The sequence below is a fragment of the Hibiscus syriacus genome, unplaced genomic scaffold (assembly GCF_006381635.1).
Source record: "Hibiscus syriacus cultivar Baekdansim isolate YM2019G1 unplaced genomic scaffold, ASM638163v2 tig00110202_pilon, whole genome shotgun sequence".
NCBI classification, from domain to species: Eukaryota; Viridiplantae; Streptophyta; class Magnoliopsida; order Malvales; family Malvaceae; genus Hibiscus; species Hibiscus syriacus.
The window spans coordinates 541,502-602,251 of NW_024062625.1; the positions used below are offsets into that span (position 1 = coordinate 541,502).

Consider the following 60,750-nt stretch of genomic DNA (forward strand, 5'->3'; position numbering starts at 1 on the left):
GAAGCTTACTGGGGTCGAGAAAGTGAATTTAAGAGCAAACGTCTCAGCCATTTTCCAATAGAGGTTACCACCTAAACTAAAGACCAAGTTATATTCGTGATCCCTTGTAAAATTGGTAAGGTTGAGATAAAACGAGCAATGTGTGATCTTGGCGCATCAATTAATGTAATGCCTCTATCTGTTTATAAAATGGTTACTAACGATCCTTTGAAGGATACCAAGATCTTGATACAGCTTGCCGTCAGGTAAGTGATATATCCAGAAGGACTCTTAGAAAATGTATTGGTGGATATAAACGACTTGATATTTCCCGCTGATTTTTATATAATCGATATGGAGAATGATCGCACAATTTCGTCCTCTGATATCCTGTCGGGGCGCCTTTTCCTAAGCACTGCACACACGAAAAATGACGTAAAAAGCAGAATTTTAATTATGGAATTTGACGGTGAGATCGTTAAATTTGACGTATATAAGGCAATGAGATATCCCGATAAAGTAGAAAGTTTAAATTCTATCAATTTAATTGATCCTTTGGCTGATGAATTTTTAAGGACTAATTTTTCATTTGATATATGTAGAGAGCTAGAGGATCATGATAAAAACGTGAATTCTAATCATACCGAATTGAATTTGATTTCTTCCAAGCCAAAAGTCTTACCTTTTATTTTGCAGGCACCCGAAGTTGAACTGAAACCGTTGCCTGATCATTTGAAATATGTCATCCTCGGAGCAAACAACACTCTGCCAGTAATTATCAAAAAAGTTATCCGAGGAGGAGGAAAGGGACTTAATCACTGTTTTGCGCCAATACAAGGAGGCTATATGATGGATCATCGCTGATATAAAAGGGTTGAGGCCATCCACTTGCATGCATAAAATTAAAACCGAAGAAGGCGCAAAACCAACATAAAGGTCAACACCGGCTAAACCAATGATGGAAGTGGTAAAAAGGAGATACAAAAATCCTAGATGCATATATTATATATCCAATTTCGGATAACAAATGGGAAGTCCATACATGTAGTTCCTAAAAAAACAGGAGTTACTGTGATTAAAAATTCTGAAGGAGAACTTGTACCAACACGAGTTCAGAATGGATGAAGAGTCTGCATCGATACAGGAAGTTTAATTCTTTAACTCGAAAAGAACCATTTTCCTATTCCATTCATAGATGATAGAACGATTAGCTGATGAATCTTACTATTTTTGTCTTGATGGATTTTCATGTTTCTTCCAGATTCCAGTAGCACCTGAAGATCAAGAAAAAACGACATTCACATGGCCCTTCAGCACCTTCGCTTACCGACGTATGCCTTTCGAACTCACAAGCCCTGCCATATTCCAAAGGTGTATGATTAGTATTTTCTGATTTTATTGAGAAAGGTATTGAAGTCTTCATGGACGACTTCACTGTTTACGGTAATTCATTCGATGAGTGTCTATTAAACTTGAAAATGTGTTGCGTCGATTCCTAGAATTTAACCTTATTCTGAATTATAAAAGTGTCACTTATGGTGATAAAGGTCTAATTCTAGGACGTATGGTTTCATCTAAAGGAATTACGGTAGATAAGGGAAAACCGATAAATACGTTCATTTCCTTACCCCACTACGGTGAGGGAAATTCGCTATTTCCTTGGGTGCAGGTTTTTATCGTAGATTCATTAAGGATTTATCTAAGGTGGCGCAACCATTATGCTAGCTATTACAGAAGGATAAAGCCTTCAATTTCAACCAACAATGCCAAGAATCATTCGACGTACTAAAGGAGAAGTTGGTTACGGCACCCATAGTCCAACCACCGAATTGGGACTTCTGCTTCGAAGTAATGTGTGATGCTTCAGATGGAAGTGTTGGGGATGTGCTCGAACAAAAGATCAGGAAAGAACCTCACGTTATCGCTTATGCATCCCATACCTTGGATTATGCATAACTGAATTATTCAACAACCGAAAAAGAATTATTTGCTATTATTTTTGCATTAGATAAATTTAGATCATATCTTCTTAGTACTAAGGTTATTGTTTTCTCTTATCATGCAGCCTTGAAGTACTTGCTCAGCAAAAAAGAGGCAAAACCACGACTAATCCGTTAGATCTTACTCCTCCAAGAGTTTGATTTGGAAATCAAAGAGAAGAAAGGATGTGAGAACTTAGTAGTCGATCACTTAAGCCATCTTCCAATCACTACAGTTGATCATCTCATTCGTGAAGAATTCCCGGAGGAGGGCTTGATGATGGCGTAAACGTCAATACCTTGGTTCGCAGATATAGTCAATTACTTGGCTACAGGTAAATTACCATCAGATTTAACGAGAGCTGAAGTAAATCGTATTAAAAGAGAATCTTGTTTCTTCATTTGGGATGATTCGTATCTTTGGAAGCATTGTTCAGACCAGGTAATTATACGATGTGTTCCTGAAAGCGAGGTAAGCTCAATTTTAAATTTTTGTCATTCTTATTCATGTGGTGGACACTTTAGACCGAAGCAAACTGCTCGTAAAATCTTGGAATACGGATTCTTTTGGCCTCATATTTTCCGTGATGCTTACTTATTTTGTAAGTCTTGTGATAATTGTCAACGTACAAGTAATTTGAGTCGAAGAAACGAAATGTCCCTTAATCCTATACACATATGTGAAATATTTGATGTTTGGGGACTTGACTACATGGGTCCATTTGTTTCTTCTTTTGGCAATTGTTATATAATTCTTGCGGTTGATTATGCTTCGAAGTGGGTAGAGGCTAAAGCTACTCGAAACAACAATGCTAAAACTACTGTTCAATTTCTAAAGAATTGTATTTTTTCCAGGTTTGGTACACCGAGAGCGATAATAAGTGACCGCGGCACACACTTCATCAATCGAGTAATTGATGTGCTTATGAAAAAGCATGGAGTGAATCATAGAATTGCCACGGCTTATCATCCACAAACGAACGGACAAGCAAAAATTTCAAACCGAGAAATAAAGATGATTCTTGAGAAAATAGTTAAGCCAAATCGCAAGGATTGGAGCTTGAAATTAATTGACGTTTTGTGGGCTTATCGAACCCGCATATAAAGGACCTATCGGCATATCGCCTTGTGTTCAGAAAGCCGTGCCATTTACCTGTCGAGCTAGAACACAAGGCATATTGGGCCGTAAAACAGTGCAATATGGAGTTAGAAGCGGTTGGCGAAACACGAAAGTTACATATACAAGAGCTTGAGGAAATCCGGAGAGATGCTTACGACAACGCCAAGATATATAAGGACAAAACAAAAGAATTCCATGATCGAAATTTTTTTTCTAAATCTTTTTCTATCAGACAAAAATTTCTTCTTTTTAACTCAAAATTAAAACTTTTTGCAGGTAAACTTCGATCAAAATAGAACATACCTTATATGGTAACTGGAATATTTCCTCATGGGGCAGTCGAAATTGAAGACAATTCGGGCACTCGGTTTAAAGTAAATGGACACATGATTAAATCGTATTATGCGAATAGCGAAGTTTGCTTAATTGAAGATCTCGACTTAGAAGAACCTGTAGTCTGAATCAAGTCATCGAGCTAACGACGTTAAACAAAAGCGCTTCATGGGAGGCAACCCATTGTTTTTCTGTTAAATTTTTATTTTTACTTTTTATTTTTATTCGATCAAGCATGCTTAAATTAATTTTTATTTTTATTTTGCAGGAATCAAATATTTTTATTCGAACTTAAACGATGAAGAATTGAAAAATTTCCATTCGATCAATACTAATTTTGGAGACTACTGAGTAGTGAACAGTCAAACAAAGCAGAAAAAGTAATGCCATAGTCGTGCACACCGTTCCATTAAACAGCCCATGTTAGCAAAACCGACATGAAATCCGGGGAGTACTCTATTCCTTTTCTTGCACTTTAATTTTTCGTTTTGAGGCAAAACGCTTTAAGTGAGGTGGAGTATAGTGTATGATTGAATTTTCCTTTGCTTGTCTTTATATTTCGATGTTAGTATGTGTTGGTTGGATTTGTCGAAAATTTCATTGATTGTCTTTGTCTTGTGGAAAATTTTGAAATGCTACGCTTGTTGGGAACACTAATTATTTAGGTTAGGATCTTGATAGCGAATAGCATGAATTGTGATCAAGTTGGTGCTTTTGTGATATTCCATGCCTTTGTTGGTTGAAATGTGATTAGCTCAATGCATGAAACAATCTGGTGAGATTTGAGCCTTTACGAGCATACCATTTTTGCTCGCATTTTGTTTGATTGAGTGTGTCAAATTTGGCATTGATATTCTAGAACCTACATGTTGAATATTGTCGATATTACACATGAACATGATGCTTAAAAATGATTTGGGCACCTTAGGATTAACCATCCCGTTTCCCAACTAAATAGCCTACCCATGCATTTTTCCCCTTAGTTAAACACTTTTGAGCCTATTCTCGCTTCTTTGTTTTCACCACATTTATAAACCTGAGCCTTTTTGTTTTATCCCTCTTTTCTACCTTTTTCAGGTCAAGTGAATAATTTTACCATTGTATGCTCCATTGAAAAAAATGTTTAATGCGGAAAAAAAATAGCAGTTCGAAAAAAATGTTGTTAAAAAAAGAGAAAAAAAAAAGACATGAAAAAAATGGAAAACAAAACAACAAAAGTGTGAAAAAGAAAAAAGAAAAAATCAAATGTATTTTGTTGTTTGACAATTAGTCTTTATTCTTGGTGTGCTTAATGTTTTAATGGAGTTGATTATCATTTGTTAGTTCATTGCCTTGAATATTTAGCCATTATTAACCTTTTCCCCACCTTTACCTAAGGTTCGTTACAACCAATAAAAGACCCTTTGATTTATGCACCATGTTCTTATTAGTAGTGGAGATTTGATTTACTTGCAGTCTTATGGTAATATCTTGTCGATTCTGACATTGAGCGTTTCTTTACCCCAAACACATTGAGTGATTTGAGTGAATCCCGGTAAGGTGTTGAGTTTCGAGCATTGAGATTAATGAATGAATGAATATTACAATTGCACTTGACTTGTTCCAATTGGTGATGTTCAATTGATTGATTTCTTGACTTTAATAGTTATTGTGGTCTCTACTTTGCTTCCTTGAATGTGAAATTTAACAAAGAACGGTAAATGAATTTTTTAACTAGTTTGATTAATCATACTTGAGGACAAGCATGAGATAAGTGGGGGGAATTTGATGAGTGTTCATAATCGTTAATCTTGCTCGTTATTATTCAGTTTTGAGGATTTACTATTGCTAAATTGGTCGTGTTATATTTGTTTTCGTACATATCCTTACTTTCCAGAATTAGTGACAAAACGGACGTATTCTGCATTTTTTTATTATTGGTCACGGCTGGAGACATGGGCATGACTGGGCATGACGTGGTCTGACGTGGCAGTTTCTAGAAGGTTCAGTCAGCGACAGTTTCTAGAAGACTTCCTCCGCACGCCTTCTGAAAGATTGACGAGCAGAGTTGCATTAGGAAACTAGTTTAAGTTTGAATTTAAATTAAAAAACAATTATCTTTAGGATTATTTTATTTATTTTCTTTGTTTATCCTTTAGGCTTTTAGAGGCTATAAATACCCACTTGGGATAAGCCTAAACTCATCATTCGGATTACAATCTTCTTTTCTCTCTAGTTTTTATAAAAACTTTCTCTTTTTACTTTTCAAGTTCTTTTCATTTTTGTTTTATTTTTCAAGCTTTGTTTTCAAATGCTAAGTATGACTTTTGTCATACTTAGCTAAACTTTTCATAAGCCGAGAGCTGTCGCGATGACTCAATTTCATCGGGAGAATTGAAACAGGCCCTTAATATCTTCGGAATATCTCTCTCAATCTCTGTGCTTATTTTTCAAAATCAAAGATTGATTTTGGTCAAGAGGTTGTTGCGATTAAATGTGTGGGAGGAAGATTCGGCTTATAGAAAGCAATTCGACTTCCTGGGAACACACTTGGCGAGATGGCTTCGCTAAGAGGGAATTGAGATCGGAATTGACGGTTATTGAAGCAACAATCCGAGTCAGACGCCACGAACTTAAACGGTAATTAATTTGCGACAATTGATGTTGTTAGATTCAATTACCGAAGCTGGAATCAAAGATTTCCTTGGGTATTCGGTATACAAGATAGAGTCACGGGGATAACCCTTGTAGGGATAACCTTTGTAGACAAAGTAACCGACGTGAATCCCGAAGAGAAAATCTTATTCAATGATCTAAAGGAAATTGAGTAAAAGCGAAGTTTGAGGCTATTTTCACCGTATTTATTCACAAACTTTATTCTCTTATTTTTTAATTTAAATTGCTTTTATTTATTTTTACCATTTTAATTTCATTTTACCAAACCCCCATTTTACTATTTTTCGCCTGGTTAAAACCATTCAAACATTAATTTGTGATTTTCTAAGTCCCTGTGGATTCGACCCTTACTTCTTTTTACTACGAATTTCCTTATTTATTAACCGAGAAGAAGAAATTTATTTTGACATCGAAAACGACAGTTGTCAAAATATATTTGATCTTATATTTTTGTTTTATAAATAAAATTAGAATGTTTGATTACAGGTATAATTTAGAAGTAGGTAAATCACATTAAGGTTATACCTATATGATATATTGTAAAATTTCTTATAAATTTTGGTTTTCATTGTACGTAGATCACAATTACGTAATAATAATAATAATAATAATAAAACAGGGCTGCAATCTTTAACAACTGGACGTGACAAATAGAAAAGTGCTTCCATGTAATTCTTCCCTTTGGATTTGCAAATTGCAACCAAAAAGCAGTGCTAAAGGCCAAAGCTGATGCGTTTCGAGCGAAATCAAGTTTAGAAATTTGGTTTTTGTTCCAAATTTGAAGTTTATTAGATTGATATATTTGAACATGGTCTGTCATGGTGCATAAAAATATAATATACTTTCATGTTAGCTCAAATGGAAAACACCAACAGCAAGGGTGGTGTAAACTAAACGCTGATGCTGTTGGATCAGAATCTACGGGCATGGCAACGACTGGCAGTATTATTAGAGACGCCCAAGGACAATGGCTATCAAGGATCGATATTATCAAACAATTGGATGTTAAATAATAGTGTTAACTCAACTTAATTTATTATTTAGTAAAAATTAAACACCGAGGATGGAGAGATTTCAACGTGTTCTTTACCTAACGATTGCAACTTTTGCTTTGGTTTTAAGTTGTGCCATCCCCAAGCCTGCTTCTCACGTTTTTTCCCTTCTTTTTTTATCACCATTTTTGCCACCAAACGAAGGTATATGCCTTTGCTAATTTATCGTATTGCATTTACTGGCGTAGGGACTCTCATTATCCAATTTTACTTGTGTTTTAATTCTCTTTCCAACTACATGAAGCGTTACCGCCTGTCCTAATTACGTTAGATTACGAGCCTTATCAAAACTAGCAATTAAATTGCTTTTGAAGGAAATAGTTACAGAATTTGTAAATAATGGGGCAAAGATGAAGTTGAACAAGGGCTTTGGAAGTTTAATAGACAAAACAAATGATTAATGAAGAAAATAAAATGATGGAAACTGACAGATGGGAGGTCATTGAAGCTTGTGAAAGCAGGGAGATAAAGGGGAAATGAGAGGTAGTTGGAAAAAAAGAACCACCGGGAAGCTTAACTTCAAGGCAATGTAGACTCTCCAACAAACGACAGTGTCCCTTAAGACGCATCACATGTTCTGCTCCCAACAAAACTATTTCATCCCTCCTCTCCTTTGTCTCGTTCATTCATTGATTCCCTCCTCTCATCATCTCCAATGGAAGCCAGCGCTGGGCTTGTTGCGGGCTCACACAACCGCAACGAACTTGTTGTCATTCATGGCCATGAAGAGGTAACAAAAGAAATAACATCAAATTATCCACACACAAAAAAAGAAATAACATCAGTTGTATGTCGTAGTTTGCTTAAACCCCATTGTTTTGTTTAGTTGGTAAATGGATTCTTGATTGTGTTTTTGATGCATTCAGCCTAAACCTCTGAAGAACTTGGATGGTCAAGTTTGTGAGATTGTAGTGATGAAATTGGGTTGACGGTAGATGGAGATCTTTTCGTGGCCTGCAACGAGTGTGGTTTCCCTGTTTGTAGGCCTTGCTATGAGTATGAAAGGAGGGAAGGGAGTCAACAATGTCCTCAGTGCAAAACTAGATACAAGCGTCTCAAAGGTATTGCACCATTTACATTACCAGTAACATGCTTGGTGCAGCAGCCATTAATTCTTCTAAGACGTGATTTTTTTTCCTGGTTTGATTTTGTGTGAAGGGAGTCCTAGAGTGGAGGGGATGAAGATGAAGAAGATATTGATGATATCGAACATGAATTCAACATTGATGATGAACAAAACAAGCATAGGAATATCGCAGAATCGATGCTTTATGGTAAGATGAGCTATGGGAGAGGCCATGAAGATGATGAAAGTTCTCAATCCCACCTGGTTTAGCTGGTATCCGGTCGAGGCCGGTAAGAAATTCATTGATATCTCACTGAGATTCAGCAACAACATGAAAAATATCTCCCAGTTTCCCTGAAATGGAAATCCTTCATAATAATCAAGCCGTTCTTTCTGTTTGTTGCAGGTGAGCGGGGAATTCCCAGTAGGAAGCTCTCTTGCTTATGGGGACCACATGTCAAATTCTTCCCTCCATAAACGAGTTCATCCTTATCCTACGTCTGAGCCTGGTATGTTTGATCTTGTATCATCTAAAAGTAATTTTTGTTTTGAATCAATGATCTGATTTCTTAAACACAATACAAAGTTCCAAGTTTTCAAATCTTTTGGGTAGCTTGATAAACAAATTGACTATGTATATATGTATATATATTGGCAAACAAAAGGAAGTGAAAAATGGGATGAAAAGAAAGAGGGAGGATGGAGAGAAAGGATGGATGATTGGAAAATGCAGCAAGGAAATTTGGGTCCCGAAAATGATGATGCATATGATCCTGACATGTCCATGTAAGTATTTGTTGCTGTTATATGGCAACATGTGAAGAAAACTTGAATGTGCTTTCTCATGTGAAACCTCTTACAGGCTTGATGAAGCTAGGCAGCCATTGTCAAGGAAGGTGCCAATTGCATCCAGCAAGCTCAACCCATATCGTATGGTGATTGTGGCTCGTCTTGTTATCCTTGCTTTCTTTCTCCGCTATCGAATTATGAACCCAGTGCATGATGCAATCGGTCTGTGGCTAACTTCTATTATCTGTGAAATCTGGTTTGCCTTTTCCTGGATCCTTGATCAGTTCCCTAATGGTTCCCTATTGACCGTGAAACTTATCTTGACCGCCTTTCCCTCAGGTAAACAGATTTTATAAAGTTCTAGTGACACTTAGTTGATTATTTTTTCTCCATAATCAAACACTTAATGCTTGATGCAGGTATGAGAGGGAAGGTGAGCCCAACATGCTTGCTTCTGTCGACATCTTTGTCAGTACGGTGGATCCACTGAAGGAACCCCCTCTAGTAACAGCGAATACAATTCTATCGATCTGGCAGTGGACTATCCCGTGGATAAGGTCTCTTGCTACATTTCTGACGATGGTGCTTCCATGCTTACTTTTGAAGCATTGTCCCAAACAGCTGAATTTGCTAGAAAATGGGTGCCATTCTGTAAGAAATTCGCCATAGAGCCCCGGGCACCAGAGATGTACTTTACTTTAAAGGTTGATTACCTCAAGGACAAAGTCCAGCCAACATTCGTGAAGGAGCGTCGAGCTATGAAGGTTTGTATATATGAACTCCTGAAGACAAAAGTCTGAGTTTCAAATTGCGGTGGACTAATCTTTTCATGGTGATTAACAGAGAGAATATGAAGAATTCAAGGTTAGGGTAAATGCACTTGTAGCCAAAGCCCAGAAGGTTCCTCCAGAAGGGTGGATCATGCAAGATGGGACACCATGGCCAGGAAACAATACTAAAGATCACCCTGGTATGATTCAAGTATTTCTCGGTCAAAACGGAGGCCATGATACCGAAGGAAATGAGCTTCCTCGCCTGGTTTATGTATCTCGAGAGAAAAGGCCTGGTTTCGCTCATCACAAGAAAGCTGGTGCCATGAATGCCCTCGTAAAGATCTTAAGCATTTACTAACTTCTCTTTCATTCTAGTTCCCCTTCATTTCCAAGGCCCAGCTTGAGGTGCTAATAATTCTGTTAATCTGTGCAAAAATTTCAGGTTCGTGTCTCTGGAGTGCTTACAAATGCTCCTTTTATGTTGAACTTGGATTGTGACCATTATATAATAACAGCAAGGCTGTAAGAGAGGCTATGTGTTTTTTGATGGACCCTCAAATTGGAAGAAAGGTCTGCTATGTCCAATTCCCTCAACGGTTCGATGGTATTGACAGACATGACCGATATGCCAATCGAAACACAGTTTTCTTTGATGTAAGTGCATCAAAAAATCTACTCTTCAAACTGTTTGAAATGGATAAATCAGACTTAATGCTTGTTTTGTGCACTATAAGGTGATACAGGGACGAATAAATTAATCAAACTTTTGTCCTCTGGCAGATTAACATGAAAGGTCTAGATGGTATACAAGGTCCTGTATATGTCGGCACTGGGTGTGTTTTCAGAAGGCAAGCTCTCTATGGTTATGAACCTCCGAAGGGGCCAAAGCGCCCGAAGATGGTAACCTGTGGCTGCTGCCCTTGCTTTGGACGCCGCAGAAAGGACAGAAAGCATTCTAAGGATGGTGGAAATGCAAATGGTCCCAGCCTGGAAGGTGGCTAACACTTAACAATGACATTCTATTGTTGTCTTTCAATTTTGAGCAGCTGGCTTTCATATGGTTTATTCATTTCATCTAACTTCAAGATCTTTTTTCAAAATACTAACAGAAACCGAAGATGACAAGGAGTTCTTGATGTCCAACATGAACTTTGAAAAGAAATTTGGACAGTCGGCCATCTTTGTAACTTCAACCCTGATGGAACAAGGTGGTGTCCCTCCTTCCTCAAGCCCTGCTGCTCTGCTCAAAGAAGCCATTCATGTAATTAGTTGTGGTTATGAAGACAAAACAGAATGGGGAAGCGAGGTACTTAATGCCAACTGCTTGAAATTTTGCATGCCATTCATACTTCTAATTTCGAAAGAAGAGTAGATGTTTCTAAGTTTAAACATTAATCTGAAGTTTGTAATTGTACCTTCCACATGTGCAGCTTGGCTGGATTTATGGCTCAATTACAGAGGATATTCTAACAGGTTTCAAGATGCACTGCCGTGGATGGAGGTCAATATACTGCATGCCAAAGTTGGCTGCATTCAAGGGTTCAGCTCCCATCAATCTATCGGATCGTCTCAACCAAGTCCTTCGATGGGCGCTTGGTTCTGTTGAAATTTTCTTTAGTCGTCACTGCCCTGCATGGTATGGCTTCAAGGAAGGAAAGTTGAGGTGGCTCGAGCGATTTGCATATGTCAACACAACCATCTACCCCTTCACATCTTTACCACTCCTCGCCTATTGTTCCCTTCCGGCAATCTGTTTGCTTACTGACAAATTTATCATGCCACCGGTAATAAAATATTCTCCTTTAATCATTGAACTGAATATTAAATACCTTATCTGCTAACTTGTTCATATTCTCTCCTGCAACAGATAAGCACCTTTGCGAGTCTATTTTTCATTGCCTTGTTTCTTTCAATCTTTGCAACTGGTATTCTTGAGCTAAGGTGGAGTGGAGTAAGCATCGAGGAATGGTGGAGAAACGAGCAATTTTGGGTCATTGGTGGTATTTCGGCACATCTGTTCGCTGTTATCCAAGGTCTGTTGAAGGTTCTAGCTGGTATTGACACTAATTTCACTGTCACATCCAAGGCAACAGATGATGAAGAGTTTGGAGAATTGTATACCTTTAAATGGACAACCCTCTTGATTCCACCAACCACAGTCTTAATCTTCAACCTAGTAGGAGTTGTTGCAGGCATCTCGGATGCCATAAACAATGGTTACCAATCTTGGGGACCTCTCTTTGGAAAACTCTTCTTCTCCTTCTGGGTGATTGTCCATCTCTATCCATTCCTTAAAGGTCTAATGGGGAAGCAAAACAGGACACCAACCATTGTGGTTATATGGTCGGTGTTATTAGCTTCAATCTTCTCCTTGCTTTGGGTCCGAATCGACCCGTTTGTGCTGAAAACTAAAGGACCAGACACCACAATGTGCGGCATCAACTGTTGAAAACACTCATTGTTCCTGGTTCTCTATTTTATGTATGTGATGTATGAGCAAACAGAGTGGAGATGAAGAAGACAGAATAAAACTAGAGTGAAATGTTTTTGTAGTTATATGCACTGTACCAACTACAAAGTTGTCATTGAATTAAAAATAGTTCAACTTTGTAATTACCTCTATTTAATTTGCATGTTCTCATTCTGTTTAATTACATATATTAGAATATAATGCAATTTATGATCTAACTCAGTAATATCAAAATAATTTATAATTAAGTATATTTTTATTATTTTTAATTAAAAATATTAATAGTAATTAATAAAAAGTACATTTATCTTATTACTTAAATTCATTCCTTTTTTTACCAATATCGTTTGAAAATATCTCTCTTTTTCTGACGTGTACTTTTATCTGTAGAAGATTTTTTTGACGTGAACTTGACACGCTAATAGATTAACTATAGGATGCTTACCGTACTCATTAAAAAATAAATAAATAAAGGCAACACCTCATTTACTTAATAGCGAATTACCGATCTTTGCCGCCGCCTAATAGCTTTTATTTTCACCGCTCGTCGGAGAAGCAAGCTTTCTAGCAAAAGGATGGAAGTTGTTTCCCAAGAACAAGTTCGAGTATTCAAATTGGATGCTACATTACCGAGTTGGCACCATATTCCTCCTGGACAATTCATGTTCCTAATCAAAAACCGTCACTCGCGTGACCCGCATTCCTTCATGTTCGAGTTTGATCCGCAACGATTGTCTTCCGCAGACGATATCCGAGAGCTGGCTTTCGAAGCCATTCTGAGTACTACACAGATTGTCGAGAGAAGTAACGTTAGATCTTTGGCTAACAACATATCGAAACATCTTGTCGACAACTACAGGTTTGGACTCGAAACAATCTCTGATGATCCCGACTCGCCCAAAGTTCTCATCGTTGTTGATGTAAACCAAACTTGGGTTTCTGTAAATTCTCTATATTGTGGAATGGAACGGATTAATAACGACGAAGCTATCGATGACGAAGATGTTTTGGTGGCATTGACAAACTCACTGGACTGGACGGATTTTGTACTTCAGTCGGGAAGAGTGTGGGGACTGGATTCGTTTGAAGTATGTGATCATATAGATATAGCCAGTGATGAGCCCAGCATGTGTGCCATCTGCCTGGAAGATCTCTCCGGTGGCACCTGCATGAAGCTGCCTTGCTCACATGTTTTTCACAAGGGATGCATTGTTCAATGGATTTGGGAGCAAACCTGCCCCATATGCAGATCATCATTCGGAATGAAATGGTACGTGCTCTCCTCCTTTTAAAGGATGTATTGTCCAGTGGCATAGTATTTTAGTTTAAACAGTTTATATTTAGTTTTTCATGTTGTATACATTTAATTTTTAGCTATAGTATTTTTAGTTATAATTCGATATTTAAAAACAAAAACTAATCTCTATTCCCAGGTCTTTTGACTATGTAATTATATTTTCGTAAATAAATAAATATCTCTAAACCAATACAGGGAAGATGAAATATCTATTAATTCCTTTTCCCTTATATTATTTTAATCTCATTCGTATTTTTTTGTCAATATATTTATAAATTTCAACCGTCGTTGGATCATTCTATTATAGATTTTCTCTGTCATTCATCAATATCTATTGCTTATCGATTAAACATACTTCTCAACATGATATTAAGATTTTTGTCAAAACTGACATCGACCTTTAATTTAAAAAATGCATCATTTTCATAAACTAAAATTTACTGTATGTATTAACTCTATTACGATATTTCGAGTAACAAATATCATCAAATAATTTAGAATCGATTTAACGAATCATTCATAATTTTACAGTATACATTAATTCATACTAACACATGCATAATATCTTTAAAAGTAAATCATTAGATTTGAAAATAAAAGAAAAAAATATGAGAGTGAAAATTGCAATCTGTATAATTTGGAAAAATAACATTCACTCACATCTGAATTATTTTGTTTTAAAATAAATTAATTGTTGTTATTTAGAACGTTTGACTGAAAAATAAAATAAAATACTGAAAAAATAGTTAATTATAATTTTATATAAATTTAAAGTGTATATAAGAAAATATATGTTCAAAAACTCAATTATACGACAATAAACATTCATACCCAGCATTTTTAACGGAAAGATGGAAGTTGCTGTTCAAGAACAAGTCCGAGTATTCAAAATGAATGTGACAGCATGGAGTTCGCCCCATCCTCTTCTAGGACAATTCATGATCTTAATCAAACATCCATATTCGCGACCCACATGCCTATATGTTTGAATTCAATACACAACGTTTGTCCTCCGAAGACAATATCCAACAACTGGCTTACGAAGCTGTTTCGAGTACCAAACAGATTGCCGAGGAAAGTAATTTTGAATCTTTGGCCAACAGCATATCGAAATATCTTGGAGACAACTACGGTTTTGGTTCCGAAATGTTCTCTTATCCTGACTCACCAAAAATTCTCATTGTGGTCGATGTAAACCAAACCAGGGTTTCTGGAAGCCGCCAAGATTGTGGGAGGGAATGGCTTAATTATAATGGCGGATCTGTTGATGATGATGATTATATTTTGGAGACATTAGGAAAAGCACTGGAGTCGACCGATTTTCTAATTATGTTGGGACGAGTACCGGGACTGGCTTCGTTTGAATCATGTGATGATGTAGCCGGTGATGAGGGCAGCTAGTGTGCTATCTGTTTGGAAGGGCTGTCCAATGGCACCTGCTTGAAGATGCCCTGTTCGCATGTTTTTCGTAAGGGATATATTGCTCAATGGATTTGGAAGGAAACTTGCCCCGTCTGCAGATCTTCATTGGGAGGGAAATGGTACGTGCTCTCGTCCTCTTAAAGGATGCATTCTCCAGCAGCTTTGGAAGGAAAATATATAGGTCGATTAGATTATTAACGCATGCTATTTTATTTTTTATTTTTTTTTAAAGAAATCACTGATTTTATTCAAAATAATAAATATACTAAATCAATAATATAATTAAGAAAATTTCCTATAATCATTAAAACAAAACTAACAACTTAAAATAACATAAAAACCATATAAGGAATGATTAAAATCTAACTAAAAAAATTCAAACAAATATAGATACAAACATATCTGATCGAGTCGACAAACAAACCACAATAGGGGATCAAGTTACATAAAGACTACTGACAAACCGTAAATCATACTCGAACGACGTAAAAAGCTATCCAAGAACGCATAACGGGTATCCAAATCTAATCTGAAAATCCAAAACAGAGAAGATCAACAATATAATAGATAAATGTCATCTTGATCAGTCATGGCGATGTCAAATCAACCCTTAAAAATATAAGTGAAAACAACGACCAAACAAACGAAAAATATGTCAAAAGATATAAGAAAACATGTCATAAAAGTATAAAAAAAATATGTCATATAAGCAGACTTATTGAAAATAAAAAATAAGAGAAAATAGAAGAATAATAAAAAATATTAATGGTTGACAATTAACACTAAAATTAGTGTCGACGCTGATCGATAAACAAAAAAATAAACTACTTATCAACTAGAGAAAACTAGAAAAAAAAACTAGAACAATTAAGGCATGCTATTTTAGAACACTTTATATTTAGTTTTTATGTTACATAAAACTTTATATTTACCCAATTTGGGGCATATTTATGCCTAGCTTTAGCCTTGAGGAGCTCGCAACCCAACCGAGGAGTTATAATTATCAGGGGGGGGGGGGAAATAAATCAAATTTAAGTATAAAAATCAAATTTAAGGTCTAAAAGGAGAATAGAGCTTATATTTTTACGAGGTAAATGACCCTAACTAAGTAATTTTATAATTAAAAAAGTAAGTGTTATATATAATTTCAGGATTGTACCTTAAAATATGTGATAAATACTTAAAAGATTATAGCAATAGGGCTGGTTCAAGTGGTAAACAGTTTGTATCATTTAAGCAAAGTCTTAAGTTTAAATTTTTGTGTATACAGAAAATTTCTGTTGAAAGATTCATCCACCAAAATCAATGTACGACGTGAATTAGTTTGAATTAATCAAATCAAAATTTTGGAACCAAGAAGACAACAAAAGAAAAAAAATACTTGAAAGACTATGGTTAATAGAAGGCTATGATTTTTTTCCTCTAAATATAATAGCATATATGGTTGTACTTGTTATTCTTCTACATCCTAGTAATAGAAGAACAAATAATAGAATTTGATATTTTTAGTATTTTTTAAAACATTTTTTCTTAATTAAACTTAGAAAAATATTTTTATTTAAGAGTTTCATTCACCATTATATATACTTTTTAAATATTATTATGGATGGATAAAAATATTTAATATTGTTTTTTTCAATTCTATTAATTTAATAGAGATTATGGGAAAAAGTAATTTTCATTTTATTTTTTATCTTTTGAAATTGTCAATACAAAAATATCATTCAAAAGGTCATATTCGCCAGAGGTTTAAGGGAAGTTCCTTATTCATTCTTCACCGCCCTGAAAATATACGCTTATCTCCCCAACCACCAAAAATGGCTGCCACAGTCTCACTATCCTTTACTCAATACCCAACATATTCAAAGCCTCTCACACCCCTAAAACACCACAAAAAACCCACTCTTTTCCTCCGTAAACACTCCTTTCCTTCTCCTATGTTCTCCTTCCCTTTCCAATTCAGTTTCAATCCCCCTTTCAACCCACCTGGTTTCCACCCTCTATACGACTCCATCCACGACAACTTCGTAGAAAACATCGAAAATCCATCAAATTTTCTCTTACCCATTGCTCACAGCCGCCAAATTCTTTCCCCAGATTCTGCCCCGAGGATATTTATCCAAGACCCACCATGGATATCGGCTTTATTTTTAAAAGGTCTTTACAAAATGACCAACCAGACTGTCAAAATAGAGTACAAAGAGATCGAGAAAAGGAAGTATAATATTCTTAGGAGGAGACAAGTAAAAGAAGAGACTGAAGCTTGGGAGAAGATGGTAGAAGAATACAGGGAGTTGGAGAGGGAAATGTGTGAGAAGAAATTGGCTCCCAATTTGCCTTACGTCAAAGGGTTGTTTCTCGGATGGTTTGAGCCTTTGAGGGAAGCAATTGCCCGGGAACAAAAGGCTCAGAAGGGAAAGAGCAAGAAGCTGAGGGCGGCTTATGCGCCGCATATTGATTTGTTACCAGCTGATAAAATGGCGATTATTGTTATGCATAAGATGATGGGAATGCTTATGGGAGCGGAGGAAGATGGGTATGTGCAGGTTGTACAGGCTGCTGTGCATATTGGGGTGGCTGTTGAACAAGAGGTTAGCCTATTAAGTTTAATTTTTGCTCCCCTTTTCTTCCCTTTTAATTTTTTATTATTATGTTTTTGTTTTTGATGCATTTGAGAAAGTTAAGGGGCGATTCTAAATCTAGATTTCAACGTCTTAAGAAAGAGTAATAGGTCATATTTGGATTCTTTTCAATTTTATGTCGAAGACCCAAGCTTCTGTATATACTTCAAGGAGAAAACATTCCCTTATGACATTTCCCCTGGGTTTCTAATGAAAATAATCTATGTTTTGTTGATATGTATAAATTTATAATTGAAGTGGACGACAAAACATTAGTTGGAGGTTTCTAGTTCATATTACTTCACAAAAACATATTAGTTGGAGGTTTCAGGGTGTTGGCCTTCTCAGTTGACTCTTTTCCTTTTTATCATTGTTGTTAAAACAAGGATGAAACTTTGCTAATGCTACTTTGTATCAGGTTAGAATTCATAGCTTCTTGGAGAAAACTAAGAACTATCAGAGGAAGCAGATAGTAGATGAGGTTCAAGGTGTGAGCAAGGAGAAGGAAATACTTAGGAAACGTGTTAATAGTTTGATTAGGAGGAGGAGACTCATTGAAGTGCAGAAGCTGGTAAAAAATGAAGAAATTAAACCTTGGGGTCGAGATGCTCAAGCTAAGGTTTGCAGCCTTTTGCATACCTTCTTTTCTTAACGGTTGATTGGTCTTTCCTTTATGTTTTAGATTTTGAGAACCCTTTCTTGGGTGATTGTTACCCTGCAGCTTGGAAGTCATCTTCTAGAACTATTAACTGAAACAGCTTACGTTCAACCTCCAATTGACCAGTCAGGAGATAGCCCTCCCGATGTTCGACCTGCTTTTAGACATAAATTTAAAACTATCTCGAGGGACCCCAGGTGAGAGTTTATCTGCTTGGTCAGCCTTTTATCTTTGCAGAATGAACCACATGCCCTATAAAGGTTTGCCAGATCATTTTCTAGGCAATTAGTCACTGGGCTATTTCTTAGGTGTGGAATTGCCTATGTTAGATTTGATTTCTAGGTCTTTCGAATAAACCTCTGGCTTTTTGCTTGGATTGTGCTGCATTTGGGAGGAAGAGGGTTGACAACAATGCAATTTTCTTTTTCATGTTTTTCCAGTAACATTTAATTTTCTGAATGATGTGTTGTTGTAGGCAAAAAATTAAGAAGAGATATGGAATTATTGAATGTGATCCTCTGCTACGTTCAGGGCTTGATAAATCTGTAAGTTGACATTTCCTTTCATTTGTACTTTCTATTCTGGAAACCTAGCAATTGAATTATCTTTGAAGTTATAATTTTAATACTTCCTGTTCAACCCTTCCAGTGCAGTTTTTAGTCTAGCCATATGCATAAGCTGCACATAGATATACTCAAAGGCACTTTACCCTATTAAGGATTTTCTGGTCTAAGTTGTTTTCTTGAACGCTAGTGATAGGTATTTATATTACTACTAAGCTCATAAAGTATTCTGGTCAGCAATATGGGTATTGACTAATAATTGTCTGTTGATTCCTTTGAATTCCTGAAACTCAAGCGCTTCTTATTTCTTTTGTTTGCATGCAGGCTAAGCATATGATGATTCCTTATGTACCAATGTTGGTGCCTCCAAAAAAATGGAAAGGGTATGCTGCAGAGAAAAATTAGGATAGACTGATAGTTTCATCTGCTTTCCAGGAATTTATTACACGTAGGTTGCAGGAGTCAAAATGTTTTTCTGCTAAATGTTTTCTGTAAAGTTAAAGGAGTTGGCATGTAACATTTCTCCATTCCTTTTCTTGCTTACCCTGTCCTAAGCCAAATAGACCACACAAATTTAAGTCAATTATTAGACATTGAACTGAACCTATAATATATTTTTGCACTGAGCCTCTAAGGGTAGTAACTGTAAGTTACACTTAAGTATTCACAAACTCCTTCCAGGTATGACAAGGGCGGCTACTTGTTCTTGCCTTCTTATGTCATGCGAACTCATGGATCAAGGAAACAACAAGAGGCACTTAAGGGTGTCGCTGTAAAAAATATGCGGAAAGTGTTTGAGGTAATAACTCTTTTTGTGTTCTTCTTTTCATGCATTTCTTTCTTGTTGTATAAGTTAAGGCCAAAGATGTTTGTTGGCCCGACATAAATTCGTTAGGGACATGTAATAAATTCTGCGGTTCTATGTTTTACTGATTCTTTATTGTTCAATTGAAAGGTTTGCCCTTCTCCGCCAAATGTTGCAACTTACATTCTATCCAGGTCTCTTACATAGCAGGAAGTACAAAACACATGTTCCCTATCTTAAAATGAAAAAAATTATGTGTTCTTTTTTAGTCCCCCTAATTTCTTAAGATTATTCTAAAATACCTTTTTGATGAAAAGGAAAATTTGACAAATTCTTCTGCACCAATTTCTTGTAAGATTTTAGTTGAGTTTATATATCTAATTGATTTCAATAGTTATAATAGTTATATGATAAAAGCAATGAACTGGAACTGTGAGGATTTGTACAAATTTACTCTTTTGTGCAATTGAAAGCTTGTCAACGAACTTGTAGTTATTGTCAGTAGTCTCTATCTAATTGCTATTTCTGTTTGACTTTCCGAAATGGAATGAATGCAGGCCCTTGATACACTTGGAAGCACCAAATGGAGGGTGAACAATAAGGTTCTTGCTGTGGTAGAGAGTATTTGGGCAACTGGTGGCAACGTTGCTGGCATGGTTGATCGAAATGATGTGAGCACATCATGAACTTCTGCTTTTGAAATTTACTTCTATTATTTTGCCTTTCCCCCCTGCTATCTAACACAGCTAGAATGATACTCTACCTAGAGCTTTGGTGCTTGCTAGTTAATGGTATCCACATTCTAATGGTTCTGACTTGAAATCCTATGAAAACTAGTGTTAGTTATTAACATATTTTATGATGATCAAAGCACTCTTTTAATGAAAAGGTCACTATCTACCTCTCTTCTTGCTTGTTTATTTGAAAATCATGCCAAAATTTCCACCATACCAGTTTACTCCTGGTTATTTCCAACCAGTTGCCTTTTTGTGATTTTTACATGGAATCTCAGTTGACAACTAGTCTAGCATGCCTGAACCTCTTTAAACTCCATCCCACCACGTCCTTACATTTTAGGCAACTAATCCTCTCTATTGTTTATGATTATATTACTATGTGACATAAACAATCACTGTGAATCTACATTAATAACAATTCAAGATTCTAAGATGCTTCTGATCTGCTTTTCATTTATACTGCGTGCCAAATAATATGTAGCCAGTTTGAAATGGGGTGAATATTTACCACTATATACTTCTCTCCCTGAAATATACCTTCAATGGATTTTTAGATTCCTATACCAGACAAACCTCATTCAGAGGATTCAATTGAAATCCAAGAGTGGAAATGGAGCGTGAGAAAGGCAAACAAGATTAACCGTGAGAGACATTCTCAAAGATGTGACACTGAACTTAAGCTTTCGGTAACATCTCCCCTCCTCCCCAGAAAAAGTGAATCAGTGTGCACATTGCTTGATGGTTTTTGTTTTAATGCATTTGCATGTCTGTGCATGCGTTCTCATATGACAGGTGGCTCGGAGAATGGGAAATGAGGAAGGCTTTTATTATCCTCACAATCTTGATTTTCGAGGCCGTGCATACCCCATGCATCCACACTTGAATCATCTAAGTTCCGATCTCTGTCGAGGAGTTCTTGAATTCGCAGAAGGACGGCCACTGGGGAGATCAGGGTTACATTGGCTGAAAATACATTTAGCAAATCTGTACTCAGGAGGTGTTGAAAAGCTTTCACATGATGGGCGTCTCGCATTTGTTGATAACCATTTAGATGAAATATTTGACTCAGCAGAAAACCCTATCCACGGTAACCGATGGTGGTTAACAGCTGAAGATCCTTTTCAATGCTTGGCTGCTTGTTTTAGTTTGTCAGAAGCCTTAAAGAGCTCATCACCACATAGTACGGTATCCCACCTGCCAATTCATCAGGTAAACCTTCATTAGGGTCCTTGAAGCAGAGAAAAAGCATCTATCATCATAGTGTACTTGGTCATGTTATACTGTCTATTTAATCTTGTTAAATGTAATAAAATAGGAATACCCATCTTAAAATAATAAGATAGTTTGAACTACTCATTTGGATAGATTTCTAGCATTGTGAATATTCCAGGAGAGCACAAAGTGATAGAGCTCCATTATGTGATTCTCATTCTGCTTGACATCTGTCGTAAGTCCTGATTATGTGAATGAGATTTAAAATAATAAGATAGTTTGAACTACTCATTTGGATAGATTTCTAGCATTGTGCACATAGTGATAGAGCACCATTGTATGATATCATTCTGCTAGACATCTGTTGTAAGTCTTGATTATGTGAATGAGATTACATGTCTGTTGCTTGTAGTGACCTTGTACTGACTACTGATACCACATCTTAGGATAGTTGCTTTTATGAATGACTGGATAGAAAATACCTCCATTATTTTGATTCTGTTCTCCCTGTTTAAAGGGCATTGTTTATCAGTTTTACTTGCACACAACTAAACCTTATTCCTCTTTGGTTTTCTTTACACGAATATGTGTAATTTATCTTCTTTTAGCTTTTTAATTAGCGTTATTGTTTCTTGTTTTGCATTTTATCCCCCCCCCCTTCATCTGCCTTACCCTCCTTTCTTTTTCTTCTCTCCCTTAAAAATTTTAATACAGGATGGTTCCTGCAATGGCTTACAGCACTATGCAGCCTTGGGAAGAGACAATGTATGTTTTCTGGTCGTAGATAAGCACTTTTCCTTGTTCAAAATAATCTGCAATCCATCTTCTCATGCCTGGGTTTTACACACACATGCATTTGTATAAAATATGTTTTCTTAATATATTTTTGAGAATCTGAACTTGTTTCCTGTACACCTATTTTGGTTACTGAATTATTACCCGCTAATTATCTGTTTATCATTAGCCATTCTTTTCTGTTATGTTATTAACAGTGCTTCTGTGGTCTCACATCTTTTATCCATTCTCATAGTTGGAAGCTGCAGCAGTTAACTTGGTCGCAGGAGAGAAACCTGCTGATGTTTATACAGAGATTGCTGTGAGGTATATATATTGAATTCCATTTAGTTATTATCTGGAAAACTAGTGATGGGGGAATAAAAAGCTTGCTGCATCTCTACTTAGAGTTAACCTTCCCTGATATTATTTGCTGCAATTAGTTGTTGCTTAAAACTGAGGAAAGAGTCAAAAGCAACCAAACCGTAATTGTACTGCTTCTTTATTGAAGTAAAAAAGGAAAATTCAGACTTTAATTTTAGTCTTATAAAAATGTTTTCTTTTGCATTCAAAGTGCTTTGCTTTGGATAGCAAAATTATGTGCAGAAATATCAACAATTGAATGGAGCCTTAGTCATCGGGATAGAACTGTTGGATATAGGTAGTGTTGCTTTAACTAAGAAATTAAAACAATGTGAATTAGACGATGCATGAATTCAATTATGATGCATGAATTCAATTATTGTGCAGATGTATTTGCTTTGGTAGACCAAAATCAGAGAACCTGTTAATATTATTTTGTAATTGTTTGAGGTGTAGACAAAAGGAATTTTAGAAGGAAATTCATGATTAAAACTTATAATTAACTCAAATGAACTAGCCTTTCAAACTTGAAGAACAGATAAGATAATGGTTGGAAGACTATTTGAGCTGCAGGAACACAAGAGAAATAGAGAATTATCGAGGGAAAATAGAGAAGAGAAGAGAGGATTCAGAAAAGAAACGTTCATTCCATATTTTCATAAAAATCATCTCCTTAGTACATGGTCTTATTTGTTTACAGTGTACCCATAGCTAAACTCTACAGCTGGCAGTCCTTGCTGTACTGAGTATAACAACCTGCGCAAATAAGCAAGCTGTTTCCTATCCTTAGTGGGCTGTAGAATGTGTCAGGCCCATTCCCAATTCCAAATCCCTAGCCCTTTCTTTGATTTCCCCAATTCTCTTGCTCCGAGTCTTATCTCTTCTCCTCTGTGCATGGCACTTATCTTTCAGTGTTATGTCAGCTTCATCTCTCTTTGTTGCTGCTTTAGTTTCTGGAAAACTTGTCATTTTGTATGTATCCTGAAATATAGTTCTAGAGAATGAGAAATAATGTTTTTCCTTATTCCTTGTCATTTTTTATCTTCTGGGGCTTCACAGGGTTCACAATATAATGAAGAGGGACAGTAACAAGGATCCTGCGACAAATCCCAATGCTTTATTGGCAAAGCTCTTAATTGATCAGGTTGAACTTGGTTTTATTGAAATTCAAATTGCTAGATTTCCTTGAACATTAACATCTAAACTGTTTACAATTGATTTTGAATTAGAACTCCCCCCCCCTGAACTAACAGATTAAAATGTTGAAAATGTTCAGGTGGATCGAAAATTAGTAAAGCAAACAGTAATGACCTCAGTGTATGGTGTAACTTTTGTTGGGGCACGTGAGCAAATAAAACGAAGATTGGCGGAGAAGGGTCATATAACTGATGATAGAATGCTATTTTCTGCAGCTTGCTATACTGCTAAAGTAAGCAATCCATTTAATTTTATGTACTTATGCAAGCACAAATTGTGATAATCCCCGTATTATTAATACTAGGTTTCTGGGCACATGCATTCAATTAGATCTCTCTTCAGTAGTACTCGACGCCCTTTCTTCTCTCAATTTCTTGACATAGGTATCTTGCACTTTCAAAATTGTTGTTAGATGATATAAAGTGGGGGTATTCCAGATTGTTTTCTTTTCTATTTTAGGAGGGTATTGTTTCCTAGAACGGTTACATCAGCATTTGGAGGATGGAAGAAATGTTCTATTTTATGTGTGCATGGGTGTATTCATATATGTTGATGTGTCTGTTTGCTTATAACCTTGTGAAAAGGATGAATAAGATAGATCAATAGAAGATTACGCTATCAATATTTTTGTTGAATTAAAATAATTTAACTTGCCAATTTTGATACTAAAGTAAAAAAAAAATTAACAGGTGACATTGGCAGCCCTTGGAGAATTATTCCAAGCAGCACGCAACATAATGGTTTGGTTAGGTGACTGTGCAAAGGTTTGACTTCTTCTATTACAAGAAACATGATATAAATTACCTTATGGTAATTGTGGAGCAACGACTTTTAGTACTATCAACTTATTAGTCTGTGAAATCCTTGTATTCTAGATTGTTGCTTCGGAGAATCAACCGGTGCGGTGGACAACACCTCTTGGTCTCCCTGTTGTGCAGCCCTATTATAAAAGTGAACGACATCTTGTAAGTGTTATAATTGCAGTGTACTGGATTATTAAGTCTGTTCAATTCTTACAGGAGTATCATTTTTGGTTAATCACATCAATTGGTCAGCAAAAAGGCTGAAAACTATCATCATATACCCTGAGTTTTAATCTCAAACAATCCAATGGGAAAATTTCCAACTGAAAGGACTGGCTTTCTAGTTCATCAGTCCAGCTAAGTCAAGTGAAATATTCTGTGGGAAGATACATCAGTGTGGGGAAGGTTCCCTTCCATTAAAATACCGACGAAAACATTTTATTATATCTGTAACTGGAATAACTTGAGGGACAAAGCAGAAGCACTAGAGCTAGAGAAGTGCTTCTTCATACTCTTAATAAATTCATGTTCTTAGCTAGAGTTTTTAAATTACTGGGGGGAAAAGAAAAACTGTTCTTTTTGTCAATATTGCATGGGCTAAAGATTTGTCTTTCTTAAAGCGCCCATACTTCAGGCTTCAGGTTTGCAGTTGGATTAGGATACACTTTAATAGAATATTAGCCATACTCGGTTCAATCTTTCAATTAAAAGTATTGGCATTAGAGTAACAAAATTCACTGCTCTGCTTTTCAGATAAGAACTTCTCTACAAGTATTGGCCTTGCAGCGGGAGGGCAGCTCAGTAAGTTCCTTATTCTGGCCCTTGTTTTGAGTTATTGTTTCTGCTTGGTTTGTTCTTAAGTAAGTAGAACTAATATTTTGTCAATTCCAGGTGGATGTTAGAAAACAGAGAACTGCATTCCCTCCAAATTTTGTGCACTCACTTGATGGTTCTCACATGATGATGACTGCTGTTGCATGCAGAGACGCTGGTCTACATTTTGCAGGTATGTCTTGCTAACTTTTAGTAGGCAGAGCTTAGACCAAGGTCCGTTTGTTTCACTGAAAATGTTTTCTGAAATTTTTTTTCTGTAAAATAAGTTGCATCTTTTGAAAAACATTTTATGGTGTTTGGAAGAAGTTGTGTAAATCATTTCCACTAGTTGATAAATTTTATATAAACTATTTATTGCAAATATGAAATATAATAAATAATATTATTTATTATAAAAACTTAATATTTTTATTTTAAAAATCTTAGAATAATTTATTAAAATATTATTTCTAAAATTTTATAAATAAAAATGTTAAGATTAGTATATTCTATTAAAATAAAATATTATAAATTATATTAAAGATTTATTAAAATAAGAATAGTATATTATATTTTTAAAATTATTAATAATTATATTTTAAGTATTTTTATTAAAATATTATTAGACTATTATATTAATATTAAATACATAAATAATATTATTTATTATTAATAATTTAATAATATTTTTAAGAAATTAATAAATAATATAACTTTTATTAATAATTTATTATATTATTAAAATAAGAATATAATAATATCATATATTATTATAATATATTATATTGTTAAAAATATTAATAAATATATTTTAAATACATTAATAATTATTATTTTTATTAAAATGATACTAAAAAATCATATTAATATTATTATTTTGAGTATTTATACTTTGAAATGTAAAGTTTGGAAAATGACTTGCGGAAAATCAAACCGTAAGTCATTTTCCATAAAATGCAAAAGAAATTTTGTTGATAAGAAAAATGTTTTACATTGATCAACCTGTTTTCCTCTAACCAAACACTAGAAAATGTGGAAAACGTTTTTCGGAAAATGTTTTTCATGAAACAAACAGACCCCAAGATTTGACTTATTTTGATGAGAACAAATAAAATAAACTTGTATAGAACCTTGACATATTATCTTAAAAGGGAAATTTTCTTGAAATGAATGCATTTCCAGAAAAGAAAGGTAGTGAAACTGTTATAAATGTACTTAACATAGCAGCATTTGTTGCAAATATGAGCTTTAAAATAGATTGCATAATATATTAGGTGGTGTCTAAGATTCATGTTAAAATCAAAGTGTGAACCGTTATATTTAGTATTTACACCGTTGGAATATAATAGTGGGGAAAATCATCTAATAATGTTTTTCTATAGCATAAATGCTCATATCCGCAACGAATAAAACTATTTGCAGGGGTCCATGACTCTTTCTGGACTCATGCACGTGATGTGGAGATGATGAACCAGATACTTAGAGAAAAATTTGTGGAGCTTTATAGCATGCCAATTCTTGAAAATGTAAGTGTGGTGATCCCTGTCTTCCTATTCTTAGAATGAAAAGTATGTTTGATTGTTCGATTGACTGTGATGTTGAGGAAAAAAGGTACTCCTGTAATAGGAAGTAGAAACCTTTTCCAATCAAATATTTATCTCTAGTGTTGCTGCAATCTCCATCTCATTCATTTTAATTGACCTTTGTTCTCTGCAGTTGCTTGAAAGCTTCCAGACATCATATCCGTCATTGGTTTTTCCTCCCCTCCCAGAGAGAGGCAACTTTGACTTGAGAGAGGTTCTCAAGTCACCATACTTTTTCAACTGATACTCCAAGTAGAACAACGTTTGTATGTTTTACATTTTCAACTGATTCTCCAAGTAGAACGGCGTTTATATATCAGTTCGCAGAAACATTGCTAGCTTGTACATTCTTTTGCCCTTGAGAATAAGTTTCAGTGAGAACTGAGGAGAAAATCCATGTGGGAGTTGATGAAACCTGGGAAATGACGGCTCCTGCTTCTTCTGGTTAAAATTCTAGTAGGCCGTGAAGGTCCTTCACTGCGGCTGAGAATTACAGACATGGGAGGTGAGAGTTGGCAAAAGATGCGAAATACGAAACACTTTGCAGCAATCTTTTTATGTGCTGCAGAAGCTGATCATCAGGGCAACATAAGATGTCTTCTTGTCGATTAATTTAAGCAAAACAGCAAAATTCTTTCTTTTATTTCCTGTCTGAATTTGTTGTAGTGATAATACGTGCCTGCTGATCAGCAGCCAGTGTAACCTTAAAAGCCCCATCTTAGTGAAATTGAAGATTCTTTTTCCATGTATAAAACATGAACTTAAATCTGGTGATGAGAAATTTATTAGAGTGGCTTTGGTGTTTACTTTTATAATCTCTCTCTTTGCAGTTTTTTTAATTAAAAGTTTAAATGGGTTATAGATGCTATTCAAATTTAAAACATTTTGGATGATATTCAAATTATTATAAGTTAAATAATTTGTTAATAATAAAAGACTAGTGGTATAGGTATAATCTGACGAAATTAAACGTTATCGTTATTATGTCATCTAAAGCCAAGATGTAGAGAAATATTGTTTTCTTTGAACTTTGAACCAAAGCTTAAATGCATAATTAATACTTGCATTGCTTTACTTTATGGACTTCCTCCTGGCTCCGACACAAACCCCTATCCCTACATATCCTATTTATTTTTGCATACGAAAAAGATTAAAAAAAAAAAGGTATTGTAACACCCCAACCCGTATCCGACCCGGATACGAGTCCGAAGTGTCACATTGACTTTTCAAATCTTGACTCTTAAGAAAAATCCCGGGAAATTTAAAACTTTATTTAAATCAAAATAAAGACTTTATCAGAGTGCTCGTACTTAATGACTTATTACATGCCAACACTTTATACATAACCAAATACATACTTTGTCAAATATTTCTGATCTGATCTTTTGGTAAGGAAAACTGACTTGTCTTGCTCCGCATCCCTCCTTACTCTTCTCGAAACCTACGTGTGAAACAATCACACGCTAAGTCGAAGACTTAGTGAGGCATAACAACTTATAATGCACTTTAAAACATATATTGATACATGCATGTTCTGTTCTATCATGTTATAGCAATTCCATACATTTTTCATATCGTATAAAATCATATCAGATTAATTGCAGTAAATACATACATACACATAATTCATCATTAACAGTTTATCATATAATCACATACTTTTTCAATCAAACATTATACACACACAACATCATATCATTTCTATAGTATTTATCATACCACTAACTTATATTTGTTCATATCTCTGGATTAGCCCATGTACATATGTGAGAACTATCGATATGTGAGTCTATAGAGGTTGTGCACTATGCTATCACCACAGCTCGTATAAATGCACCGAAGTGCCCCGTAGAATTGCACCGTAGTGCCATATAATGATGTCCATAAGGACCACATAGAATTCTTTAAGAATCATATACATATGCTAGGGATCAAGTATGTGTCTTTCCAGACTTCACACATGTTCCAAAGAATATACATATGTCCCGAAGAACCGCGTAGACCCTCGACTCTTGGCATGCCAACTATACCCCTAGCTCTCATGACACATAACATGGGCGTTATCATTTATTTCATTTCAAATATTCACATAAACTTGTAATTCACTTTCACATATCACTTATCACATAGCTTCTTTTCATATGATCACATAGTCACGTAGTTCACTTACACGTAGATCATTTCCATATAATTCACATGTCACATATGTCATGTTTTCATATAATTTCTATCATTTCTCACCCAATCACCTTTATTCATGTACACATACTCATCATATCTTGTTCACATATGATCATATACTTCATATAACAGATAGGAACACTTTCACGTAGCTTATAATCATAGGTTTTGTCTCATCACATATACTTGTTTTCACATATATATTTCATATCAATTCTTATACCATCACATAATTCCTTTAACATACATAACATATTATGTAACATTATAATAGAAATACATATAAGTCATATCATTTAGAGCACATATATACTTATAGTCACATTGCTTATATCTTAATCTTATGCCTTCTCTTAGACCTATATATATTCACATGTTCAGGTAATCCACCATTTCATCACATAATTATGTATTCATATAACTCATTTCATTTCATTTCATATCTATCTATATATATATATATCCTCAAGATTTATCCTAATATAAATCATATAGCACTCTTATAATTCATATTCATATTCATCTAGGGCAGACTTATAAACACATCTCACTTCTATTATTTCTATATATATATATAATCTAATCTGTCTACTTAATTCAATTTCATATAACTCCTATAATCTTCTCATATAGCTTCATAAATTTCTATCATAGAACCCATGTGTTATAGTTTTATTTAAACATATGAATCTTTCCCATCTAGCTTATCTTATATGTTCATCTTATCATTTATGTTCAAATCTCCTAGTTAGTGTACTATTCTCACTTCATCCTATAGATCAATATTATCCAGCTTATTTCACTTATCATATAATAATAATTATATTTTACTATGATCACATAGTTTATATCTCATATAATTCATAACCTTTCTTATGTAATTACTTATACTTTATCAGCTAACACATAAAAGAACAGATCAATCCATATAATCAAACATACATACATGCATATTCCACTCATGCCTTTAATCATGAAATTCATGTGTAACACTTTAGGAAATAGACTCATCGCAAGTCTTATTCCCATCGCACATCGTATACTATTAAATATGTACTCACCTGGCCTCACTAGTCAATTCCAATCTCTTATCTTTCCCTTGATCGATCTTACTTGCCAAACGTTCCGGAATTTCTTTATGCGTAGAATCTACATAAATGAACATTTCGAGACAATCATTAAATACCTACACCTTGTAATTGGATACTAGCAACTTAAACGAACTTATTAAACCCATATTCCCAATTTTCCTTTAGGGGGAATCGGTTCCCCCCTATGGGGGTATCGGTTCCCCCATGACATACTGGAAATTCTTGTTCGTTTGAAGGGGTATCGGTTCCCCTTGAATGGGTACCGATTCCCCTTGCCCAGAAATCATATTTTGAGCTCGAAAATCCTTCATTTTCAGCTCAACACATCATACTTCATTCCCTTTAATATTCCTAACTTTCATACACATACTTAAACTCATTTCTACTCCATAATCACTTCTTTAAACTCAAAATTCTATCATTTACATGGCATTCAAGAATCACACTAAATTTCCAACATGTTCTAAAACCCATTCTATCACTTCATATCTCTTAATTTAACCCTTGACAAGTCAAATTCAACTTCACAATCTATTACCTCCTTCCATATCAAAAATTCACTTAAAAACTCATTTTTCTTAATTTCTCATAACTTGTTAATCTTTGAGGTTTAAGCCACCTAAAGCTTTCCTTAATCTTTCTTAATATCCCAAGAATCAAAACAATCTTTAAAACGAAAGAATTAACCAACTAAAGACCCACTTACCTTATACCAGGCTTCACGGTTGAGAGGAGGAAGAAGAAGACTGAAGAATGCTCTGGACTCTTCTTCCTACGTGCTTATTACCCTTTATAAAGGGAAATAAAAATCTTCCCTGAAAAATTACCATAGTACCCTTAATATTTCCAAACTTAATCATTAAATCCAACATCAACTTTCTTCAATTAAATCCATGAACTTTTAACTTATTTCGAAATCGAGCACCTAGTTTACAAAATTTGCAATTTAGTCACTGACCCTGATTTGGGATGTTACAGGTATGACGATGACAATCTTTCTAGTTTGTAGAAATTAAATTAGAATCAAAATCTTTGGTAGATAAGGTTGAAATAATAAGGTAGTAGTTTGTTAGCTTAGGCCTGCTAGAATATGTGGCAGAACCCAAAGCAGCAGGGCAAAGGGGAAATGGATAAGCATGTGTTGAGCGGGTGGCATGGCAATGCAAATGGATGTTAAGTGGTCCTTGGACTCAAAGCACATGTGTACGTACGTCTTTGCTTAAAAAGAGTAATTAACATTTTCAGAACGTTTTTTGTTTTTTAGTCATTAATCAATTATAATAGCAAGACTATTCTCTTTCCAGCAGATTCGGTGCACTGCCATGGATTTTGAGATAATCAAAGCAGGCATAACCTCAGGTGGCCGATAAGCCAGAAATAGCTAAAAGTCCTCCCTCCTAATAACAACAAGTTTCACGCTCACAACGCATTTGCTTCCCCATTTCAACATCATCCAGGATAACTCTTCAACCTTGCTTTTTGTCTCCTTTGCTTTCTACATACTTGGATTTTAATTTATTTTCTCCTATTGTTTACAATATCTATTCCCTCTTTTTGTGAACAATTATGATATTTATACTTTCCACGCTCCCCTTTCCGTTTTGCCTTTGTAAAGTTGGATTCTGTTTTCGTGGTAAAAGTCACTACTTTTACACAAGGGAAATAAAAGGCCGTGCTCTCTGTTTCTTTATTCCCTTGTCTTTCTGCTGCAGCGATTAGTGAAGCAGTAGAAGATGCTTTGTTAAATTTATTACTAGTCCCCATACTATATGCAATCTCAACAATTTAATTTCATAGTTTTAAATTTATTTACTTTATAAATTAAAGTTTCAGTCTTAATCTAAGTAATAATTATCAAAATCATTACGTTAAAATCTGTTATTTTTAAATCTTTTATGACAAACATGTTATCACATGTGTAATATTCAATAAAAATTTATATTATTTTAATTAACAAATTTAAAGATAATTGTCTAAATTCTGATTAAAATTTTAAATATATATATAAATAAAAATAACTAAATTAAAGAATATAAGACTACATTTATACATATTATATGTGTAATAATCAAATTTAGACCTAACATATTTAATTGATATAATTTGAATCGTGACTATAATTTAAAAAAATTAAAACATACAAACTACAATTACCTAAATGAAAAGATAAGAACTAAATCAGTTGCGTACAATGCAATAAAAGTTGCAGATGTTGGGCATATGGAGCGCACAGGATATTTATTTATTTATTTTATTAGGAGAATTTCATGATATATTATAATAGATATTAAGACATTTGAATACAAACTAAATTAATGTTTTAAAAGTAATATTTACACCCAAGTTATTAGTTATCTTTTCCAAACAAAAAAAAAGAAAAAGAAATTAGTTTTTTTGTTAAATTAGTACTTATTTTGTCAAGTATCCAACCATGAAAGGAAGTTTAGTTCCATTTAATGAAAATAATTAGTCAAAATAATAAATAAAAGCTATAAATTAATTAAAATAAAATGGAACGGAAGTTGATTAGCCTACATACTAGCAGAGATAAAGAAGACACAGAAGAGAGCTCTCCTAGTCCTGCTAAACATTGTCGTTGGTTTTATTTCCTGCAGAAGCTTCTCTGTGATTTTCCCATTATAAAAAAAAGAAGCGGAACAAGACATCGATATTAATTTTTTTTAAAAAAATTATATCGTAAGAGTTTCGTGGAGAGAACCTTTGTTTTCAACCTTAAACATTTACACAATCCTCTCTTCACGTATTCGCTTTTTATTTCGTTTGCTCGCGGATTCCGGGATTCTTCTTCTTCCTCTTCTTTCACATTCTGTCGCCTTTTTTTCTTCTGTGGTAGTCTTTTTGGGTGGAGGGTTATACATATATTGTGTTTTTTGTTTGTGAAGCAAAAAGGGATATTTGGGGGTTATCTAAAGATTTTGAGGTTGATTTTTTTGTGTCTTTATAACTTTATTGTATTCGGTGATGGGCTGACTAGAATCAGAGTTTTTGTGGCATTTTAATTGGTGGGTCTATTAAGAATTCGGCGTTTTAAACAAATTTTATGGCGGCGTTGCTTTGGTTTAGGGATTCTGAGAAGGATTCAAAGTTAAAGTTGGGAACTTTATTGGTTTGTTATATCCAGGAAACATTCGCGGCTTCATTAGTATATTACTTGACAAGTTAGGATACAAGGACTGAGATTTTGGTGAATTATCCCTATTTCTGTGTGGGTTAGTGTGCCAAAACCTTGAATCTTAAGTGGTCTGTTTCGGGTTTACATTGTGGTTTCTTGGGAGCTGAAAAAAGATGAGTTCAAGTATCACAAATGATCTGATTCCTGAAGGTAAGCTTTTGGTTCATATTGCTGAGAACGGACATTCGTTTGAGCTCGATTGCAAGGGGACTACATTGGTGGAGGCAGTTATGCAATCGATTGAACTAGTTTCTGGAATTCACTTCAACGATCAGCTCGTTCTATGTGCAGAGTTGAAACTTGAGCCTCAAAGGCCACTTTCTTCATATAAACTTCCTTCCAGCGACCGGGAAGTCTTCATATTTAACAAGTCAAGGTTGCAAACTAATTCCCCACCACCACTACCCGAGGAAGTCAATCTAGTTGAAGTTTCGGAACCTCAGCCACCTGCGTCTTCTAGTGATCCTCATCCTTTGGATGATGCTCTTGACCCTGCTTTGAAGGCTTTACCTTCTTATGAGAGGCAATTTAGGTATCATTATCATAGAGGACACACTATATAATCGAACACTGGAAAAGTTTGATAATTGTGAAAGGCTGTTGAGGGAACAGAAGGTTCAGGAGAGGGCATCGGATGTTGCAGGGGGTAATTTAGATCAATATTATAGGATGATTCTGCAAAATTGTTCGGAGTTCATGAAGCGGTATAAGCAACAGCATCGTTTTCACACTGATTTGTTAGCAAACTTTGATAAGGATATGCAGAAGTTGAGATCCACCAAGCTTCACCCTACATTACAGACTGCTTCGAGAAAATGCTTATCAGATTTTGTGAAGGAAGATAACTTAAGGAAGTCCGTGGAAAACTGTAACAGCTCCCACAGGCAGTTTGAGAACAAAGTTTTGCAATTTAATCAGATGTTTGGTGAGGTGAAGCACAAGGTAGAGGAATTGTTCGCTTCAAGGGCTTCCTTGCCTATTAAGAATTTAGAACTAACCATCAAAGAGCATCAGCAGTACCTGAATGAACAGAAGAGCATTATGCAGTCGTTAATTATGCATTTGTTGTTTTCCTCATAGGCTCCTAGTAATTTGAAATCAGCCTCTTTACTAGGTGATACTGATCCAGCACTATGATGTTTATGTTAATGTTGTCACTCCAATTTTGAACTTTTGATTTTTTTTCTTCTTATGTTGGATAGTTGTTCTTGCAGGGATCGATTTAGGATTTGAGTGTTTGAGCAGTATGCCAAATCATTGCTTTTGTTATTCTTATGATCTTTGTAATTGATGACTTTGCACATTTATTACTGCAGCAAAGATGTCAATACAGTGAAGAAACTTCTAGACGACTGTTTGTCCTCTCAATTGTCTTCATCCCTTCGTCCTCATGATGCAGTTTCGGCCCTGGGTCCTATGTATGATGTCCATGACAAAATCATCTGCCAAGGATGCTGGCTTGTGAACGTGCAATATCAACGCTGCTTGACATTTGCAAGGATAAGAAGTATGAAATGAACATCTTTGTTCACACGTACATGCAAAAGACTACATATGTTACATACCACATCAAGGATGTCAAACTGCAGTTCCTGTATTCAAAGAGGAAATGGTGCGCCAGGAGGATATTTATGGACCTTAAGTTGGTCCGTGGAATTGGTCCTGCATATAGAGCATGACTTACTGAAATAATAAGAAGAAAGGCATCTATGAAGCTTTACATGGGCATGGCTGGTCAGCTGGCTGAAAAGCTTGCAACAAAGAGAGAAGTTGAGGTCAGGCGACGAGAGTTTCTAAAATCACATGGTTTGTACATACCCAAGGATGTATTGGCTTTCATGGGGTTGTATGATACCCCTAACCAGTGTGATGTCAATATAGCTCCTTTTGACACTGGATTGCTCAATATTGATATGCCTGATCTGGACCATTATGCTCCCGAGTATTTAGCAGGACTGCCTCAAGTTCGTTGTCAAATGAGAGTTATCATTCTGCTGATACTGAAGAGATCGCTGTAGATACTCTTGGAAAAGATGATTCCAATGACTTCCTTGAGGGATCTGAATTGGTTGAGATTGTTGGAACTAGCAAAATGGAAGTTGAGAATGCAAAACTAAAGGCTGAATTTGCTACTGCAATTGCCCTGATTTGTTCTTGTGGTCCTGAATTTGAATATGAATCACTTGATGATATTAAAGTCAATACTTTATTGAAAAATGCTGCAGAAAAGACCGCTGAGGCCTTGCATTTAAAAGATGAGTACGAAAAACACCTCAAACAAATGCTTAAGGAAAAACAAATGCAGTGTGTTTCATATGAAAATCGAATTCAGGAACTGCAGCAAAGATTGTCTGATCTGTATTCACTTGGGCAGAAGATTTCTATAACTAATAATGTCGCTGACTTTGGCCTTCGGGGTTCAAACAAGGATGATAGCAAGCGAGAAATCTCAGGTTGTGAGGTGAATATGCCTCGTATAGCTACATCTGAGCCCATGGATGAGGTTTCTTGCATTTCAAATTCTTTGGATGCAAAGCTGGGACAGTCTGGAAGGCAAACAAGCAAAGGTCGAGAACGGGTTGATGAGAATATGATGGAGTCATCTGGAATGCTCAATCCTCATTTGGATTCATCAATGCAGGCGCCACAACAAGAAGATCTGCAACTTAAAGTGAAAGATGGAAAAGAGAGGATGGTAGGACAGTCTGGCATGTCTCTCGCTAACAGTTCCACTGCTGAAAGCATGCCTGAGCCTCTGAATGCTTTACGTTGTGGGACAGCAGCCGAGCTAGGCTTAGATTCAAAAGTTGGTGGGGATCTTGTATTGGAATTGCAAAGTGCTCTGGAAGAGAAGTTGAACCAATTAAGTGAAACTGAAACCAAGCTTAAAGATGCTTTGGATGAAATTCTATGCTTAGGAGGGAAATGGAAACAAGTTGTAAACTTCTTGATGAATCTCAGGTAGTACCACACGAAATTTCTTCCCACTATTTTCATTTTGGTTTTCCATAGTTTTAAGCTAGATTGGACAAAGTTACCTGGAACTTTATGTGAAAGTGGGATAAAACTTAATACCACTTATTGGGCTGCCTATCTCCAACGGGCATTATAACATGTATGTGCAAGTCAAATGCTTTATGCTGCCTATTTTTTACTTCAGTACCTTTTACTTCATTTTTTAGTTTAGGGCGTCCAATTATGTATACTTTCCAGGGTAGACTACGAGTAAATTGTTCTTTTATTTGTACTGGCCCTAGTGGCATCCACAATTTGGGTGAACTGCATCTGGTTCATACTATACAAAACAATGTTTTAGGTGTTGATGTAACCCTTTAAAATTGAGAGAAACCCAATGAATTGTTGGTCGAACTAGGTGGCGATGTTGGATGAATGACGAGGAGTTTACTGGTGAACAATATATTATTGTAGAGAGGTTCTGAACTTATTTTGTTTTATTATGTGGATTTTGGAATATTGTTTTCACTGCCACTGAAATTTGATTTGAGGGGATGTAGAAGGAAAGCTTAGCCTTTGTTATTTCCATTGTAGTGTAAATTCAGCTATTTTATCAACCTTCTTGTGCTTGGAATCTATGCAATAAAATTTTGAGACACTCTTTTCCTCCTTCCAATGTCCGTTAAGCCACTCTTGTAGCTTGACGGTTATGAAGGGGGGTTTTAACGAGGCCTCCCTTTTTATCAAAAAAAAATCAACCTCTTGTGCTATGCACTAATTCTCTCACTGGTTACAGATGAACAGTGCTCACTTGGAGAATTGTTTGCATGAAGCAAGAGAGGAAGCCCAAAGCCATCGTTGTGCTGCTGATTGGAGGGCCTCAGAATATAATGCCCTCCGTGCATCGGCTGTTAAGATGCGTGGTCTTTTTAAAAGGCTACAAAATTGTGTCTGTGCTCCTGGTGTGATTGCCGGTTTTGCTGATTCTTTGCGTGCTTTGGCAGTCTTTAGCCAAGTAAGTTATTTGCTATAGTGATTTTGAGGTTTGGACGGCAGTTATATTTCATCCAGTTTCCTTCATCCACTAACACTTTCTATTCCACTGATAGGCCATTGATAGGGGCAAATGAGTGGTAGGCTTAGGGCTGGAAGGAAGTAAACAAGAAGCATACTTTTGCTCTCAATTTTATAACGCTTTTCCTTTTCAAACTCATTCTGGGGAAAAAGAGAACTTATGCTATCTATTCCTATGGAGTTTAAATGGATGATACATGAACATAATTATCTTCTTCTTCATTTATTATATTATATTTTTAACTTCTTTGATTGACAGTTTAATGACAATTATCCAAATATATGTGCTATTAAATTTCAGTTCCATTAATGATAGTGAAGATGATGGCTCTGTTGAGTTCCACAAATGTATCTGGGTCCTTGCCGAAAAAGTTGGTTTCTTGTCTAGGCATCGTGAAGAGCTGCATGAGAAGTACACTAATGTCGAAGCTGTAAATGAACGGCTTAGGAAGGAATTGGAAGGGAAAAATGAGCTGGTTAAAACTCTATTCACTAAGCATAAACATGAGAAGCAGGTAACATTGTCATTGTTCTCAACTTCGTAAGATTGGGTGGATGTGACTTGTTTGTACCATATATGTGTGTGTGCACGCGCTGAAACCATGAAAAGTAAGTTCCATAAGCTTTTGTTCTTGCATAGTCATTAATTATGTATTATGCATAGCAAGCTCTTGATTGCCTGTCCGTGTTTATGTTAATATTTCTCTTCCGTTTCATGTTTTCAATTACTAAGCATCTTTTTGCTGTTTAACTGACTAGTTTGAAATTTTTTTCAGGCAAACAAGGAAAAGATATCTTTCATCCGCTTGCAAGTCCATGAGATTGCTGCATTTGTACTAAATTCATCTGGCCATTACGAGGCCATCACCCGAGACTGTTCCAACTACTACTTGTCTGCTGAATCCGTGGCATTGTTTACGATCATCTACCAGCCAGCCAAGCTACATCGTCGGGCAGGTTGTGCACATTGAACGTCGAATTGTGAAACCACTGCTGCCTTCATCAAGTAGATCTGATTGTGGCAGGGAAGATCACGTGGATCAACTAACTTTTAATGCAGGGATAGAGCGGTTCACCCTGAATTCGGTATCAAGTTTGAACCCCTATGGTCTCCCAACTGGATGTGAATACTTCGTAGTTACAGTAGCCATGTTACCTGATACCGCCATTCATTCACCACCTCCTTCCTGATCCCTGCCCTGAAACTGCAGATGACAGAAGAAACCAAAGTGCACATACATATTAAGAATATAAGCGCTATCATGGTGGCAGTTGAACTAGATTTTCCTATTGTACAACCAATTTTAATCTCCTCTTTTGTAAATATTTGTAAATATTTATCCTTTTATGTTAAACGAAGCCTTTCCATCTCAATATCAGGAATCCATCTATTGGGACACAAATCTAGCTAGCAGGAAGAGTAACTGTTTTCCACGAGCCAATTGCTTAATCTCATGTTTGGTGCATTTAACGCTCACATTCCAACATTTTTAGGATTTCATTGATTTAAGTATGGACTTGAACTATTGAAACTCCTTGTGAGAGCTTTTCGGACAAAAATGGGCTTACGAATCAAAGTGTTTAAATTATTATTATTATTATAAAGTTATTATTTAATTCAAAAATAATGGAATAAAGCAATTGAGTTGAAATTATGGCATGCTAATAGATATTGTTTGACACGTTGACCATTCAGGTAGCTTTTGGCCAACGACAACTACATTTGACAATTTTTTTAATCCCAACATCAACGAGGAGATGAACTACCAAAACATTTGGAACGACCCTGTGCTTTCTTTTCCAACCAATACCATCGGTAAACAACAACCTGAGTGACCCTTTCCCTGCTTCCAGGCTATATATATATAACCCCCCAAAAAACTCAAAGTGTCAAACCATTAGACAGAACAACCACCTTCCTTTTCTAAGACACACTCTGCAGGGAAATGGGCTCTTCCAATTGTTTCGTTCTAGTCATTTTCATGGCTCTGTCACTGTTGAACATCAATGTTGGGCTAGCAGCACGTCATCTACTTTAGATGCCACCAGCTTTTCCCAGTGCAACGTTGCCACCATTTCCGTCTATCCCCAATCTCCCACAACCTGCATTGCCACACTGCCGACAACGCAGCCATCATTACCAAAGCCTGGAGCTCTACCTCCACTTCCTACCATGCCAACATTGCCTACCATACCTCCTCTGCCAAACATGCCATCCATCCCACAATACCTACTACCCTCCCATTCTTCTCGCCACCTCCTTCAAAAACTTCACAAGTCACTTTTATTTATTTTTATAGAATACTATAATAACAATATATCTATCATTTCCACTTCCATCTATTTTATCCTTGCAATGGACCATTCAAGTTGTGCTTACCGTGCGCCACATCTGTAGTAGTAAGGAGTAAGTAGATCGATGCACTTTAAAAAAACAACCAAACCAGTTTTCAATCCAAAAATTTACGCAGTTAAGCTAAAAATTTGGTTCAGTCGATTTTTTTTATAATTATCATCTTTTATCTATCCAAATAATAAATATAAATCTCCTAAGTGACTTTGCAGGAGTGATAAAATGTTCAAATTTTACTTCAAGATGCAAAGTGGTAAAGTCGTAAAATTTATCTCAAGAATCTGGTCACTTACGGATGACATGGTCCCATTTAAATCTAGATTAAACATATTTTGATAAATAAAGAAAAAAAAACAATATACATATAAGGACTCCATTGTTCTTTAAAATATAACATATTTCTTAATAAATTACCTGTCAGGTTGATTTTGTAGTTCTAAAATTGATTAAGTAAAAAAAAATGAGTCGATTGGAGCTGATGCAACAGATGTTAAATTTCATAGTATTTTTGTTAACGTACAACATTGTAGTGATTAGTTCAGATGTTGAACAGAACTAGAAACTTACTGAAAAAGAGAGCAAAAACTACTTTTATTGGGGAAGGAGGAAAATTACCCATTATCCCTAAAGTTGGTAACGACAAATAAAATCTAGTTTACCATTAAATGGGACATGACAACTGTTGTTCATTATCACCCTCCCTTGTAGGGTTGTTTCACAGTCATATTGCACAATAATAACAAATAAATACATAATTCCAAGTACACAGGCCAAAGGAAACGGAGCCGTAGCATTTTGAGGTCTTATATGCATATTTCCCAAGGCATGTCTACTTTGGGAACCCAAAATCATAGTTGTTCTATTGCCAAAAGGAAAAACACTACAGAATTGGCCTAATGAAATTCAATATCCTCAACTTTACTGACACAGCTTAAAGTTGCATCTCTACCGTCGTGTTCATTTCTACATATCAAGACCTTGTCAAGATGGCTATAGATTCCCACTCCAAGCTACATATGACATCCTGCACAGTATTATTTATTGAATTTTAACTGTTGTAAGGAACTCAGTTTTTACTTTAGGAAGAAAAAAAGTGAGTGAACTTTCTATTTACCGAGGGGTTCTGCTGATCAATGTCAAAGCTGTTAATTGCACAGGGTTCGCTAGCAGCTCCAAGGGTTCTTCGCCTATGCAGTTGGTACAATATTATACATGTCATTCATGAGATCTTTTGGGTAAGTCTCAACCTTAACCATTGTTCTGCCCGAGGTACATATTACACAATTCAATAATCGATACTAAAAGAACTGCTTACCTTGGTTCGATGGCTGCGAGGATCCCATCTTCGGAGCAGATCATAAACAGGTAGAATCCGTGTGGAAGAGATGTTGCCAATGTTTGAAGACCTTGTATAACTATCATACTGAACTTCCCAAACTTCACTTTCAGATAACAAGAATTGGAGCCTCACCTGCCCCAGCACCAGAAAGGACAATAGGCTGTTGTGTAGATCAAGCAAACAGAATTTGTTAAAATATTCTGGCATGGAAGTCGAGTAATCACCAAAGCATCAATGAACAAATTTCAATATGACAAAGCACAAACTCCTAAAGCTTTTTCCAACATTGTTTTAACGGAGGAAAACTGTTCAGATTTAATCTTTTGTGAAGAAAAAGTTTAATAAGTTAATACACTTAAAGCCGCAGATTGATTATCAAGAGCATCTTAGGAAATCGGTACATTAAGCTTTCCTATTGCTTACATACATAAATAAATAGCCAAAAGCTTATTTCCATTGGAAGCACAGAATCCCCTGCAAGTAACATTGAAGAAAGAACCATTTAAGTTTGGATAAGAATGTAAGTAACAACTGCTATAGCCATCGGTCATCTGCATAAAACTATTCCACTAATCTCTAGTACATCCTAGCACGAGCTAGCACCAACTAGCTATCATTTAAACACTTCATGGTCCGAAACCAGAACTAACAGTGAAATGGAAAAACATAACAATGAGAGAGCAGCAGCAATCTTACCAGACAAGTGTGTTTCCGGATGGATGAATCAATTGAATGCACAACTCCAGATGTTTTTCCTTGGCACCTGCAAGATAACATTAAAAGGGGGATTAGAATAACATCATTTGAAATGATGGGAAAGTAAGCGTGTATAATCTATAAATTATAATCATCACGATCACCGTTAATGAACCATATGTATGGTCATCTTAAGGAGCAAAGCTACTCAAAAAGAATAAAAGTAATGCAGATTCTCAAAAGCAGAGAAGAAGCACTATAAACATTCTTACGAGATTGGATATTAACACTTCATAATGCAAATTAAATTTAGTTAATATCTCACAATAAGTTCTACAGATTACATTCAACTACGTGTTTTCTTTTTCACGGTAAAACCAACAAAATCCACTCACCAGTTCCCCTTAAACTGCGAAACTGGTCCACCGGGTCTCCTCTGATCCCACCATTGCAATCCAAACCCGTAACCACCAGTTGCAAACTCACTCGGGGACGCCCACTTAACAGCGAATAACCCACTAGCCATTCGCGTCGAAAATTCTCCGGTAACTAAGCTTCGAAGAATCCCCAGCAAAACTCACCAAATTAACCCCCCATCTTCCCCAACACTCACGCACTCAGTCCCACCCTCCTTAAATCCACTGCCAAAACAGGTCCAGAATGAAACCCCAGCTCCGAAATCGTAGCCTTGGATTCCATAGCCCCACCGTTAATTAAATCAGAGGCCAAAATGTGAAGGGAACCCGAGACAGTGGCTGCAGCGAGAAGGGAATGAGAGTTAGAGTGGGCGGTTTTGAGGAACGAAATGCGAGAATAGGCGATGGCTGCGAATCTGTCTAAGGCGGAACCGGTGAAAGCCAGCGGACGGCGTCGATGTACTTGAACTGCGGGATTCTGTGAACTCTGAGGGGTTTGGGGGTGCTGCAACGGCCATGATTTCGGAGTTCTATGGGATTTTTGAAATGGGTTGTAAATTAACACAAATGGGAAACGGAAAGTGCTCAAGGTTTTCGGGCGGGCAAAATGAGGGCTTTGATTAAGCCTAAAGGTTGGTGACCTGGTGGGTTTGGTTGCTTTCCATTCAAATTATTTATATTTTTTTTATAAAAATAAGAGGAGAAACATCAACGCACTATGACATGGTCACCGTTCTTGAAGTAGAGAATCAAATATTTAAATTTTTAAATTAGATCAATTTTTTTTTTACACCTCTAATAATCACGAAAGTGAGAAATAATAGTCAGATTTTAAACAAGTTAAAGATCATCAAATCCATGATGCTAATCGAGAAGAATTCGTTAAATTTCTCAATACGAATAAGCATTTTCGTAACTAAATCTATATATGAAAAGTATCTGTCCATAATCTATAAATCAATGATTTAATTTAATCGAGTTCTAATATATTTAATTACCGACCACTGCGTGACGTGTTAAATTAGATAATTGAATTTCTCTTAAACTTATAGTATCTAATGTTAACTTTATATGCATTAACGTTTAGGATTTATCAACCCCTTTAATTTTTGTAGATTTGATATTCGGTGAATGATTAATAATATTAATTTTTAAATAATTAATTTCATGTGTAACAAAAAAATAATATATTTTATTAGTTATTTACCGTATCAAATATCTCTTCAATATAGGAAAAGTTATATATTTTTTAAAATTTAAAATCAATTAAATCACTGGATTTAATCGACTTAACCGATGATTAAAGCTCTCACTGGTTTGACATTCTATTGCTTGCCATTAAGACAAACTTGATTAATTGATTAATGCATCTACGTCAATACAGCTAGAATGAATTGAAACATTGTCTTATTTTCTGTACGATTAATCAGCTTCCACGTACAAATTTTATGAAGCTCAATTCATTTAAAAATTAGATCAAAGATAGCGGCAGGAGATAAATTATTAAAGATACAAAAATTAAATCATCATTCATCAGCCTATAGTGCGTAGGAAGGAAGGGCTGAACAATGTTTGCTATAAATGGAAGTGTTAAATGGGATTTAAACAGCACAAAGTTAGGTAAGACAAGAGAGAAGAGAGAGGTCTAGCCGGTTAAAGACGGCAAAGGCACATTCTTTACTGTGTAGCCGGCTATTTGTAATTTCCCCACCGTACAAATATTCCTCATCCATATCATTTTTCTATAATTTACCTCATCATCATCCCTTTAAAAACCTCTTCATTGGAGGGCTTATGGATGGTCAAGTTTTTTCCATGGCGAAATTATCACAGGGGAACCGCAGAAACAGTGCAGATAGTAATGGTATTAATAACAGTATGAGCATCGGCACCAGTACCACGAGCAATGGTGTTACAAAGGTGAAGAAGAGAACTAGGAGAAGTTTCCCAAGAGACTCGCCTCCACAGCGTAGCTCGATTTATCGAGGTGTCACTAGGCAAGTCTTTTTAGTTGTAAAAGTCACTGGTTTTCATGGTTTGAGTCGGTGGAGTGCATCTTCATTATTTGGATTGTTTCCAGGCATAGGTGGACGGGTCGATATGAAGCTCACCTGTGGGACAAGAACTGTTGGAATGAATCACAAAACAAGAAAGGACGACAAGGTAACCCTTTTTTCTTCTTCTTCTGATGAGCTTTTTTTTTACTTAATTGAGTTATATAACAATGTGTTTAATCAGTTTGTTCTTCTGCTTTTCATGGTGGCTGCTGCTGTTTATGCCTTAATACTCAAAATGCAGTCTATCTTGGTATTTACGTTAACTACTATTTTCTCTTTTATGGTGGTTTTCTTTTACCTCAATCTCTGGAAATTTACTACTTTTTCTTTCAGGTGCTTATGACGATGAAGAATCTGCAGCACATGCTTATGATTTAGCAGCACTCAAGTACTGGGGTCAAGATACCATTCTTAACTTTCCGGTATTAATGGAAGTTGTTAGCCAGCGTCTAATGGCATAAGATTTAATTTTGATGAGTCTGCTTTAAAAAGGTGGGGGGAAGAAGAAACATAAAGATTTGTAATATGAACAATATGCAGGTATCAACATACCAGAAGGAGTTGAAACAAATGGAGAGTCAATCTAGAGAAGAATATATCGGATCATTAAGAAGGTGAGATCAATGATTGATGAGGTTCTGTTACTTGTCACCATACATGCATAAATACGCTATATATAACTGTGTATAGAATGATGCGAATTCAGCTAATATTAATGTATTTGATCTGAATCTTGCAGGAAGTCCAGTGGTTTCTCTCGCGGAGTTTCGAAATATAGAGGTGTTGCCAGGTATTTATATATATGAACCTTATGTCCTACAACTTAATACGGTGTTTAATTTAATTGTTCGTATAATATTCTTTAAGAGAGTATCGGATAAATTTAAAATTCCAGTTTTTTCATTGAGCGACTACAAATCCCGTTGCATTTACTTTGTTTTTCAATGTCGAACAACAGACATCATCATAATGGAAGATGGGAAGCTCGCATTGGAAGAGTGTTTGGCAACAAGTACCTCTATCTCGGGACATACGGTACCATCAAACTCATCTGTTTTCTTCACCCGTCTTTATTTTATTGCCTTTTCTTTTCAATATTTTCCAAACCAAACTAGGTTCGCCAAATGTTATTTAAGAAAGCAACGCCCCTAGCAATGTTAATATTATGTTACATTGACACGAATATGATGCTTTTTTTAAAAATTTCTTTAGGACATTGCTTTCAATGCTTATGGCATTATGTAATGAACGCATTGATGTCCGAAAACGACATGTAAATTTCTTTATAATTTTCTTGATAGAAAACAAACACTAGAAACCAATGGAATGAGGCCAAGCATATCTTATTTGTGTCTGTTACTTAACGAAAGGGTTAAATCAAAGTCAATTTAAAAGGATGTCCACTGACCTTAAATACTGTTTTAATTTCAAATTACCCACCTAATGTTGGATTAATTGTTGTCTGGTATCTATTCATGACTGTTGCAGCTACTCAGGAAGAAGCGCCACTGCATATGATATGGCTGCTATAGAGTACCGGGATTAAATGCTGTGACAAACTTTGATCTAAGTCGTTATATCAAATGGCTTAAACCGATCAACCCGCCCCGAAACTAATCCCAACTCTAACATAGACACTACTACTTCAACAGTAACAAACCCTAGTCAAGAACTTAACCTAAGTTTTTAGTAACAACAGCAGCAGCAACGAAGACGACAACCCACGGGTGCAAGCCTCGTTGTCCCTAACGAAACCTTGCCGACTCAAGGCTGTGAATGCCACCTCAGCTCTAGGGCTTCTCCTTCAATCTTCGAAATTCAAAGAGATGATGATGGGCGTCGAATGTCGATCGGTGCCAGTTGACACTACCGATGTCGGAACCGATGCAATACAGCTTCCCTGAGAACGTGGAAACGTACTTGGAATGTCAAGATTCGAGCAGTCTGGGAGATGACGTTCACGATATGATTTTCGGTGAGCTCAACTCCTTCACGGCACCAATGTTTCCATACGACGACATTGGTTGCTAAATCTTTTATAAAAAAAAAAAAAGTTAGTGGCTGATTAATCATATGCATTATTGACGAGGATAATCGTCTCTAATTTTTTACATTAATTTATTAATATTTATATACAAACCAATAAAGATGCGTTGCATTTTAGATTTGACTTGGATTTGTGGAGAATGATGAACTGATTTTATGTGTGTAGCTTAAACAATGAAATATGAGCATTGTAAAAATTTACAGATATAAAATAAACAAACTGTTCTGTTGAATTGTTTGATTACGATTGTTTCGTGTAATAAATATGTGATAGAAATTAAAGTTGATGGTATGCATATTGGTCCCGTATCATATTAAGTGAACAAAAATAATTACAGATTCTTTTTAAAAAATCTCAAAAAATCAGTATAGTAAATTTTCAAGTGAAAAAATTGTGAAAAACGATAACTTAGCATAATTAAAAAAAAATCGGATCCCTCACCACTCACCAGCACCCAAAAAGTGGTGATAAAGAAAAAGTAGTGCCTTTTTGCAAAATCTGAATATCATTATTGGCTTATTGGTCCCATTTCTACAATCAATATTTGATTTGCTTTTTCTTCTAACTTGATTATTATAGTATAATTAAATTATAATCTTCTATTGATAACACCACTCCAAAAGTGAAAGTTGGTCTGCCTCTGCTTTCCTACAGATTTACATTTGAATTAAGCGCTCCCGGAGAAATTAATTTTGACAAAGCAAAACATGCAATTAGGTAGGTATCCACTCAACTTCTAAAGGCAAAGCTACCCAAATATAAAGGTTTTTGCTACCTGAAGCCATTTAAGGAACAGCTTTTAGATATCCCAAACAAGGCAATTAGATTTTGCAGGAGACCAAACTATGGGCCCATAACAATTCTTTCATCCTCAAAGTTGGTCTTTTCATCGTCTACTTAACCAAGCCGAGGGGTGACCTATTCAAGTTTTTTTTTATTAAATTAAAGTGATTTTAAAATAATATTATTCTAAATATTAAACGAATGATAGGTATTAATTATCAATTAAACGAGTGTTATATTAATTATTATTTGGTGATGAGGCAGCGAAACCCGAAGACTTAAATATTACCCAATCGTTTTCACTTTCTGCTTCTCTGAAATCTGACATTTCCTCAGACATTCTGACTCATCCTGTTCTCTATTATCATAGTCTACTTCTCGGGCTTTGCTTTGATATTGCCACTTTGTATCCGACGTCAGGCTCACTTAACTATGATGAAAATGATATCTAGTCATTGAACTTTAAATTTTTTATAATCATCAATAAATTTGTTGAGTTGTTATAAGTTGATCATGCGACATTATAATTCATTGTAAATCTTGATAAATTTGATTGCTTTTTTGTAATGTTTTGATTTTTAATGATTATATTGTAATTTAAAAAACTTTAATTAATGATTTATGATATACTTTATTGTATTATAAATATATAACAAACAAAAAGATAAGTATAAATTTCAATATTTAATTTTACTATTTATGTATAATATGATATCTAACTTATTTAGTAAAATAGCTAATATTTTTTAGTATAACGAGATACCTAACGTGTGTTAATTATAAGTGTTCTATTTCAAATTTTAATGAGCAACTCCGAAATCTATAAGGATATTATTCGGTTAGTTAAATAACGTTTAAATTTAGTCCAAATTATAAATTTCAATCAATTAGAAATTAATATGTATAAATTAAAAAGTATTAAACACTTAATTACATAAAAAAACTAAGTTATGTAATTATAAAAATTAAATATCATGATTCGTAAGCCAACACCCTCTCCTCCCACATAAAATGTGTAAACGATAAGAATAAGCAGGGATATTGGGCATGATAAGCAAGCAAGGCACATTTAGATAATAACAATAATCAAAGTAATACAATGCAAGCAACAAAAAGCAGCAGCAGAGACGGGAAAGAGGAAAAGGAGATTCAACGACGCTCGAGACTTTCTGTAAAAGACGGATACGTGAAATCCGGGGTACACTTTTTTTTTTTTTGGCTTTTAAATTTGTTTAACCTCCGTAGAGCTGAATGGCGGAACAACCCTGTTGGTAGGCATTGGTCCCAGGGTTCAAAAAGGAGAGGCCCCGGTGGTGTTAGTCCCACAATAAAAAAGATAAGTGAGTAGGCATCATTTGACCGGAGGGGACCCCAAAGTCCCAACTCCCAAAACCCCCATCCACATTGAACAAAGACACGGACTGAAGTGGATGTAGGTTCTCTCATGCGGCTTAGCCACTTACACTCCCTAGAATCCATAAAACCGGATGTTATTGTCTAGGCCGATTACCACAGCTGGGTGGTGGAGGCATAGGGGGTGGTCGCCTCGATAAATCTCACCTCGGCCTTGCTGCTGGTTTCATCAGTACAGTCAGAATGAAGGGGGGGGGGAACTTGCGCATTAATTTTTTAAAGTTAAAAATTAAAGAGAAAATTACGGTAATGTGTTGAGATTATTTAATTATAATCCAAAACATTTGGGGGGCAAGAGGGAATTTGTGAAAAGATGAAGGGTAGGCAAGGAAAGAAGAGGACAAAGTTTGCTTGCGCAAATCTAGCTAATCTGGGGCAAGTAAAGTGAAACTTTGGGGTTGAACCAGCTGAAGCTGAGTTGTGGTGATGGCAAAAACCAATCCCCCTCTATGTCCCCCCCGTTCCCTTCCAAACCGTACCAACAAACACCCATCCGCTCTCTATTCTTTCTTTTCCCCACATTTACTTGGCCTCATTATGTTTTAAGTGTACAGACACCACATAAGCAAGCTACCTCATTTCTTCTTCCTCTTCCTTCCGAATGTTATCTTTCTTTTTATTCACTCTTTCAATCTCTCTAAATCTTTTCTTTCTAAGTTAGGACAAGGAAACCCCATCATAGGCAATATCTGCCCAAGCAAAAGCAGCAGAAAATAACAATCAAAACGTACACACACCAAACCCATGTGCTTTATTTTATGTTTTTTCTCTTTGATTTTTGACCATTTCTTAAATCTCCGAATAGTATCTTTTGCTGCTTTTACTTCGTTTTTCCCTCTCATTCTTTGTGCTTTTGTGTGTTATAATAATGATAGGCTTGAGGTGCTGTGAGGGCGAAAGCTCTCTTCAAGAGTGGTGGAATATGGAGATTACAGTTGTAAATCCATCTACAATGGGAATTGAAGCAAGATTGAGCTTTTTCATGAGACTTTATGTGAAGCAAATGGGCTTCGGATGCTCATATGAAGAAGCATGGGGCAATTATAAAAGGCCTATCATTTTCTTCAAACTCCAATCTCTGCAGCAAGCTCTCTTCTTCTTCAGCTTTCGCTGATGGGAGATGGTGGATGTGGCGGCGGCCGCGGTGGTGATATTGGTGGAATCGGCTCAATCTTATTGTTCATTTATGAATACACTAAATATTTTTTTGCTGCTTAGTGCTAACATTGTTTCTCCATAATGTTGGTCAGAGCAATGGGTATGTTGCTGCTCTCTTTGTTGATCTTTTCCTCTCTTAATTTTAAAATTTTAGTGATGCGAACTTCCTCTTTTGGCTTTAGTTAGTGCTTGTGCTTGTTTCTTGAGGTTAAAAAATCATGAGAAAGAAGGTTACAAAATAGAGCAGTAAATATGTGTTAGTATTGTTACACACCTATTTAATACAAAGTTAGTTGATGAAAGATGTATATGTTGTTAGGGTTTTCCATTCCTGTAATAAATTTGCAATCTTCTCATGCATTTATTCTCATGTTAATAGCGTTGTGATTTTGATGTGAGGGAAGGGAAACTGCAGGCCTAGAGAGCACCTAGATTTGGCCGTTGGGCACCATGGAAGTAGAGTCTAAGTTTGGGCTATATATTTAAAATGCAGCTTTGATAATTCTGAGAAACAGGGAAAGAAAACAAAGGGAAAGACAAGAGAGTTGAGGTAATTGGGTGGTGATGATGATGTATGGGGTTTGGGATTCATGGAAGTGTCCTGTCATGCTGCACTGCACTGCACTGCAAATTATGGGTTCTGCTTCCTTTTTCGGTTTCTGGTATGCACGTGAATCTGGGTTGTGTTTTTTGCTTATGTTTAGTTTAGATTAGGTTAGGTGTGTTTCAATGTTTTGTTATCTTTGGTGGGTGGGGCCTTTTCATCAATGATGGTAATTTCTCAATGATAATAACAAAATAGAATAAAACAACCCAAATTGTTCTATTGATTGTTTTTGGTAAACAATAATTAGAACATAATAATGTGTTTATCAGAATGTTTAAGGGATTTTTTTAATTTCTGTGAGATGGGTTCATGTATTTCTAAAATATTAGTTTTTTCTTCTTACTTGTCATGCTTATCTTGTTTACATTTTCGGATCACAATACTTTCTTTTATCATGTATTTAGCATTTTTATTTAATTTCAGTCAAATAAATAAATATTTAAAATAATTAAAATTGAGTCAGCATTGAGTCGGGTGGTTGTCCAAATAAAAAAAACAGAGGTGGCACATGTCAGCAAATTTATGATCTTGTCTTATGTGGTAGCTGAAGACAGATTTTAGCAAAGAAATAATTAAATTCCAAACAGTGATTTGATGACTCAAAATTCTAAATTGTGGATGCAAACCCGGTACTGAGCTGAGCACTTGGCTGTAGGCAAAATGTTTTGTCTCAAACTACACATCCTAACGCCTATGCTTTTGTTTGTTAGCCTGAACCACCTCTGCTATTATTTGTTTTGTCTACGAGTTTTTGTTTCAAAACCCAGCCAATTTGGGGAGGCCTAAAGTTAGATGTAATGAAAGCATATAAGAGAAGAGTGGTAATTGATGAACAGGGTCCTCCCCCTTGTATTAAAGTTTACGTACCTTTTGAACTGGTCAGATGAAGATCTATCCCAATTCCCCTGTTGTTGGCGTCGTCACCAATGGTAATTTATAGACCTGAAGAGATACATGTACCCTGCCCTCTGTAAATTAACTAATTGCATCCATCTTTTCTTGGGAAGTACTGTTGTGCGGCATGTTAAGATGTGGGTGTGGCTTAAGAACTGTGAAAATAGACTTAATCTTAATATTTTAGGTTGGGTGTAGTTTAAAATACTATATATTTTTATAATATATTATATTGTTTTTAACTTAAAATATTATAAAGATTTTAATATTTTAAATTACATTCATTTTCATTGTTTTTTAACCTTAAATTAAGATACATTTTTAAAACTTCCCGTCTTTTCTTGGTAAAATTGTCTGAAGTTTAGTAATCTAAAATTAAAGTTTGAATTGGTAGTTCCTTCTCTTCCATTTTAGCTTATATAAATAAATAATAAAACACATGGATTGTAGGCTGTGTGATGTGACGAGAATGCCGCGTAGTGGCTTTACAGCTTATGTCCTTCGGGCTATTAGCAAATCGGGTGAGACCCCTTTACTTTATCAGGTCTTTCTAATTTCTAAAACACCAACTAATGCAAAGACAAGCGAGCAATCACATCAGAATTTCACCTTTTTAATAAAAACAGATCTACCGCAGGTCTCCCGATAACAACCGCATTAAATAAACTTAAAAATAATATTGTTACATGAGGATTGAGTTAATATATTTACTCTATCATACTTTCTCGATAGTCTCGTCTAATAACCCTTAAAATGAAAGGGTGGGATACGGCCAAGGCATGGATCAAATAAATTTAGCACATACTGGAGGTAAACTGTAAGAGTGGGATGCGTACGTTGCCAGAATGAAGGGTGCTAAAGCATCAAATTCATTCGGATCAAAATACAATCTAGTAGTAGGAAACTATTTGATAATAATTTAAACGTTTAACATCTACTGCTTCAGTCAACAAAATGAAATTTACACTGCAGCCACGAGTGCTTTTGACACATTTCCAAAATGGTAATTGCTAAACCACAACCATGGATGTCCCTTGGCAGTTAGAGATTCAGACTATAATCTTGGATTTTTGGAGTTCAAAGTCTAGAATGAGCAAGGTGTGATATATGGGGTGATACAGACAGAAAGTGTAACGGTATAATAACATAATAGATAAGGAACCATGGACATCGATATGCATAGGTGAAATAAGGTTACCAAATTCACACATATCCCTCTCCCATTCTACAGTTTGTACCATAATAGGCATACTTTTATATGTGAAGAAACAGAAGAATCTTTTACATTCAATCTTTCAAGTTCATGATAAAACATGTTGGTAACATAAAAAATGCATAAAAGCCTGTAAGAATAAATCAATCATGAAAAAGAAAACATTTGAAAAGCAACGGCAAGTGTAGGTACGGAACCAGAACTAAATATTAACAGAGGCCTAAATATTGGACTATTTAAAAAATATAAATATTTAATTAATTATTTAAACTCAAAATTCAGCATGAACTGAACAACCTTACTAATGATCCATGCCAACAGGGGTGACCTTTTTATCAACAATCATTTCTCATACATGATAGTAATGTTAATATGAAGGCTCAACTGCCCATGGCAGCTTACCATATCATCCCAACATGCTACATTTCAAAAACTACAAAAGTTATGTCTTCAGTAAACCCAGTAACATTACTAATGATGGCAAAATCAAGTAATTACATTATTCCAGATTTTAACAGAAACCTCAGCTGTTTCATGAATTCCCTTCAAACAAAGATGAGTATATTAAATCACAACCATAATAGAACATAACTTATCCAGTTCAAGACTAAAACAAAAAAATTCAAGTCAATCCCACGATAGAAAGTTCAATCCAACATACCACAGGGGAATTCCTTATGCTCAATTTGGATGCCAGATAATTGGTACACAATTAACCTCAAATTATTCAATGGCATATCCTAACATGACAATAACAGCAGCATAAATAATGATGACAACATCAGAAAACAACAAACACCCCAATCAAAATACTCGTCAGGGAAAAAACCGCCAATATCACCTGCATCATTGATTGACATTCTCCAAGTACCATTTGTAAGTATCGACAAGCCCATCTCTCAATGAAATCTTGGCACTCCACCCCAATGAAGCAAGCTTCGAGTTATCCATGAGTTTCCTAGGAGTCCCATCAGGCTTTGAAGTATCCCAAACAAGCTCCCCTTCAAAGCCAACAACTTCCTTCACTAACTCAGCTAATTCCTTGATGGTAACCTCTTTTCCACTACTACATTCACATGTTCCAATCCACTGTAATTCCCCATCAAGAAAACCACGGCATTAGCTAAATCGTCCACGTGCAAAAATTCCCTCAACGGACTCCCGGTTCCCCAAACAACAACTTCTTTTGCTCCTTCCACTTTGGCTTTATGAAATCTCCTCATCAAAGCTGTAAAACGTGGGAATTTTCCGGATGGAAATTATCGTTGGGGCCGTATAAGTTCGTTGGCATAGCGGAAATAGCATCGAACCCGTGCTGGATTCTGTAAGCTTGGCACATTTTGATCCCTGCGATCTTGGCAACCGCATACCATTCGTTGGTGGGCTCCAGGGGACCGGACAAGAGCGCTTTTTCATGGATGGGTTGCGGAGCAAATTTGGGATAAATGCAGGAGGATCCGAGGAAGAGGATTTTCTTGACGCCATGGCGGTACGAGGAATCGATGACATTGGTCTGGATTTGAAGGTTGATGGAGATGAAATCGGCCGGATAGGTATTATTGGCGTGGATTCCGCCAACTTTCGCGGCTGCAAGTACGACGTATTGAGGCTTCTCAGCGGCGAAGAAGGATTCGACGTCGGATTGGCGGGTGAGGTCCAGATCGGCGTGAGTGCGGACTACGATGTTGGTAAAGTCCAGAGATTGGAGTTTGCGGACTATAGCTGAACCAACTAGGCCTCGGTGACCGGCTACGAAGATCTTCGCAGATTTGTTCGAGAAGAAAGAATCTACATAAAAAAATACAAAAGAAAACAGAGTTAGAAATAAGTTGAGATCTGTTTGGGGATGCCATCAAGAATGACAGAGAGGAAATTACCCGTTTCACCCATTGCAGGAGACTCGGGGAAGCGAAGATTTGGAGTGAGAGTGGGATTGTTTTTTCACCAGCCAGATATCAAGGTTTACGCTTTGAAACTGGGAATAAATAAGAGATCCGGTCCGGTCCTTTGCGATTGATGTGGGAAGTTTCGTTTTTGTTAATTTAGCGGTGATGGGTCTAAGGGGAAGCTTCACTTTTCAATTTTGAGCGGCGGAGGAAGAGCTGAATTCAGATAAAGGGCCGTGCCGTCGCCCATCTATGTATTCGGTCATGATTAGCTCCACGAAGAATTAATTGGGCTGATTCACAACCCAACAATACATTTTTGTATTGGAAACGAGTGGCTCACGAATGGCCTAAAACTCCAATCTTTTATATGATGATGAATATCTAAAAGAATTCAAACAAAGCCAATGCAAAATTTTTGTTGTCAATTAAAGATAGAAAATTTTTATCATTGCATTGAAAACCAACAATTTTGCCTTTTTTTTTAATGTAATCTTATATTCGACTTGCTAACTTACGTTGGCATCTTGTTATAGTTTTAATATAATATTTGATATTCCAACTTTACACTTTATCTTAATTTGAATGAAAAAAATTATAAATTAATTTGAAACACTGCCTCTTATTTGTTTTTAATGTTAGTCATTAATTAGCTAGCAAAAGGGGAACACTTTAGCCAACCCCAAGGAGTAAAAGAGAAAAAATGCACAATCATTTGAAGATTGATAAAACCGCAACCAAACGTAGAAATTTATTAATTGAAATTAATTATTAATTGTACAATTCAAATTCAACTTCAGAAGCAATTATTTGTAAATAAATATAACTTGTTTATATTATTAAAAAATATATATAGTATTCATATATTTGTTATTTATCAGTAATTTTATTAAAATTTTATTTCTTAAAAAGAGGAATAAATTTATACAACATATATACAAATCTATGATTTTTAAAGATTTATTTTGATCCAATCGTTAAATTATTTTAAGTCCATGATTTTATTTTAAAAAATCTTATTGTAGTAATCTGGAATAGCATAAAAGAGAGATTCCACGATAAATCGTGTTTATAATATAATCATTCAACGGAAATCAATGGATACAATCAAATCATAAAATTCAGGCATGGAAAGGACACTGGCAGCGAGCTTCACGTGGGGAACCCCTAAACAAAGATGATGCCATTGCCAAACCATTTTATTTACCAATAACATTGTAAAAGACACCAATCTAGTCCGCACACGACCTAATAAAACTTATACTGGTGCCAAAAAAATTTGACAATCACGAAACTAGAAATAACTCAATGACAGACTGTGACTGACAGGCTACATGGACAGAGGGTCTGTTTCATATCAGGCTGACGATATACACTGACAACCACCGCCCCACCAACCACCTCCTCCTCCTCCACTTCCACCGCTGCAGCCTCCCAGCATCGCTGCTGCATGTTCAATTTAGTTGGGATGCGAACCGTGCACCTCTCGCCTACGGAGGAGTAAGTCCTGTAAACCACACACCCACCACCTGGCAGTTCCTGCTTCACTGCATACTGACATTTGTAGCCTTCAATGTCAACACATTCCATGGCCCAGATCCAGACCCCACCACGGCATGTGATCGCGACAGATAACTCTTTCGGACCAAAACATGTCAGCACCCTCTTAACCAAAGGTTCCAGCTTGACAGTCTCCAGATCGAGCCCCATGGCCTCGTAGCTAGCATAACTGAACCCATCTTCTGGGGTCACGTGAACCGTAGAGTAAGCCAATTCTTCGATCCCATTCATCGAATACCCACAAGGGTCAAACTCGTAGTCGCATATCATGTGACTCGGCATAATGTCAGCAATACCGGACAGTTTCGTCATTTCACGTGCCGAGCGATTCTCGTTTCCAGAATTATTGTAAAATACGCATGCCTTTTCTCTATCTAACCCTGTCATGCACATCTCCAGAGTGATCTCTCCCCCTGATCTTCTATCAGCGGTGGTGAACATTTAGCTACAGCCGAGTAAACATGCCAGCTACGAGTTTGAAGCATAGGATCGCCGATTGTATAAGCCTCGGTGATGAAATCAGAGAAATGATCATTTAATGCTGTAACTTCATCAGAAAAGTTACGGTGAGGGGAAGGTTGGTGATCAGGGAAAATGAAGGTGCCACGTGAGTAGTTGACTCGTGACACAATGAGTGAGAGTGACTGACTGAGTTCGAGAATCGGGGGGATTGATGAGAGAATCTTTGTAGTTCCGCATGTTTCAGGATGATCTTGTTTGGGCAAACGAAGAGGCTTGACTCTGAGAGAACGTAAGAGTCGAAGTTGGAATTCGAGAGTTGAGAAACAATGGTGCAGCAAGCAGGTTCGAGGATTGTATCGAGTTGTGCTCTAGATAGAGCTCGGAGACCTTTTGGATCATTGAAGATTGGAGGATCAAGGAAAGTGATTTCTAAACGTTTTCGAAGCCTTCAAAACCTATGGTGAAGGAGCAGGTGGTGAATCCATAGCCATTTTCATTACAGAGAAGCTCGATATTGGCAATATCACTGGTTAAGGAGCCTATAGTTCAAGGGATGCTTCAGTTAGAAATACTCGTTAAATCTGAGACGGGGAAAGTAGAAGAAAAAGAAAAAGAAGAGGCTGAAGAAAATCAAATCTAAATTCGGGGTGCCATTTTGCACAGGCGTTTATCAGGATGGCATTCTAACGCACTGCAACCCAAAAAAGAAAACGAAGAAACAAAATGTTAGGCCTAAAAACATAATAAAATGCTACCAAAATCCAAGAATGATGAAGGGAAACATACGTTGGAGTACGCAGATCGGAACTTTTCGATGCCACCGTTTGGACGAATATCTTCAATGCTGTAACCGAGAGGAACTTCGTATTGTAAAGAATACTACTACTACTCTTTTTGCGACCCTTGGTCTCCATTACAACATCCACGCTTTCCTACACCAAACAATATCTATTAATTTCGTGTAAAAGATTGAATCTCAGCAGAGATTGAAACATTACAAACAAAAACCATTCTTTAAACCAAAAAACAAACAAACAAACAAAAACAAATCGAATGCGGAGCCGCTTAAACATATTGTAAGATGGCGAACTTACCGTTCTCGTAAAAGCTTCTGATTAACGGAGATGCAACTCTAAATGGATTTTCTCTTAACCAATAAACCAGACCTTTTTATATATAAAAAACTGTTTAAGCAGAAAAGAAGAGGCACACGGAGACGGCGATTCAAAAAATGAGGGATACTTTAAACAGAGAAATTTAGATTGAGACGGACCGGAATAAGTGATTAAGGGTTTTCTGTTTTGTGCGAGTGAGAGAAGAGTGCGGAAACAGGGTATTTATAGAATGAAGGGATGGGCGGGGCGGGTAGTCTATTGAAATTTTCAAAATTTTATATATTTTAAATAATTATTTTATATATTTTTTTTTTTTGAAATTTTACAAGTATATATTTCTAAATTTTATAAATTCAGTTTTCATGACATAAAATTATATGTTCGTCTTTAATTATGATATTATAAAAAATTAAATACACATAATAAATAAGTTTAGAATATGAATATTTCAAAATTTATTCTTTTTATTTAAGGGTAGATGAAGTAAAAAAACAACAACTATATCTTGTGATACAAATTTGATCATGAAAAAGATGTCAAATGTATAATAATCACAGTCAGAGGAAATTGTAAGGATAATAAGATGTAGATACCGGGATTCGAATTTTATAACATTCATCTCTTTATGAATATTTTAATTAGACTTATATAATATTTATACAATTTGATCATATCGTTTGTAATTCTGTCAATTTAGTATAGGTGAGGGAAATGAATAGGGGCTTCATTATCATCCGTTTGAAGTGAGACACAGCTGTACGATACTGTAATTTAGCCATAAATTAAAACATATCTTTAACCAAACTTTTATTTTTTATTTTTTGGTTTCTTTCGGCTGCTGACTGCTTGCTTGAACTGGAGGCCTAAATTTGTTTTCATCTAATATTAATTAACTTAATGATATTTGTTTGTCTATCGTATTAAACTAATATTAATATACTAATTAATCATGGATAAACTATGTATGTACACTTGGGGAGGTGGTCCTAATTTTATATAGTGATCTGCTCCCAAATCCAATCTCTTTTATATTTAACAATATTTTCTCATTAACAAATAAATAATTATAGTCGATGATAGATCTAAGTGTGATGGAATACTTACCTTCAGTTTAAATATTTCTATGATTTATTTAATTTTATATTCCTAAAATTTTATAATTTACATCTTATAATTTTTAAAATAATTTTTTTAGAAATTTGTATCTAACATAAAATATTATATTTTTTGAATAAAAAAAAGCTAATCGAAAGGATTAGGCTTTAACAATCCTATGGTAAGGCGGTCCTAGAATATCACGTTGTAATGATTTTAATATAAAGAACATGCATGTTTTTCCTTTTGTAATTAAATCTATCAAACTATTATAAAACAATGTTTACATTTTTATTATTATTATAAAATCATCATTAAATTATTTTTGTACTGTAATATCTTATAATAATCATTCTATAATAATTTGTTAAATTTAAAAACAATTTTTTTTATTTTTAAAAGTTTAATGACCTAACAAATTATTTGAGCATAATTTAATATTTTTTTAATATGAGATGAATACAAGGTAATATATGTTCAAAGACTAATTCAATAATTTTAAGTATATTTTATCATTGTTTTTTAGTAAATAAATATAGGATTTTTTTAATAGTTTGATATGATTATAATGGGCAATATATGTTTAGAACTTTTTTTAACCAATCGACAACATATATACCCTGCAGACATAACTGCTCGAACCCAAAACCTATAAGGAGAAAATATTATATTCTACAACTGAAACACTTGTTGATTTCAAGTATAAGATACTTATTATGCTATTTTCATGTTTATATTCATACTATTATGTTGTGTTGAAAATTTAGGAGTGATATACACACATGGATGAATCGAATGGGGATAAGCGTCTTCCTAAAAATTTAAATTATTATATTTTTATATGTTTTTTATTAAAAGTCTATTTTGTCATCTTGAAATTTTATAAGTTCGTCATTTTTTAAAATTTTAAAAATTCACCTCCACTAACATAAAATTTTGTATCCGTCCATGCACATGCATAATACATATGCGTATTTATTATAGTATATGTATCATGCAATTCACCCATTAATGTTATCACCACCAATGCTGATTCGGGCATTTGCTTCTGTTTTTGCTACATGATCTCACTAATGACAGTAATATCACATTTAATGTACATTATTTTATTCTCCACGCCACATTATATTGTTTATTTGAATAGAAATTATAGATGATCGTTACATTATTATTAAATGTTTTAATATTAAAATTTTAAAAAGTATAAGTATAGAATATAAAATATAAAATAAATATTATACACGTTAAGTTAATGATTAATATTTCAGTTTACCTCTCAATAACCAAAATTTTTTCCTACTTTTTCTAATATTTCTAAAATAATTATATTTTTTAAAATACATAAAAATGTACAATTTTAAATCACAAATTTAATATTTGTTTTATATTTTCACTGCTTACATAGTTACATTCTTATTCTCTGACTTATAACAAATTTAATAATTTAATTTAAATTGTTTGAACATAATTTTTTTTTATTTTAACATCAATTGTTCTAAAATTTTATGAATATCCTAAAATAAATTGTTTAAAACGATGACATTAGTAAACCCGTTCAATGGCCTCGGCTATGGGTGCTGTTGTTTTTTTTTTCTTTTTCTAAAACTGTCTTTGTAGTAATTTTCATGACTTATTTTTATTTTTTCGTTTTGTTCGAATTTAAGAAGACTTAGAACTAGGGTAGCACAGTAGTGTAGGCTTAGTTTAGGTTTTACCCCATTTGACTTTATTTCCTTCTAGTAGCTTGCTATCGTTGACTTCTGTGTATCATTCTCTTCAGGTTTACTCTTTTTAAATTTAGTCGGATCTTACGTTTCTGTCTATATTCAGAGATTTTTACCCAGGGATTTAGTTGCATGGATTGCTTCCCATTACAGAAACGCATATGAAGACTGTTCAACTATGTATTTATTTATTTATTTATACATGCATTGCATTTTATCTTTATTTTAAATTTTCTAACTGCCGGAGGTCTTCCACGGAAGCTGCTCTCAACCTGACATTGGGGGTAGCTTACTACCCTACCTCCCACTTATCCCATTGCATATGGGAATAGGGTTTTGTTGTTGTTGTTATTTATTTAGATTGATTTACAAGA

At 35.3% G+C, this 60,750-nt stretch overlaps 3 protein-coding genes, 1 long non-coding RNA gene and 5 pseudogenes across 10 annotated transcripts; 6 read left to right on the forward strand and 3 right to left on the reverse strand.

The window, feature by feature from the left end:
- Positions 1 to 7,723: 7,723 nt before the first annotated feature.
- Positions 7,724 to 12,360, forward strand: LOC120219015 (annotated as a pseudogene).
- Positions 12,361 to 12,791: 431 nt separating this feature from the next.
- On the forward strand, positions 12,792 to 13,508 carry LOC120218957. Its single transcript, XM_039215828.1, has one exon. The coding sequence runs from the start codon at positions 12,792 to 12,794 to the stop codon at positions 13,506 to 13,508; it is 717 nt and encodes a 238-aa protein (XP_039071759.1).
- A 3,152-nt stretch (positions 13,509 to 16,660) lies between these two features.
- Positions 16,661 to 27,786, forward strand: LOC120219017 (DNA-directed RNA polymerase 3, chloroplastic-like). 7 transcript variants are annotated; one of them, XR_005525275.1, is made up of 20 exons: positions 16,661 to 17,526; positions 17,975 to 18,175; positions 18,278 to 18,411; positions 18,690 to 18,759; positions 19,102 to 19,160; positions 19,459 to 19,576; positions 20,140 to 20,253; positions 20,874 to 21,005; positions 21,112 to 21,528; positions 22,246 to 22,296; positions 22,562 to 22,632; positions 23,728 to 23,812; positions 23,945 to 24,097; positions 24,555 to 24,629; positions 24,741 to 24,830; positions 25,422 to 25,481; positions 25,566 to 25,715; positions 26,565 to 26,594; positions 26,802 to 27,007; positions 27,198 to 27,241. XR_005525275.1 is itself a non-coding variant. In XM_039215879.1 (19 exons), exons 1-19 carry the CDS (start codon positions 16,753 to 16,755, stop codon positions 27,306 to 27,308), a joined length of 2,928 nt encoding a protein of 975 aa, XP_039071810.1. In that variant the 5' UTR covers positions 16,661 to 16,752; the 3' UTR covers positions 27,309 to 27,785. The 7 variants fall into 7 exon arrangements, 6 of the variants coding, with proteins under 6 accessions (XP_039071810.1, XP_039071811.1, XP_039071813.1 ...); XM_039215879.1 differs by lacking the exon at positions 26,565 to 26,594 and having other exon boundaries at positions 25,566 to 25,674; positions 26,904 to 27,007; positions 27,198 to 27,785; XM_039215880.1 differs by lacking the exon at positions 26,565 to 26,594 and having other exon boundaries at positions 25,422 to 25,469; positions 25,560 to 25,674; positions 26,904 to 27,007; positions 27,198 to 27,783.
- A 5,744-nt stretch (positions 27,787 to 33,530) lies between these two features.
- Positions 33,531 to 38,863, forward strand: LOC120219018 (annotated as a pseudogene).
- Positions 38,864 to 40,519: 1,656 nt separating this feature from the next.
- On the reverse strand, positions 40,520 to 42,993 carry LOC120218972 (annotated as a pseudogene).
- A 1,001-nt stretch (positions 42,994 to 43,994) lies between these two features.
- Positions 43,995 to 46,397, forward strand: LOC120218964 (AP2-like ethylene-responsive transcription factor At1g16060). Its single transcript, XM_039215829.1, has 8 exons — positions 43,995 to 44,359; positions 44,443 to 44,525; positions 44,661 to 44,669; positions 44,753 to 44,841; positions 44,960 to 45,033; positions 45,159 to 45,209; positions 45,378 to 45,454; positions 45,908 to 46,397. Exons 1-8 carry the CDS (start codon positions 44,157 to 44,159, stop codon positions 45,949 to 45,951), a joined length of 630 nt encoding a protein of 209 aa, XP_039071760.1. The 5' UTR covers positions 43,995 to 44,156; the 3' UTR covers positions 45,952 to 46,397.
- Positions 46,398 to 49,099: 2,702 nt separating this feature from the next.
- LOC120218967 lies at positions 49,100 to 50,029 on the forward strand. Its single transcript, XR_005525272.1, has 2 exons — positions 49,100 to 49,389; positions 49,538 to 50,029. It is a non-coding gene; the product is annotated as an uncharacterized LOC120218967 (long non-coding RNA).
- Positions 50,030 to 53,142: 3,113 nt separating this feature from the next.
- LOC120219019 lies at positions 53,143 to 54,657 on the reverse strand (annotated as a pseudogene).
- Positions 54,658 to 55,513: 856 nt separating this feature from the next.
- Positions 55,514 to 57,738, reverse strand: LOC120219032 (annotated as a pseudogene).
- Between the last annotated feature and the right edge of the window lie 3,012 nt (positions 57,739 to 60,750).

Coding starts and splice junctions, on each gene's coding strand:
- LOC120219017 (XM_039215879.1), top strand. CDS start 16,753: ATGGCTGCCACAGTCTCACTATCCTTTACTCAATACCCAACATATTCA. Junction 19,577..20,139: donor ATATGCGGAAAGTGTTTGAG/GTAATAACTCTT, acceptor GAATGAATGCAG/GCCCTTGATACACTTGGAAG. Junction 24,831..25,421: donor ATAAAAGTGAACGACATCTT/GTAAGTGTTATA, acceptor TCTGCTTTTCAG/ATAAGAACTTCTCTACAAGT.
- LOC120218957 (XM_039215828.1), top strand. CDS start 12,792: ATGGAAGTTGTTTCCCAAGAACAAGTTCGAGTATTCAAATTGGATGCT.
- LOC120218964 (XM_039215829.1), top strand. CDS start 44,157: ATGGATGGTCAAGTTTTTTCCATGGCGAAATTATCACAGGGGAACCGC. Junction 44,360..44,442: donor ATTTATCGAGGTGTCACTAG/GCAAGTCTTTTT, acceptor GATTGTTTCCAG/GCATAGGTGGACGGGTCGAT. Junction 44,842..44,959: donor ATACCATTCTTAACTTTCCG/GTATTAATGGAA, acceptor AACAATATGCAG/GTATCAACATACCAGAAGGA.